The sequence below is a fragment of the Castor canadensis genome, chromosome 3, assembly GCF_047511655.1.
Source record: "Castor canadensis chromosome 3, mCasCan1.hap1v2, whole genome shotgun sequence".
Lineage (NCBI taxonomy): Eukaryota > Metazoa > Chordata > Mammalia > Rodentia > Castoridae > Castor > Castor canadensis.
Genome location: NC_133388.1, coordinates 174,033,306 through 174,105,394, shown reverse-complemented (window position 1 = coordinate 174,105,394; position 72,089 = coordinate 174,033,306). Strand labels below are relative to the sequence as shown.

The 72,089-nt window shown below is 33.5% G+C and overlaps 1 pseudogene; it reads left to right on the top strand.

Annotated features, from left to right (window-relative positions):
- Positions 1-49,394: 49,394 nt before the first annotated feature.
- LOC141421959 (small nucleolar RNA U3) lies at positions 49,395-49,489 on the top strand (annotated as a pseudogene).
- Positions 49,490-72,089: the final 22,600 nt, after the last annotated feature.

The window sequence follows — 72,089 nt, the reverse complement described above, 5'->3', positions numbered from 1 at the left end:
ATAACAACAAACACCATGGAAGTCCAGGAAATCATCAGAGACTACTTTGAGAACCTATATTCAAATAAATTTGAAAATCTTAAAGAAATGGACATATTTCTAGATACATATGACAATCCAAAACTGAACCAAGAGGAAATTAATCACCTGAATAGATCTATAACACAAAATGAAATTGAAGCAGCAATCAAGAGGCTCCCCAAAAAGAAAAATCCAGGACCTGAAGGATTCTTTGCTGAATTCTATCAGACCTTTAAAGAAGAACTGACACCAACCCTCCTTAAACTGTTCCACGAAATAGAAAGGGAAGGAAAACTGCCAAACACATTTTATGAAGCCAGTATTACACTTATCCCAAAACCAGGCAAAGACACCTCCAAAAAGGAGAACTTTAGGCCAATCTCCTTAATGAACATTGATGCAAAAATCCTCAACAAAATAATGGCAAACCGAATTCAACAACACATCAAAAAGATTATTCACCACGACCAAGTAGGCTTCATCCCAGGGATGCAGGGGTGGTTCAACATATGAAAATCAATAAACATAATCAACCACATTACCAGAAGCAAAGACAAAAACCACTTGATCATCTCAATAGATGCAGAAAAAGCCTTTGATAAGATCCAACACCATTTCATGATAAAAGCTCTAAGAAAACTAGGAATAGAAGCCAGCACTATACTTAACGGAGAAAAACTGAAACCATTCCCTCTAAAATCAGGAACCAGACAAGGATGCCCACTATCTCCACTCCTACTCAACATGGTACTGGAATTCCTAGCCAGAGCTATTAGGCAACAAGGAGGAATAAAAGGAATACGACATGATCCTTTACCTTAAAGACCCAAAAAACTCTACTCAGAAGCTTCTAGACATCATCAATAGCTATAGCAAGGTAGCAGGATATAAAATCAACATAGAAAAATCATTAGCATTTCTATACACTAACAATGAGCAAACTGAAAAAGAATGTATGAAAACAATTCCATTTACAATAGCCTCAAAATAAATCAAATACCTAGGTATAAACCTAACAAAAGATGTGAAAGACCTCTGCAAGGAAAACTATACACCTCTGAAGAAAGAGATTGAGGAAGACTATAGAAAGTGGAGAGATCTCCCATGCTCATGGATTGGTAGAATCAATATAGTAAAAATGTAGATACTCCCAAAAGTAATCTACATGTTTAATGCAATTCCCATCAAAATTCCAATGACATTCATTAAAGAGATTGAAAAATCTACCATTAAATTTATATGGAAACACAAGAAGCCACAAATAGCCAAGGCAATACTCAGTCAAAAGAACAATGCAAGAGATATCACGATACCTGACTTCAAACTATATTACAAAGCAACAACAATAAAAACAGCATGGTACTGGCACAAAAAGAGACATGAAGACCAGTGGAACAGAACAGAGGACCCAGATATGAAGCCACAAAACTATAACCAACTTGTCTTTGACAAAGGAGCTAAAAATATACAATGGAGAAATAGCAGCCTCTTCAACAAAAACTGCTGGGAAAACTGGTTAGCAGTCTGCAAAAAACTGAAATTAGATCCATGTATATCACCCTATATCAAGATTAACTCAAAATGGATCAAGGATCTTAATATCAGACCACAAACTCTTAAGTTGATACAGGAAAGAGTAGGAAATACTCTGGAGTTAGTAGGTATAGGTAAGAACTTTCTCAATGAAACCCCAGCAGCACAGCAACTAAGAGACAGCATAGATAAATGGGACCTCATAAAACTAAAAACCTTCTGTTCATCAAAAGAAATGGTCTCTAAACTGAAAAGAACACCCACAGAGTGGGAGAAAATATTTGCCAGCTATACATCAGACAAAGGACTGATAACGAAAATATATAGGAACTTAAAAAACTAAATTCTCCCAAAACTAATGAACCAATAAAGAAATGAGCAAGTGAACTAAACAGAACTTTCTAAAAAGAAGAAATTCAAATGGCCAAAAACACATGAAAAAATGCTCACCATCTCTAGCAATAAAGGAAATGCCAATTAAAACCACACTAAGATTCCACCTCACCCCTGTTAGAATAGCCATCATCAGCAACACCACGAACAACAGGTATTGGCGAGGATGCGGGGGAAAAAGGAACCCTCTTACACTGTTGGTGGGAATGTAAACTAGTATAATCATTCTGAAAAAAATTTGGAGGCTACTTAAAAAGCTAGACATTGATCTACCATTTGATCCAGCAATATCACTCTTGGGGATATACCCAAAAGACTGTGACACAGCTTACTCCAGAGGCACCTGCACACCCATGTTTATTGTGGCACTATTCACAATAGCCAAGTTATGGAAACAGCCAAGATGCCCCACCACTGACGAATGGGTCAAGAAAATGTGGTATCTATACACAATGGAATTTTATGCATCCATGAAGAAGAACGAAATGTTATCATTCTCTGGTAAATGGATGGAATTGGAGAACATCATTCTGAGTGAGGTTAGCCTGGCCCAAAAGACCAAAAATCGTATGTCCTCCCTCATATGTGGACATTAGATCAAGGGCAAACACAACAATGGGATTGGACTTTGAGCACATGATAAAAGCTTTAGCACACAAGGGAGGGGTGAGGATAGGTAAGACACCTAAAAAATTAGCTAGCATTTGTTGCCCTTAATGCAGAGAAACTAACGCAGATACCTTAAAAGCAACTGAGGCCAATAGGAAAAGGGGACCAGGAACTAGAGAAAATGTTAGATCAAAAAGAATTAACCTAGAAGGTAACACACTTGCACAGGAAATTAATGTGAGTCAACTCCCTGTATAGCTATCCTTATCTCAACCAGCAAAAACTCTTGTTCCTTCCTATTATGGCTTATACTCTCCCTATAACAAAATTAGAAATAAGGGCAAAATAGTTTCTGCTGGGTATTGAGGGGGAGGGGGGAGAGGGAGGGGGTGGAGTGGGTGGTAAGGGAGGGGGTGGGGCAGGGGGGTGAAATGACCCAAGCCTTGTATGCACATATGAATAATAATAATAAAAATAATAATAATCAAATCAGAAGAGAGAGCCACATAATACTTTAAGCTTGGAAAGTTTAATATAAAGGATTATGAACTATAAAATGGGATTTGGAATCATAGGGGATTGGGTGGTGAAAAAAATAAAGCAACAACAGATATTTTTTAAAAAGTCACTATCCCTATGGATGAGGCTGAGCATCAGAATGTATAAAAATTCTGAAATTAAGAACCCCTCACCTCACACATGGGTTTCTGGTTGGTTGAGAAGTCCCTAAGGTGGTATACCATGGAATTTTCTGGAATCTTGCTCTCTGGTTTGTTATGGGAAGTTGTCCAAGAGAGATTCCATCCCTCATAACTCATCTAAAAATTTTCCTAGAGGATACCAGGAGAAAGTGTCACATGGCACTACATGGTAGGTACACGGTAAAGATGTTGGAGAGAGTTCCAAGGAATCCATTCACTGCTGGCCATGTGTGCCCAAGAGCCAGGCTCTGCAACCTGGGTGCTGCCAGAGGAACTGGATGGACCAAAGGAAACTGAAGAGAGGAGAGCTAGGAAGGGAACCCTCTTCTCGGGGGCTCTCTACTGTGGAAGTTTAACATTGTGCCAGTTGTCATTGGGAAAACATTCACGGGACCCTTGTATAAATTCTCAGGGCAGGCAATGAAGGGTGAATTTGGAGCTGAAATCATGATACTCTACATTGCTGTTGCCCCTTCCTTGTCTGATTCTCCCACTCTCTTGTCAGTTTTCTCTAAATTATAAATAAAATACTAGCACTTGAAAAAAAAATAGGAAATCTGGAAGCCAGATGATTATAGGGTGGCTCAATGTCATTGGGGCCATAGTTTCACTTTATCTTTCCTATTTTCTTAGTCAACATTTTGGTTAAATAATAATAATAACTAATAATCTGACAAGCTGGTGTCATGACTGCTAATGAAAGTGTTGAGAAGGCAATGTTGTTGGAAGTGTGCAACTTTAAGCTTCTGATGAAGAAACAGTTGAACAATTACAAATGAAGGGACATTTTGCACAACCAGTAGCCCAGCCCAGACTTTCTTTCTTTTCTTTCTTCCTTCCTTCCTTCCTTCCTTCCTTCCTTCCTTCCTTCCTTCCTTCTTTCCTTCCTTTTCTCTCTCTCTCTCTCTCTCTTTCTTTTTTTGGCAGTACTCAGGTTTAAACCACAGGATCTCATGCTTTCAAGGCAGGCAAGCTCTACTACTTGAGCCACTCTGCCATCAAAACACTCTGGATAACTCTAATACTTGACCTGATACCAGGGATTGGCTTTCCTTCTTTTTTTTTTTTTTTAGATTTTCTAAAAATATTAAAATCATAAAGTATGAAAACCAAATGGAGGCTGGAAGACTATTATTGTTTAAGGAGGCATGTCAATGGAATTCAACTTTGTAGTCTTTGACTCTAGTACTAAAAAAGTCAGAAAAACTAGTGGATAATTTTTCTCATTTAAATGTAAAATTTATACAAAATGAAATCATATAACACTAATTTCTTGAGAAGATATTGTGTTCTGGTTATGCATAGGATTTCTTTGTTATTCAGATATAAAAAATAATTCAATGATGAAGTGCCATATTTCTACAACCAAGAAAAATAGTTAGGAAAATAAGCACACAGGTGCCTGTATATAATTCATGCACATTTCTATGTTTGAAGATTGATAGATAGAGATAGATGAAGCAATTGTACAAACATTTACCATTGTTGAAAATTATCAATGTTAATTGCAATATTTTCAGCTTTTTCATGAAATTAAAGTTTTTCAGCACAAAATGCTGCTGTTGCAGGTTCAGTTTTCCTGGAAGCAGATACTGAGACAGTGAAGTTTTTGGGGAGAATTATCAGAAATGATGTCATGCAAGGCATTATAGGAGGCTTCAGGGAAAAGGTTGCCAGCAGCTGGAGAACATCAGCCTGGGATGGAAAAGTCCCTGGGACCACTGCATTACTCAGGCACTTGTCGGATGGAGACTCCACAGAATGGTTTGATTAGACTCAAAACCAGACAGACCATCATGGAATCTTAAGTTGGACCTGTCAAGTGTTTATACCCTTAGAGCTGAGCAGATGTTTTGCTTCCACTTACATAACCATTTTTACTGTAGTTTTAAAAATTAATTATAAATTTTAGTAGCTTCAGTGTTCAGCATTTTCTTATTCATAATTACTTTGTATTTATTCCTTGGTTAATTGATACATATATTTTTACCCAAAGTTTTGCAATAGTTAAAAAAGCTCATGGTTTTATTTATTGTCCTTTGTATCAGAAGACAACTGATTGGAGATTTCTTTGGTCACAGTAAAATTTTTCCCCAAATTTTGTCTTACTCAAACTTTTAAACAATACCCCCTGAGTTATAGCTCTGTACCTAATACTGTATACTGTAACTAGCACTCTAACCATGTTGTTTACATAATAGAAAATAAAAATGTTGATGGAAGAAGATATTGCATGTTCATAGATAGGAAGACTCAATACTGTGAAGAAGCCAACAATTTTCAAATTGATCTATATGTCCAGTACAATCCCAACCCAATCATATCAAGTTACTTTGTAGAAAAAGATAACTGATTCTAAACTTTATATGAAGAGACAAAATGCAGAAAATAGCCAGCACAATATTGAAGGACAAAACAATACCAGAGGAGGAACCATTAGAGAACTGACACTACTTAATTTCAGGATTTCCAATGAAGCTAAGTAATCATGACAGGGTGGCCCTAGCAATAGATTAGATAAATAGATCAGTGAAACAGAACAGAGAGTCTAGAAATAGACACACAAACATAGTCAACTGATCTTTGGCAAAGTAGTAAAGGTCTTACTATAAAGGAAAGAGAGTCTTTTCAAAATGGTTGTAGGACAACTGGATATCTGCATGCAAAGAATTGAACATAAAGCCAGATGCCCTTGGCTCATGCTTATAATCTTAGCTATTCGGGTTGGTAAAATAGGGAGGATCTCAATTCGAGTTCACCCAAGTAAATAGTTTGTGAGACACCCGTTTCTAAAGTAACTAGACAAAAACGGACTAGAAATGTGGGTCAAGTGGTAACGCTCTTGCTTAGCAAGCACGAAGCCCAAATATAAGTACTGACATTACGTCTTTCACTAAAATTAGCTCAAAATGATTACAATGGAAATTATTACCAATGGGAAATGCAAAGTTACAAAATTTATAGAAGAGCAGAAAAGCTAGATAGTCTTAGGTGTAGTGATGATTTCTTAGATAGGACATCTAAGATATAATCTATTAAAAATAAATTAATAAACTAGATTTCATTAAAATTAACATTTTCTGTTCTGGGAAAGACACCATTAAGAGAATGAAAAGAAAAGCCACAGACTAGGGGAAAATATTTTGAAAAGGTGTGCATAATAAACAAATATTTTCCCTAGGCACAGTGGTTTATACCTGTAATCACAGCTTCTTGGGAGGCAGAGCTAGGGAGGATCAGGGTTCAAGCCTACCTAGCAAAGTATTTCACAAGACCTTCATGACAACCAATAAGATAGGTGTGGTGAAGTGCACCTGAGATTCAAACAATGAGAGAGTCATAGTTTGCAGCCAGCTCCAGACAAAAACTTCAGCGAAGCCCTACTTGAAAAATAACTAAGAGCAAAAAGGTTTGGAGGCATGACTCAAGTGACAGAGTGCCTGCCTAGCAAGCAAAAGGCCCTGAGTTCAAACACCAGTACTGTCAACAAAAGGACTATTGATAAAAATATACAAAGAATGCAGAGCTAATCCCAGCCATTAGAGAATTAAGATTATTTAATTAAATTTTTGGTTTAAGACCTTAGCAGATCTCACCAAAGAAGATAAACAGGTGGCAAATAATCTTATGAAGGGGTGTTCCATGTTTCTTTCATCAGAGAAATGAATATTAATATAGCAGTTAGATATAATTGCACATCTAATAGCAGGGCCAAAGCCTAGCACACTGACAGCACTGTGTCTGTAAGGAAGTATAGCAACAGGAGGTCTCATTCATTGCTGGTGGGAACAAAAATGTTACAGCTACTTTGAAAGACTTTGTAAGCTTTTTATTTTTTTTTTAAGATTAAACTTACTTTTACCACCTGTTCCAAAAATTATGTTCTTTAGTATTCAGCCAAATGAGTTGAAAACTATGGTCACACAAAAACTTGCAAGCTCATTTCATAGCAGCTTTATTCATATCTGACAAACTTGAGAGCAACTGAGATGTCCTTCAGTAGTGGAGTGACTATAAGAAGATACTTATATTTCAGACACTGAAATATTATTCAGTGCTATCAAAATTTGTGACTATAAGAAGGTCCTTAATATTTCAGACACTGAAATATTATTCAGTGCTATCAAAATTTGTGCTATTGAGCTTTGAAGAGACAGGGAAGAAACTTAAATATACTGCATGTTACTCTGTTCAAGAAGCAAGTCTGAATAATCCATATCCTGTATGATTCCAAGTACAATGTGTGCTGGAATAGTCCAAACTATGAAGAAAATAAAATGATCTCTGGTTGCTAGAAATTAGTGAGTGGTGGGGAAGAATGAATAGGAGGTGGACCACAGAGAAATTTTAGGTCAGTGATGTTATTTTGTATGAGATTATTTTGATAGATCATATTAGTATGCATTTATAATAACCTATGGAATATACACACCCTTATGTGTACTGTGGATTTGGGTAATAATTTGTCAATGTAGATTCTTTAATTGAGAAATGTACCCCTCTCATGGAGAATGTTTGTTGTGGAGAAGTCATAGGTGTAGGGATAATATAGGATAGCTTTCCATATTTTCTACTGGATTTTGCTGTGAACATTAAAACTGCTCTAAAAGTAAAGTCTATTTAAACTATTTTTCATGACATATTTAGACATGAAAAAAATACAATTATTGAACTTTGATAATTTGATAGGTGTAAAATAGCCTGATTTTACTTTATTTCATTATTATAAAGATTAACAATAGTTATATCATTTCTAAATCTTTCATTGTTAATTGCTTCTTTATTTCTTTGGTCCTTTTTTCCTAAGGAACTGTAGAGGATCTTTATAGAGTGATGATAGATTCTGTTGTTATATGCAAAATTTGTCTTGTTTGTTATATTTTATTCCTAGTATCTTTTGTCACTAAAGTATGTCTTTTTTGTTTCACATCAAAATTATACAAATATATCTCCATATCTTCTTTAAACACTTTTATGGTGTGATCTATTGGATATTTATGTATGTTTCTATCATATGATATTGTTATTTCATTTTATGTTTTCCTCAAAGGATATACAATTGACTGAATATAATTTTCCATTTATTTAAATTGTATATAGCATGACCTTTCCTGAATTGCTAGAGAGAGAGACAGAGAGAGAGAGAGAGAGACAGAGAGAGAAAAATTAATATCTCTCAGAGCTAGTTTCTTTTCAAAGGAGCTTCCATTATATGGTGCTTTGTACTTGTTTTTTGTTTTTTAAAATTGATCCTTGCAAAGTACAAACTAAATTTTATTTATATCTGTGCAATGGATTTTTTTATTTTATCATTTTTATACTCACATGTGTACACACATTGTTTGGCCATCCCCCCACCTCTGCTTTTGGACAGAATGTATTTGTTTTTTTTTTTTTCAGGATGTTCATAAAACCTTTAAAGATTAAATATTTAAGAAGAAATTGATAAGTATTTGTTTACTAAATTGACAAATTGAAATACATATACTTATGGTGTAAACATGTTTCGACATATGTATACATCGTGAAATGCAAATACCAAGCTAATTAACATATGTGTGAGCTTGACATACTTATTTGGCTACTATTTTCTGTAAGTCTGTAATAATTTAAAAAAACACTACCATCATCATAAGGATGAGCACAAACATATATTAAATCCCTTTAGAGTGCTGAAATCCTGGCTAAACCAGGACGTTACACAATATGTTAGACAATCACAGAACAAAACAACCTATTTTGTACATGCGAGAAGAGTGAATCTCTGAGAAATTAAGTAACTTGCACAAAACCACACTTGTAATGAAGTTGAGTCAGGACTCACATAAGTGTCCCCAGTTTATAATTGCACTTTTTTGCCATTATGTACTATCAAGACCTTTTAATCTGCAAATTGTCTTAAAAACATTTAAGCCCATGGTTTTATTTTCATTTTATCTTTGAACATGTCGTTTGGTTTGATTAATTCCCTATTTATCAGTGATCATCACTTAAATATTGTATTGGATTTTTTTTTTCATTTTTTCTTGTCTTTTTGACTTTTACTTCTTATTATTTCCTTTAATACTCTGGGTTTTTTATATTTTTTAATCTATGTGTTTCTTACTGTCCTTAACTGTTTATTCCTGAATGGAGTTTTCATGAATGAAATTTGAACCAATTACACTATATTAATTTATGGCATGTCTGGAGTTTGTACAATCATTAATATTTAAACACTATATTACATCTGATTTTACAATTATAACATATGTCAGATTGTAAAATATAGCAGTAACATAAGAGTAATGCAGTAGGAGATATATAGATAAATTATGTGTATTTAAGTATTGCACAATTTCACTGATATACCTAGACAAGGCAAAAGACATAACTCAACAGTACAGAAATATTTTTAATTTATGTGTTTAAGTGAAAAATACATATCTGTAATCTTGAACAATTGCAGAATCAAAATTAAAAGGGCACTGCATTTGGAGCAGATCTTAATTCACATCCTGATGGTCTATGTTGGTTGTCATAGCCTTTCTGAATTATTCAAAAATTCAAAAATTATAAAAATTTATAATTTATATTTTTAAAATTATAATGTTTTGAAAATATTAGAATACTTAAGAGAAATGTGTGTCTATAAAATAAGTAAAATCCCACAATATAGTATAAGTATTATTATGTAGATATAAATATTGCCAAATTTAATTGTTATAACTTAGAAGTATAACTGCCTGCTTAACTACTTTAATTTGCAGGAGTCAAAGACTGTGCTATGTTCCATTCCTATAGGAAGCTAGAGCCAGGAATTCTCCTTTAAAATGTATATAATCCAGTAATAGATGCCTCTCACAGAGCTTGAGAGAGTTAACAAATGCCATTCCAGTTATGCAAATTTTCAAGTTCATATTTCTGAATAGAGACTGTTTTGCCCAAGATAAGGAGAAATATAAATGTAGTACCTTGGATTTTATCCACCGAGTTCTACCATTTCAGCAGCATGGGGTGTACACTGAGCTGGGGCTTGTCTTGGTGGCCGTTAGCAGAAGCAATGCGTGAATGTAGACAGATTTATGCAGGGTGACCTTCATGACTCAATGTACTTTGGAGCTTTGTGATTTCCACAGGGGTTACTGACAGGACATTCCATTGACAATCACAATGAGTGTTCTACCTCTCTGGCATTTTTAGAGCACATCTTTATGCATCAGAAAACCTCAGCCTTGCACAGGGCTGCTTTCCAAAGAGACACACCACTCCATGAATTTTTCAGAGAATAGAGTTCATTTGCATACTTGTCCATTAGTCATAATTTCAGATTTGTTTTTAGCATTTTTGCTATTTCATTTTCATATTGTACATCCAAACTTGTGTTTTAGTGTTAAAATGTTAAATTCATATTAAGCTCCGATAGAATTTCATGTATGATAACTTGTTTGTAGGAGATTTTAGAATGACATTTGATCACAGGATCAAAGGGCACAGAAATGCTGCAGATACTACAAAGCTTATCCAAATAGCTTCATTTCCTACTGAAAGGTGTTATTCTTCAAGTACATCAGTAAAGTGCAATAGACATACAGCATCCAGACTTCAAAAGACATCTATTATATCCTGGGCTAATTCCATTTTGAAAAAGCTGGAATAATTCCAACGTCTTAAAAGCAAGCTAATAATTAAATTGATTTCAGTTGCAAAGCAGGTATGCAAAGACATGCATCAGGATCCACCCTGCCCTTTTCTTACTTCTGATTTATTGGATGTTATTATAAAAATACTCTTAGCAAATTTACAGGACAAAATATGATCAATTATAATCATGGTGCAAAATTTTCTATATGTTAAAAAAAAGTGAACTAAAAAGTGGTCAATGATCTGTCCAGTAGGAGGCAAAGCACCTAAGATGCTAGAGACAGAAGTGGAAACAATTATGTCCCATGTGAAGGGACTAATTAGGATTGTGCGTATGGATATTCACATACAGCTTTGCAAAGAAAGAACAGCTGGCTTCAGGAAGTATGGACTACTTCTTCCCTGGAGGACATTTATTGGGATTCTCTGTATGTAAAGAATGGGAATGAAAGGCCTTTAGATCTATGTCAATGTTTTTTTTTTTAAATAATACTTTTCTCTTAGAATGGGAAATGGTACCTTGATTTATCCCATTAATATTTCATTGCCTTTAAAATCAAGAACACAATTTACCAGTGATCAACCTCCCACCAACTGAACATAAAGTAGAATAAAATCAGATAATTACCAAAAGAGCAACTGATGTTATTTCCAATGTATATTTCCTGATTTTAGTTGCTGTGATTGTTTTATTTATACGTCTTAGTGTTATATGTTACCATAGAATATCACATCTCAGCATTTATAATACTCCACCATGAAATTTTTGACTCCACCTGCCCATGCAGCAAGTGGCAGAGGGAAGGACATATTTCATCCCTAAGATTTGTACAACTATACCTAGTATTTGACACAGAACTTTTTCAGTTTTTGCTAAATGAGTCAACCTAAATGCAAATACATATTCTTTTGCATTTGAATTTTATTGTTTGTCACCATCCTTCCTCATCCTAGCATTTGTAGAAAGCTGCACTCCTTTTTATTGATTTTTGTAGATGCTATGGTTGCCTGTAGCACTTAAAATACAAAATCCTTTGAAGGTGTGTCTCTAAATCATAAGAGTCCCTGTGATCCTTTCAATTGTTTTTATGACATGGAATATGTTTGCCTCTATTGATCTTTCATATCCACAAATTCTTTTAAACAGTTTTTACAATCTTTAAAAATGTTTTTATTTTCCTTTGATCTGAATTCTTTGCATTTGGCATAATCTGTGCTCTTAACATATGATAGGATTTACTTTTGCAAGCTTTCTATGTGAATCATTTTACTGACCTGACATATTAATCCACATTTGTCTAGAAAGGATTTCCATTTTGATATTCATATGTTTTAATTGTTTGGAGAAAATGAATTCATTTTTTGCCATGTCAAAATAAGAAATGTTTGAAATATTTTAATGCATTCCACAGAAAATTTTGTGTACAATAAAATGGTTGCCTTAAAACCATGACAAATGAATGCCTTGTTTCATTTTTCAATTATTATTTTCATTGTATAGTGTGATAATTGACATATGTATATAATGTGTACGTATCAAATCAGAGTAGCTAACATTTCCATCTCCTTATCATTACGTTGTGTTTGAAGGCTTTGAGCTTCGCTCTTCTAATTATTTATACAATACGTAATAGGTAATTGTGAACCATGGCCCCCCCATCCTGAAGAATATTAGCACTTGTTACTTCTCCCCAGTTTACTATGTAGCCACCTTCTCTTCCCAGACTCTTAAATTCCAATCACCATTTTTAATACCCACATATGAGAGGCAGACTCATTTCACGAAACATAACTTTCCATTTTGATAGAGAAGCATTCTTTATTTTGGTGGAACTGGGGTTTGAACTCAATGCGTCACATTTGCTAGGCAGGGGCTTTTCCACTGGAGTCATGCCTGCCACCTTTTTTGCTTTAGGTAATTTGGAAATAGGATCTCATATTGATGCCTGGTCTGGCCTAGACCATGATCTGCCTATTTATGGATCCCTGTAGCTGAGACGACAGTCCTGTGCCAACATGCCCAGATAGGGTTTTGTTAACTTTTTTCCCCAGGCTGGCTTCAAATTGTGATCCTCCTGATCTCTGCCTGCCAACCAGTAGCTAAGATTATAGGCATGAGCCTCTGCATCCAACTTTTAAGAAGAACATCTGTATTTTTCTTTTTTAGGCAGTGAATCAGGCTGGCCCCAAACTCATTTTTAGCCCAGGATAGTCTCAAACTCACAATTCTTTTGCATCTTCTTCCCAAATGCTGCCATTACAGGCAGAAACCACCATGCCTGGGAAGATTTTATATTTAATCACTTGATCTGTTTTTGAGTTGATTTTTGGTACAGAGTGAGAGATCAGGGTCAAGTTTCAGTCTTCTGCATGTGACTATCATTTTCCCACTACCACTGAAGAAAGCTCTTCTTTTCCCAATGAATGTTTTAGGTGCCTTCATCAAGGATCAGTTGCCTGGAAATGTGTTGTATCATTTCTGGGCACTCTATTATTTTCCACTGATCTGTGTGTTTGATTTTATAGCAACATTATGCTGTTTTGATTACTATAACTTTTCAGTATATTTTCAAGTCATGTAATATAACCTCTCTAACTTTGTTCTTTTCCCTCAAGATTGTTTATTCATATTCAGGGTGTTTTTCTTTTGTATGGATTGCAGGATTATTTTCCTAGTTGTGAAGTATTCCATTGATATTTTGAAGGACTACATCAAATCTTTAAATCACTTTGGGTAGAATGGGAGTTTTTACAATATTAATACAATATCAGTTCTTCTAGTCCTTGAAAATGGAAGGTCTTTCTTTTTCTGTGTCTGCTTCATTATTTTCATCAAAGTTTTATAGTGTTCGTTGTAATGGTTTTTCAATTTCTTGGTTAAATTTATTTCTACATGTCAGTTTTTTGTAGGTACTGTGAATGGGATTGCTTTCATTTTCAGCAATATCATTATTAGTAAATAGAAATGCCTCTGATTTTTTATGTTGATTTTATATCCAGAAACTTCACTGAATTCATTTGTGAGTTCGATTAATCTTTTGATGGAGTCTCAGATTTTTCTATTAATAAAATCATAACATATGCAGATACAACATCTCTTCCTCCTTATGTTGAGTTATGTTTCTTCTATCTCTAGCTTTTTCCAAGTTTTTGTCTTGAAGGTGTGTGGAAATATATAAATGCTTTTTCTGCATCTTTTGAAGTAATCTTTTGATTTTTGATCTTTATTTTGTTGGTATGATTGTGTTTATTGATTTGTATATATTAAACCATCCTTGTATGCCTCAGATAAACCACACTTGACTTTGATGAGTACATTTGATGTGCTATTGGATTTGATTTGCTAACATTTTTGTTAAGAAGTTTTATATCTGTGTTCATTAGAAATATTTATTTCCTTTTCTGGTTTTAGTAGAATGAGTTTGGAAAACTTACATCCTTTTAAATTTTTTGAAATATTTTGAGAAGAATTGCTTCTCAAAAGCTCCTTGACAGTGAGAGAATTCAGGACAGAAACCATGCAGTTACAGGCTTTTCTTTGTTGGAAGGCTTTTTATTATTGATTCAATTTCTCTTTCCTTATTAGTCTGTCTGGGGTTTCTGTTTCTTCATGTTCAATTTGATAATTTTTAAATTTTTTTCCATACAGTTGCTTATAATAGTCCTTAATATCCTTTATATTTCTGTAGAATCAGTTGTAATGTCTCCTTCTTCAACTCCAATTTAATTTATAGGAATCTTTTTTCTTTTCCTTATTTTATTGGATATTGGCTTGTTGATTTTGTTTATGTTTTAAATAAGTCAACTTTACTTTGTTGTTTTAGTCTTTATTTCTTCACTAATATGAAATTTCTACAAATTTCAGCTTAATTGCTTTTCTTGATCATTGAGAAACATCTTTACTGACATCTTTTCTTTGTTTTTTGGGTGCAGATGTTTACTACTCTTTTATCCCTCTTAGTACTGATTTTCATGTACCTTATTTTTTTAATATTGCTTTTCCATTCTTATTCATTATTTATTACCCCTTTTAATTTCTTCAGTGATTTGTTGTTTGTTCAATGGTATGTCATACAGTCTGCACAAATTGGTGTAATTTCTAAAGTTTTTGTTGTTGTTTCTAGTTTCATTCCATTATAGAAAAGATACATAATATGTTTCCAATTTTTGAAATTTATTGAGACTTGTGTTTTGGCTTAATGTATGCTCTGTTCTACAGAATGTTCCTTGTTCTGAAGGAAAAAAAAAACTTGTATTCTGCAGCTGTTGGATGAAATGTTTTGTAAATGTCAATTCCATTTGCTTAAAAGTATAGTTGAATTCGGGTATTCCCTTGTTGACGTTTTGTCCACATTATCTGTCCTTTGAAGAAAGTAGGTGTTTAAGTTTCCCATCATTATTGTGAAGGAGCTCTCTCTTTAGAGCTAATTTTTTTTATAAGTTTGGATGCTGCAGCATTAGGTGCCTAAACATTTGCAATTATCACATCCTCTTGCTGAATTGATCCCTTGATAATTATATAGGAATTTTATTGTGTCTGTATAGTTTTTGTCTTTAAATCTGGTTTATTGCATATAATAATAGCTACTCTTGCTTGCTTTCAGCTTCTGTTTACATGGAATATCTTTTTTCCTTCACTTGACTGTCATTGTTTATGTGTGTTTTTGCTGATTAAGTGAGTTTCATGTAGACACCATATTGGGTATTGTTTTTCTGTTCTTTCATCCAGTCTGCATGTTTTAACCGGGGAATTAATGCATTTACGTTGAAAGTTATTATTGAAAAAACAAGAACTTACTCCTGGCATTTCATTAGTTTATTTAATTTGTTTGCTTTAAATCTCCTTTCTCCTATTCTTTCTCCCTTGTTTGTTTCTGTGGATTGGTGGTTCATTGTATTGATAAAGTTTAATTCATTTGTATTTCACTTTTGTGAATCTGCTCTTCCAAAGGGTTTTATACTCATACATTTTTTTCATGATGGTCATTATCTTTCATTTGCTTTTGTATATAGGATTGCCAAATCATCTTTTGTAAGGCTGGTTAGGAGGTCATAAATTCCTTCATTTTTTCTTATATTGAAAAGTATGAAGTGTGGTTAATTTCTCAAGGATAGCTTCTTTGATATAACAGATTTTTGTCTTACTATTGTTCTTGTTTGCTACTTGCTTCTTTTGAAATATTGGAGTATGAACTTGTTCATTACTGGGGCTTGATAGGAAAGGACTCTATCACTTGGGCCATAATACTAGTCCTTTTTTATTTTAGTTATTTATCAGATAATGTTTTGTACTTTTTTGCCTGGAGCCAGCCTAATACCGTGTCTCATATGCATGCCCCCGAATAGCTATGATTCTTTAATCTTGAACCACCATACCCATTTATTTGTGAGTTAGGGTCTGGCTTACTTTTTGTCTGGCCTTGAAACATGGTCCTCCAGATTTCCACCTCCCAAGTATATAACATTATAAGTATGCACTGCTATACCTGGCTTGGTATAGTGTTCTTGATTAATATTTATTTTCTCTTAGAACTCGGTACATGTCATTCCATTCTTTCTTGGCTTTTAATGTTTCTGGTGGTAAATATGCTATTTAATCAAATTCCCTTTAAATGTGATTTTGGACTTTTTTCTCTCTTTTTTTTCTAAGAATTCTCTCTTTGTCTTGTGCTTTGGCAGTTTGACTATAATATGCCTCTGCAAAGACTTGTTCTGTTTATGTCTACTTGAGGTCCTTTGGGCCTCCTGCACAAGTGTGTCTACACATTTTCCAAGATTAGAGGAATTTTTATCTATCATTTCATTGAATAGGTTTTCTGTTTCTTCACCTTAAGGTACCCCTAAAATTCAAATATTTTTTCATTTTAATGGTGTCCCACTGGTCTCAGAAGAAGTCATCATTCTCTGTTATTTCTCTCTGCCTCTCTCCTTCTCTTTCTTTCTCTCCCCATCAAACTAGGATACTTCAAAAGATATATCTTGAAGGTCAGATACTCTTCAGATATTCTTTCTTCTTTGTCATCTAGACTCTTGATGAAGTATTTTTAATTTATTTATTGAGATCTTTATTTCTAAGACTTCCATTTTGTTCTTCAAAGTAGTATGCCTTAGCTGAAGTATTCATTTTTACCATGAATTTCATTTGACTATCTGTGTATATTCTATTGAATCTCATTGAGTTTTCTAACAATCATTCTTTTGAATCCTTTATCAGCCATTTCATAGATATTGTTTCTGTTGGGGTATGTTGCTAGATAGTTATACTTCTTTAAAGGCATTATATTACCTTATTTATCGTATTTATTATAATCCTACATTGAGATTTGCACAATTGTTGGATCAGTTGACTTTATCACTTTTGTAAGGTGGTTTTCATAATAAGTGGCTTTCTCCTGAAGATTTGTTTTGTGGGGTGAGTGTAGTATGGAATGCTGACTTTGGTTCCAGCTGGGCACCATAGCATTGATTCCCTATAGCTTCCCTGGTCATAATCCATGACATCTGGGTCAAAGAGATGAGACCCATTGTCTCTGGGGACCACATGGATATGGAAATACCCCAGGGGTCCAGATGGGTGCAATGCAACAGTATTGGGGTTGGGGTCTTCATCATGAGACTGCTACAATAATAGAATCTGTGGTATCAGAAGGTGGTAGACATTTCCTCTGTCACTGCTAGTTTGAGCTCTCATTCTGGCAAAGGCCTTTGCTATTGGCCACTTCAGTTCCCATGGAAAGCCTATAGTACTTGTCATCAGTCACAGAGGTGACACAGGCCCCAGAGTGTCCAGTCAAGTGGTAGAGCAACAGGGGCAGATTTTGGCATCCATCCTTAATCATAGAGGAGATAAGGGTCATGAGCAGTTGGTCTTTGGGGAGAGAGTATATAGGGGAAGGATCCCAAGCAAGTTAGGTGGCAACAGGGTAGCTGGCTGTAGCCTAGGTCTCAGAGGAGAATTGCTAGGTCTCTCAGGTCTTAAAGTACTGCTAACCCTGAGCTAAATCAACTGCTCTCTATAGTTCAGAACACTGAACTGTTGTGTGCTTCAGTCACAGTTGCTTTGCTGGGTCAAATTAGGTTCTTGTGTCTGCAACCCCCATGCTAGTGTGCTGTAATGTCTGTGGGACCTAATGATGGTGATATGCAGATGACACTGAGCAACAGTAGTCTGAGCTCTGGGAATTGAGGAAGAGAAAACAATATGAGTCCCTTTTGTGCCACTACTGTTGTTGACTCCACTAACTGTGTTGAAAACTTGTCATGACTGAGAAAGTTGCTTGGTGGTATCTATACTGAGGGGATTTGCTGAGACTCTCCCATTCACTCTTCTTCCCACAAATGGAAAACTTCCATGCTGGGGATTTGGGGTGACAGTTAATAGTGCTCTTTATTTCTCTATCTATTCTGCCATCTCAGCTGTCTAAGTCTTAGAGGGTTCCAATCTCTTCCTTGTTGAGAGTCAGTGCTTTCCTCTTCCAGTGTCACTTCAAAATGCAGCTATTTAGCTACCTGTTGCTTTGAGTCTTATTTGTGGAAAGGGAAGCAAATGTAGGCATCTCTATTTGGCCATAATGGACTCTTCTTTATTTTCTTATATAATGGATTCAAGATATCAATGTAATAACAGAAATCTAAGATGAATCCCAAGACTTACTGCTTCAGGAAGAACATGTTCTATTATAATCCTTAAGATTTTAAGTAAGATGAACATCATTCCCATGATTATATATTGTAGGTCAAAAAGAATTTTACAGATATAATAGGTATCAAATCAATGAATTTTATCATAGAGTGTTTTATACGGTAAGTCTTCCACAACCACATAAATCTAAACAAGCAGAACTGTTTTTTTTTTCCAGGTTGGTAGTAGCAGAAAAAAATCAGTGATGTGCTTCAGGTGGCCTGGAGGAAAGGAAAAAAATCATTCATGTTGTGAATTTCCTGTAGTGGTCGCATGGTGAAGAACTGTGGGCCTCATCTTGGAGCTGGGTGCTGGTACCAGTCTATTAAATACTTTTCTCTAAATTATTTGTAAGAATAAACAGTATTGGAATCAAGGCCCTATGAGTTCAAATCACAACCTTTTCATAGCAATCAGCCAATATATTAATATTAAATCATGATTAAAAATGAAAAAGTGATTCCAGTGGGAATTTGAATACATTATTTTTTAAAATTAACATATTTCTAAATTCTCTTTTTAGATGCCCGTCATTCTCATCCTCCCTCCCTCTTCCTTTCCCTTCCCTTCTCTTTTCTTCCTCTTCCTTCCTTCCTTCCCTTTCTTCCTTCCTCTTTACTTTTTGTTGGTCAGAATCCAATTATGCTTTTCATATTGCATTTCTGTTTTGCTTTTTTATTCCAGAAAAGGATCTTTTGTTGTTGATATTCAATTTCACTGATTCTTTGAAGACTTTGGGTCAGTTTTCTGACCTCATCTTCTGGGTTTGATTATTTGTCCACATTTTTCTTTAAGTTTTTCCTCTATTGCCTGAATTTGTTCTGAATACAAGTTAGCTCTGTAGGTTTTTATTAGATTTGGACAAACATTTGACAATAACACATTATGTGAATATTATGAACTCCAGAGAGTATCACATGAGGAATCATGTACTGTGAGAACATCCCCTTACTGAAGATGTTAAGTTTGAGCTCTTGGTTCAGGTTGTAATCGCCACTGCAATTACAAAGGTGAAATTTTTCATTTGTTACAAGACACTAATCTGTCTTATAACTCTGATTCTGTGTTATACTATTATTAATATCACTTTACTCAAAGCTTCTGTTATCCATACATTAGCCTCTTGGATCATTTGTTTTATATGGATTACATTAGTGTTTTTCTATTGCTGCCACCTAGTTAGTGAATTAAAACAATATCTATCAACTTACTATTTACTTTTTCGGTGGTGATGGGGTTTGAATTCAGAGCTTCAAGCTTGCTAGGCAAGTGCTCTATGATTTGATCTATGCCCCCTGTCCTTTTCACTTACTTTATTTTTCAGATAGGGTCATGTGCTTTTGCCCAGGTTGTACTTGGACTTCAGTCCTCCTACTTTGCCTCCTGAGGATCTGAAATTATAGTCGTGTACTGCCACAAACAACTTATTTTCTTGGCCTAGGGTCTCACTAATTACTTTCCATGGACTGATATCAGAAACTAACCCTCCTATCTCTGCCTCCTGAATAGCTGGGTTTATAGACATGAACCACCACCCACAATCACATATTTATTTCTTTATATTTCTGAATGTTAGAAGTCTAACAAATGTCCAACTGAGCTAAAGTATGTTGGTCAGTATGTTGGTCTGGAGACAGAAAGAAAAAAAAATGTTTTCTTATGATTTTCCATAAGGCTATGCTAATTTCATAGCTTATGGTTTCCTTGTTCCATCTTCAAGGGTAACAACATTGGGTTGAGTCCCTTTCTCATTGTGTCTGTCAGACCTTCTTCCCATGCCAAGTCTCCTTAAAATCACAGCTGGTAAAGGCACTCTGCTTTTAAGGTCTCTTATCTTTTAAGTACAGTAAAATCTCTGCATTTCAGGATGAAATCTTACATGTAAAGTTACATGCTCATGAGTGCCAGACATTAGGTCCTAGAGGGCCTACCCTCTGGAAAGCAACAAGATCAGAAATGTTGGTTTAAAAAATTCTATCATTACTTCTGTATCTTTTGCCTGGTGCTTCCTGGAAGAAAGAGATACAAAAGAAATAAGAGATTCAGAAGTAATGAGAGAATGTCACCATTTTATCTCTGTGAATTCAGAGATTATTATTTTTCTTTCTTATTAGCATATAGCAGTTTTGCAGGGGGATGCACTGTGACATTTGTATAAGTGCTTAAAATATATCTGTCTTTCTCCTTCATCTTGACTCCCCTCCCCTTCTTAGAACAATTTTAAAGGTTTCATTTTTCTATTTTCATATGTTAATACAAAATACATCTACCATATTCACCTTGTGTCACCCTTTCCTTATGCTCTCCCTGCTCCCATGGATACCCACTCTGGCTAGGACCTGTTTTGCCTTCTTGCCCTTCATGTTTGTTTTTTAAAAAATATTTTTATTACTATATGATAGTTACACAGAAGCTTTCCTTGTCTATAAATCAATATAATTTAATAAAATCTTTAATTTTACTTTTTGATACTCAGATTGTCTGAAAATGGGGACCTTTCAGAATCTTAGCTAATGTCATGGAATTATTGTTATTAACTCAGACGTGATAATAGTCTTGTGTTTATGTGGCATTGTATGTTGAATTATTGCAAGTAATTGTATGATAACTGCAACTTCCTAAGAATAAACAACTCATGGTAGAATTTTATGCTATTTATTCTAAGTAGAAGAGATATGGGTCTCATTTATTCTTTCAGATTTTATGTTCACTTGAAATTTTTCAAATAAATGAAGAAATTAATATATCATGATACTTTGTTGTAATGTCAAAGATTCATTATGCTGTAACGCAGTTTAATTCTTTTAAAAAATGTGTTATTTCTAGTTAACCTAGATCTTGAAGAGATTTTAGAAAATAAAATAAAGCTTCTGTATGGCTCCCATATTGTAGAATGGAGCAAATGTGGTTCTTCCTTGAGAGTGCTTCTGCTAGCATCCGACAATGTCAGGATTCTCAAAAGCATTAGGAAACCTTCATGTGATATTGAAAACTTAAGATTCTAAAAGACGAAAAAGGAAATAGGAGAAAATAGAAACTGTACCAAGCATGGAAATGTACAGCATGCTGAAAAGTTAACTTCCATGAAGGACATTGCTGGATGAAAGTAACAAGCGTGACAAGGCTCATTAAGGAAACATTAAATTTATGGTAGAAGGTGTTGCTTCCTGCTTCTATTTTTATTACTTACATTTAGCTTTATTTCATTTGTTTTTAATTTTTACCACTGAATCTTATTTTTTAAATTTTGAGCTGATTCAGGAAAAGTATATATGCGTTACCATGTGATTTTTAATACATGTATGCATTTTGTAATAATTAAATCAGAATAAACATATCTCCTCAAACATTTATCGTTTCTTTATGGGAAAACATCCTGTTTTCATCTCTTCCTCACTTCCACATTCCATTGCCTTTGGTAACCATGTGAGAAAAATGATGTTTTCTATGAAAGTATTTGTTATCCTCTTAGATTACTTAAAAATTCCTCAGGTCACCATCTTAGGTGACTTGCATGTTTAAAGGGTCATTGCTTCTTCTTCCAGATTCCTGTAGGACTCCATTGCCCACCAAGAGTATGCCCTAACCCATCCCCCAAGACTTTTAGACAATCAAGGGAGACTGTGAACCTTTGACCTGGACAAATCCCAGGTGAGGGGCAGGTACGACTGCATCAGGGATATAAGGAGGAGCCACTGTCAGCCATTTTGTGCTGTGTGATGCTTAGTGGGAGTGAGCACATGCTTGCACCCTCTTGATCAAGAGAAAATTGCCTTGTCAAGATTTTCTGCCTCTTGTGTGTCTGTTTTCAGCACCGGAGGGTTATTAATTCCAATGACCACCACTCTACTCTCAACTATGTTCAAATCAACTGTTTTAGATTCCTCATGTGATGACACTATATTCAGTTTTGTTTTAACAACCATGAAATGCATTTTATATTATGTGTTCATTTGTGGAATTAATGAAGATTTTTTTTATACCTTCAAATTTACCTCTAGAATATGTGTGTGTATATGTGTATGGAATATAAGGTGTGTGGGTCTACATGTAACTATAAGAAGTAGACATAATTAAATGCATATATATGTTTTGTTTTATCATATACACATTTTTCCTTACTTGTCCAGGTAAGAATTGTAGTCTAAAAATTCTACTCAGGGACCTTATCTTGCTATTTTTTTCTCCAAGTATTTAAGCACCATATCTTTAAGAAAATGCCATACAGTTTTTTGTGTACAACATGCATTATTATCCTAAAGTTATTTCCTTTGTGGGAATTACTGCAAAATTTGTAGACTTTAACTTCTTTAGAAAACATTGTGACTCTTGCTTCTTTGTGGTAGTGTGATAAATTATTGTATATTTTTTCACATTCACTTTTTCTATAGGCGAGGTTGTCTTGCAGATGGTCCTTTGCTTCCCCCCCATTTGTTTTATTTTTATCTCTAAAATTTTTCTTTCCAGCTTTATCAAATCTTCCTCATTATGAGATAAACTTGGTCTTTTATCATTTGGCAATATCTCCTTTTCTCTCCCTTTTGCTTTTGCTCTTTTATAATATGGTTTGTTGTCTTGGCTGCCTTCTACCTGAAAAAATTTAAATGTTTAATATTTAAGATGAAAACTGAAAACTGCATGTTTAAACCTATGTTTTATTAGTTTATCAAATTCAATGTTATGTAGCCTACTTATGAAAAACACTGAAAATAACATAATTGCACATTGCCAATTAAATGTTTTGACCTTGACTTTTTTTGTTGGCAATTTTTAGAGCAATATTTTATTAGTATTCTATCTTCTAATTATTATTTTTATATATTATACAATGTTTCTTTCAAAAGTATTAATTATGATACATGGTACATTAAAAACATTCTTTTGATACTTAATTACAAATATTATTTTCAGTCTATTTTGGATTTAAATGAATTGAAATCTCACTCACCAGTCATTTTAAGTCACAATTTTCCCATTTGGGAAGTATTTATTTCAATTTTCTGAGTTGTTTTCTAGATGAATATCAAATTTTGTACATCTTTCCTTCTTCTATACTTGAGGAGACAATTCTGTTTTCTTCTAACCTGACAGGCAGTCTGGCTACATGCTTATTTTGTATCAGAATTCTGGTTACGCTTCATCAGCTTCTTACATGTAATCACAGGCAAAAGCCTGTGATTATAGGGAGTTTAATATTTTTAAATGACTTGCTTCTTCTATCTGAATGCACTTGGGAAAACCTCTCTTTAGCCATAGTCTTCATTAACTTTATGAGAATATTTTATTATGGCAAATATTAATTATTACTTTTTTGAAACACAGTGATTTCATTCTATAGATTTAGCTAGGTTTTCTTATATATTAAGAAGTTTACTTCTTTGAAAGTTTTTATTTTTATTAAGTTTTTTCTATAGAGAAGAAATTGTTATCCAGATATTAGAACTCAGTTCTCTAGCAGGGCTCCACTCCCTCTCTTGTCATCTAGTGGAATGCATAAGGATCATTAAGCCAGTGAAATACAGAATACTGCTTTACAATTTAGAAAATCATCCATCAGGATGCAAAATTTCTGATAAACTATTGGTGAATACTGTTCAGTCTACTGAGGCTGGTCTAAGTCTTTCTAGTTCTTTTTTCTGAAATTGGAAAAAGTCAAATGGACACACATAAAAGTCTTATTGTAAACTAGCAGCAGGTCTGCCTCACATATGCATGCTTCCTCTACAAAGAAAGCGGAACAACTGTAACATTGGACATGCTGTGCATAAGCTCAGGAAGGAAAAGAGCATGTAGCAAGAGCCCTGGGCAATCCAACCTGTTAACGAAATATATCACTGTGTCAATGCTCTCACCAATCAGATTAGACATACTTCACTTATGGGGAAACAAAGAGGTACAAGGAGGTACCAGAGCATTTCTGTAAACACTGCAACTGGAAAAGGAGAATAAAATTTGCACTTTATAAATATTGACACAGAGAGGGAAGCAGAAATAACAGGAGCAAATGCCATAGATTCATATAATAGTTATAAAATTCAAAACACAATGAAAATCATAACTTCACTTAACATAGTTACATCTTAACATATAAATTTTCTCTTTGGTTATGCATACTTTCTGAAAATGCTATCCATGCTCCATTTACTTTTCTATTGGGTAATTCATATTTTATGCTTGTTTTAGAGAAGTTGAAGTTTGACACTGATTTTTAACCTATATGACTTTTTAATTAATATTCCTCCAATTTCATGTTATTCTTTCATTTTATATTATCAAGTAGTATTCAGTACTTCCAAATGTAATGAAATTTATCATATCCCTTGCTGCATAACTTCTTCCAATGTTACTCTGAATCTGTGTCTATCATTTGCATTATTTTCTTTTACTTTCTCCCCATTTTTTTTCTATTAGCTGTTAATGTCTGAATTGGTACCATGATAGTTTATACTCTTTACTCATTTAAAGTGGGAAAATTTAAATGGAACTCACTATTTGTTCAAGAACAATGTTAGTAGTGTGAGTTACTTTTAAAAAATATTATTCCTGACATTTCCCCATTTCCTTTCTTCTTCATCCCTCTCCCTCCAAATTACTTTTTAGTCCTTTAGGAATTATACTTGAAATATAGGAATTGTTAGTTTTAGAACTTGTGTAGTCATTCATTTGATGAGACCCATAGAAAAGGATCTGAGGCTGTCATCAAGTAAATTATCTTAGAGTTTATTGAACACTATGGCCTGTGGCTTCCTTTCACTTTTCTTTCTTATTGTGTTTCTCAGGTGAATACCCAGGTGGAAGTTTGAGTCTGTGCAGCTATACAAACATAACTCTTCACTCATGTTAATTTAGTTTGAAGCTTCATTGCACAGATTTCTTTCTGCCTGGGTTTTCCTTGTAGGGAGAGAGTTAGCAGGAAACAATACTATATCCTGTCTAGGAAGTCCATACATGACATATGACTACTCTCCACCTACCACTTCAGGAAGAGAGAATTAATCCCAAGGGGTGCTTTTCTCTTTCCTTTTACTACCTGTTCACTCCACAGTGTCATCTTTCTGGCTAGGATTTCTTAGCAGACATCTTCATAACTTCCTTTACTATTTATTACATAATACAACTGGATATGTGTACTGCTTTGTAGCCTTCCAACTTATTACACATTTTTTTTGCAAGTAACTGTTATTCTTCTGAGTTTACTGTATGATGTACTGCCAATTCTTAGGCACAGGGACAGTTTGTAGACTTGTATTCATTTAGTAGGCATAAAGCAAGAAAGCTTTGGAATTTTTTTATTTAATTTCATTTTATCATGTTTACATTTACTTACATGTGTATACATTGTTTGGGCCACCTACCTCCCTTCCCTGGCCTCCTCTTTGCCTTTATGTTCTCTGATGTTTTGAAGAAAAAGGATAAAAGATAATAAGAAAAACATGGTGCTTTTGCTAGTATGAGAAAAAGATACCTATACAGGGAGAGTCCTTGTGTTGTTTCTAACCATATGTATATTACACACATATTTAGTTAATTTCTACCAGACCTCTTCACTACTTCCTAACCCCTTCCCATAAGGGCCTCTGTCAATTTAAGATTACTATATTTGCTCCAATATAGTGAGCATATCAAACCCTTCAAGTTTTTGGTTTCCTTCCCTTTCCATATCCCTCTCCTGTGTGCTCTCCCCTTAGTGTGTGACTTGTGTTCAATAATATTGCTGCATTGTTTTAAGTCTATAATCAACATATGAGGGAGAACATGTGGCTTTTAGCCCTCTGAGCCTCACTAACTTTGCTTAAGATGATGCTCTCCAGTTCCATTCATTTACCTGCAAAAATTTGTTCTTCTTCATGGCTGATAAATATATTATCTTTAATGTTTAAGATCATGTCATCTGCAAATAGGGGTAATGTGATTATTCATTTACCTAATTGTAATCAGTGTGCTGTTCAGCCTCCAATTGTTTGTGTATTTTCTGCTGCTGCTGTTGTTGTTGAATTCTAGTTTTATTGCATTATGATAAGATAGAATGCAGGGAGTTATTTCAATATTGTTATATTTTTCGAGGCTTGCTTTGTGCCTTAAGATATGGTCTATTTTGGCGAAAGTTCCATGGGCTGCTGAGAAGTAATTATATTGTGCTGTTGCCAGATGAAATATTCTTTAGACATAAATTAGGTTCATTTAATCTATGGTGTCATTTAGTTCCAGGATCTCTTTGGGTTTTTTTTTGTCTGGATGACCTATCTGTTGGAGATAGAGGGGTATTAAAGTCTCCCGTCACCACTGCATTGGAGTCTATATGTGCTTTTAAGTATGTTTGATGAAGTTGGGTGCACTAATGTTGGGTGCATATAGGTTAGTAATTGTTATTTCCTTTTGATATGTTGTTCCATTATTAGTGTGAAGTGTCCTTCTTTGTCTTGTTTGACCAATGTGAGTTTGAAGTCTGCTTTGTCTGATGTAAGCATTGCTACTTCTGCCTGTTTTCTGGGGCCATTAGCTTGGTAAATCTTCTAGCCTTTCACCCTAAACCAGTGTTTGTTTCTGTCAATAAGGTGGGGGTTTCTTGTAAACAACAGATAGTTGGATTTTCCTTTTTAATCCAGTTTGCCAAGTGGTGTCTTTATATGGCAGAGTTGAGTCCATTGACATTCAGTGATAATATTGATAGGTATGTGGTGATTGCTGTCATTTAGTTGTTTTTGTTGTTTAAGCATTTGAGTGTGTGTAACTGAATCAATGCTACTGTCTGATTACTTGTCTTTTCTTCTCTTGTGTTTTAATATTTCCCATCCTCTCATGATTTTGTTTGCTTTCTTCTTCTGTGTGCACAATTCTTTGGAGAATCTTCTGTGGTGGTGGCTTGGTGGTCATATATTGTTTTAGTTTCTACTCATTGTGGAAGACTTTTATTCCTCCATCAATTTTGAATGATAGTTTTACTGGGTATAGTATCCTGAGGTTGAAATTATTCTCATTCAGTGCCTAGAATACCTTGCTCCATGTCCTTCCTGCTTTTAAGGTTTCTGTTGAGAAATTTGCTGTTATTTTGATGGGTTTACCTTTACACATTATTTGTTTTTTTCCCTTACAGACTTTAATATTCTTTCTCTGTTCTCTATACTTATTGTTTTAATTATAATATGCTGTGGAGAGGTCCTATTTTGGTCACGTCTATTTGGTGTCCTGGAGGCTTCCTGTACCTGAACAGGCAAATCTTTCCCAAAATTTAAAAAATTTCCTGTTATTATTTTATTAAATATATTACATATCCCTTTGGCTTGCATCTCTTCTCTTTCAAAGTCCATGATTCTGAGGTTTTGTGTTTTGATGGAGTTGCTGAGTTATTGCATATTCCTTTTACAGCTCTTGAGCTGTTTGACTAAGAGTTCTACTATTTTTTCTTTAATTTCCATTTTATCTTTGAGCTCTGAGATTGTGTCTTCCACTTGTTTTAGTCTGCTGAAGTGGCCTTCCACTGTGTTTTTTGTTTTACTAAAGGGACTTTTCATTTCCAGGATTTCTGTTTGATCCTTTTTCTGAGGTTTTCTATATCTTTGTTCAACAGCTCTTCCATATCTTTTGTTGTTTTCTTTATTTCATTTGTCTTTGTTTTATAGTCTCTCCTTTGTTTCACTTTGGTGTTTGTTGAAGTCCTCTCTGAGTTCATCTATTTGTTTCCATGCCTTCTCAAGTTCTTTATTTGTGGTGTCTTGAAATTTCTTGAGTGCATCTTGTACATTCTGGTTAACCATGTCTATTATTTTCCCCACGAATTACTCAGGGACCTCTTTGAGGGATGCTTTGTTAGTGTTACTGGGCTCATTAATGACATTTATCATTGTTTTGTTAGGGTCAGGAACTGGGTATCTATTTTCTTCATTTCACACTAAATCCTCTATTGAATTGTTTTTTTTTTGAGGAGTGTAGTTTCCTTCCCTTATTCTTCTCCCTATCACTCCCATTAGTGCTGTGTAACTATGTCCTTAATTGTCTAGTTGGTGGTTTTGATTGCCTGTTTTCTTTCCCTTGATTTAATTTTTGTGTTGTGACTGACTTAGTTGTTAGGTAGGTTAATGTGCTATTTCTGTCCCTTATCTGGAGGTGTAAATTATCAATATCAAATTCACAGATTCAAGGTCAGACCAGTTGTTTGCCTATAATTAAAAAAAACTCTTGGTGATAATCTCTATAAACAAAGGGATTTGAGGGACTAATGGTTGTTTGGCTAGAGATAGAAACTTGGGTATTTGCAAAGGTGGCACTAAATGAAGAGTGGGTGGTGAAGAGTTATGAGGGCTTCTAAGTTTTGTTCCACTTGTGTATGGGGGGGTGTATGGTGGAGGGTGCTTGTGTCAGGGATTTCAGGGGTTGGGACTGTGCAGTTGGTACAGTAAGCTAGTCAGTGGTGGTGATTGTGTAGGAGAGAGTGGTAGTGCAGTGACAGGTAGGGAAGAAAAGGAGGGAGAATCAAAGACAGGCATAGAAAGTGGATAAGAAGAGGCAGAAATAGTAGTTGGGAGTGAAAACAATGGATTGTAGCACAAGAACAGGAGGGAAAGTGGATGGTGTAAGAATAGGGACAAGAGAGTAGTGATGGTGAAGTTAATAATATAGAAAAAATACAGGTACAGCCACAACAAAAAGTTCATTCTGCTCAGTAAGAGTTCTGGACTTATTCCTTTGGCATCCAATCCTTGTGTTGGAGCTTGGTATTCTGGGCTTTGTGGGGAAGGATGCTATCCCTCTTGTCAGACAGCTTGGGGTAGAGATAGCTGAAGGATTTTTAAATTTTTCTTCTTTCTTTGGTCTTATGGGCTAGCCATTGCAAACAGGAGCTCTGAAGTGGTCTCACAAGTGATTGGCTTATGAGCATTATTTGGTTCCTTCTTTCCACAGGGCAGTTTGCAACTGGGACCTGAGATAAGTCACTGCAAGTTTGTGCAAAGTGGTCAGATCTGATGTTTTCACCAGGTGGCAGCTGCATTGCCCTACAGCTGCAACTCCATCTGGTCAGTTCCTCCCCCAACAAGTTGGGGCAGTTTAAGTATCACCCTCAGTCCCACAAGACCAGCTCTATTCACCAGGGCCCTGCTTTGGGAAGTTGGTTTGTCTCCCCTTCTCTCCTCTTAGCTTTTGTTACTTTTCCCACTTTGTTCACTGAGAGTTCAGCTCTGTGCCTCACCCTGTTCTCTGAGGCAGGTTCAACATTCCATCCACCCCTGCTATTGGTGTTATGATACAATTTGCTGTTTAAGCTTTTCAGGTTTTTTTTTTTTTTTTGAGATGGGGGTGCTTAATCTGCCCAGGGACTGCACTGGATTATGTTCCCAGAAGTTATGTAGGAGAGTCATGTGTGGTGTGTGTTGCTTACCTGTTGGGCAGCTTTGAAACTGGCCGGAAATTGTGTGCCACTTTTCTCAAGGCAGGTACTTCCTAGGACTGGTTCCAGTGTGGCAGGGCATAGGAGTCCAGGATGTCTCAGAGTTCAATTCTGTTTCATGCTTCATTTTCTGTTTATTGAAAGAGAAAAAATAAAAGGAAAGAAAAATAAAGGGAAAATTAGTCAGGGGGCTTTTTTTTCAGGGCAGACCCACCCTGTTGGCTGTGCTACGCTGAGATCTTCCTAGCTGTTAGGTGTAATTAAAGGTTTTTTTGAGGGTTAGTCCTTGGATTTTATGTGCACCTAATGTGTTGGCAGTTATTATTTTGGCTAGAAGCAGTCAGAATTACCCAAGTGTAGCTCCCAGTGCTCTTGACCTTGACTAGATTCCAGAATGTGGGGCACATTCATATAATTTCCAGCAGAATGGAATTACACTGTGGGGCTACACCTGTAAGTTCCACTCTGCCAACTACTTTGTAAGACAATCAGTTTTATACCCCACCCCTACTTCTGAATTTAGTTGACTTAGAAAAAGCATTTCTTAAATGAACATTCTGTAATTTTAAAATTCTCTCTTTGCAAGTTGAAAAGGAGTGGTTAGCACTTTAAGTGTAAAAGTTCCTTGAATTCACAGGTATAAATCCAGATAGGGTTAACTCAGAGTAGATAGAATATCTTACATGCAGCACATTTTGTAGGATTCTTAGGAAGCAAAGTCAAGTCTTTACTTTGTTGACTTTTAAGATCCAAGATCAATTTTCCTAATGAAAGGCAGACCTTTGCACAATTTCTAAAAAGTCGCCCAAAACTTTTACCACTGAGACACCAGATTACACATCCCAGTCACCCTCGCAGGGATAAAGTTTATGAGTTGGCATAAAAACACCAACAGCAATATTTGCTTTCTTCCTTACTAGCAACAACCTTTAGAAGGGGTGAGGCCATTATGGTTGTCTATCTTTTTCAGAATTTGGAATATTTGAAACACTCAGTGCACATATCACCATACTCATGGAAGTTAAGGAAGTATGGTATGTCAAAGTAAATAATATCAATACTAATAATTGCCATTGTTAGTTTACTATTTTGTGCCAGGAATTGTACTTTATACTGGATTATGCTATTTTAATCGTAAATGCAACCCTAAAATGTAGACACAATTACCATTCCTAATTATTAGAAGCAGCAACATGGAGAAATAAAGTAGCTTGTTTGTGTTTATTTACCTGATAAGCAAGTCACTCAGAATACAAACCCCGAATTTCTGATTTCAGAGCTGTACCATAACTACTATGGCACACCATTCCTTTTAGAGATTTCAATTTTAAAGAATCAAGTACATAATTTACTTTGGACATAATATTCCTGAGTTACATTAATTTTATGAAATGTACATTTTTATCAGTGGAGTCAGTGTGTCATGTACATCTTATTTTCTACAAAAATAAAAATGCAAAACAGGTTCATATATCTTCATAAATGCTACTAGGATAAGAAAAGAATGCTGCAAAAATTGATCACAGTCAAGAAGAATGTCTTATCTGAAAATGTGTATCTATTTACTTTACATACCTAAGTCAGAATTATGATGGGTAAGGGATGTCACCACATAAAACCTAAAAATACTTAGTGCAAAGAAAACTACTATTTAATGAAAGCCTGTCTCTACTGTGAAATTACATATTTAATTGATGAATAAGAAATAAAATGAATGCAGTTTAGATATTTTGGGACATCTTTGGAATAAGGTAGGAAACTTTAGTATTTCATCCAGTAGAGCTATCATAAATGGATTAATCTATATGTACATATGATTTGTATATACTTTTCCAATCAAATAACATTTCAGCTGGGTGCCAGTGGCTCATACCTGTGATTCTAGCTACTTAGGAGGCAGAGATCAAGAGGATTGCAGTCTGAAGTCATCCTCATGCAAATGCTTTGCAAGACCATACCTTGAAAATGTCCAAAACAAAAAAGGGCTTGTGGAATGGCTCAAACAGTAGCATCCCTGCCTAACAAGTGTGAGGCCCTGACTTTGAATCCCAGTACTGTCAGAAAAAAAAGAAAAAGAACATTTCAAAGTTAAAATCATCCCATATTTCAATTCTATTCTACTTTCCTTTTTCTTCATCAAATTTTTTTATTATTATTGTTGTACAACAGGTACCTTGTGACCTTTACAAAAGTTGTCATGATATGTCATAGTTGAATTTACTCCCTTCATCTTTCTCCTTTATACTACCCCCCCATTCCTGGAATAGTTTTAATGGTCTCATTTTTTCATTTATATACCTGTGTACGTAATATTTCTGCCATACTCACCCCTCTATACACCCTTTCCTTATATTCCCTCACTTCCCACTGGTAGCAATCCTCCAAACAGGATCTGTTTGCCCCTCTGTTCTCTGTTTTTGTAAAAAGAAATGATATTTTTGTTTTTTTGAGATAGCTATACAGGGTGTTTCATTGTAACATTTCCGAGTATATATGTATTATAACCTGAATCATTTCACCCTCTCTATTTTTCTCCTTTCTAACTTGGTCTCCTTCTTATGGTGATTTCAACAGGCTTAAAAATTCTATATTCATTCTTGTATAAGGAAGTGAATATGGTTGATATACTTCATCTTCCTTTTTTTTTTCTCATGAAAATACAGCAAAAGATATTGCTAGGCTGTATATAGTTACTTACAGAAAGCATGAGTTCATTCACTGGGTGCTGTCCTCAGACAATAGGATTGGTAATTGGTCAACAGATATTTCCTCTCTCCTCTGAGTTGTCCTCTTAAAGAACAATTCTGAGTTTCACATGGTTCTCAGAGGATTTCTGGTGGGGTTAAGATATAGTGATTCAGAGCCATGATCTCATATTAAGCATGGCCAGCCTGTCTACTCTCAGGGCATTTGTACAATAGTATTGCCTGTGGCTAGAATATTTTTTCCCAATTTGTCCTATATTTGGTGTCTACTTTTCTTGTAGGTTTTAGTCCTCATAAGCTTTTCCCAGATAGTCCTTTTCAAATCATATCCTTTAAAGTAGACTCCTCCTCCCTCAGTCATTTCCTAAGTTATTTATTTATGTATTTATTATCTGTCTCTTCTACTTCAGCATAACCTCCTAAAGAACAGAAGTCTTTTCTGCCTTATTTGCTGCAGTGTGCCTATTGCTTAGAACATATTCCAGGACAATTGCTCAATAATTATTTATTGATTGACTAGTATTTATTGATTGACTAGATACTAATTTATTGATTAGTATCTGCACATAGAAAACCTAACAGAACCAGATAAACCAAGGTCAAAATAACACTGCAAAGGCTCTGAAAATTAAACTGTAATTGAAACCACAGCACACACAAGCTGGCCAAGATTTGTGTACTAACTATAAAGTAGAGAGAATTTGTCAAAATAAAAGGTTTTACTGGGAACTAGAGTCTTCACATCATAGGCAGAATGTTAATGATACAACTAAAACATAACCCATCATAACAAGAACAAGGAATATCACAAACAAGAACAGATGACTGACAGTAACAACAGGTAAAAGAGATACTGGAATTAGATGACGAGAATTTCAAAGCAGTCATTATCAAAATAACACAACAGTGAATTACAGTAAATTAGAAACAAACAAAGAATTTAAAAACTCTACAAGTTATAAAGAATGACCAAGGGAAATAATATGATAGAAAAACATAAACATACAAGTAAGAACAGAAATTGAACTGAATGAGAGTCTATGTAGATCAGTTGAGCTGGAGGACAAAGTGATAAAATTCACCAATCTCAACTACAGAGAGAAATTTGATTGGCAAAAGTGGATAACATTTTATGGCCTGTGTAGGGAACTAAAAGATTCATATTAGAGATGTACTAAAGAGCAGAAAGATAGTGACTCTGAAAGAATATTCAAAGAAATGATGGCTAAAATGATTCCATATGTGGTGAAAGGCACAAACCTACAAATATAAGAAATTAAGTAAACTAAACACAAATAAATCCCTCAAAACTCAATGTCAAGACACAACATATTTAAATTTATAAATGATAAGAACAAAAAATTAAAAACTTGAAAGCATCTAGAGATAAATTTCACATTATTGTAGTAGAAAAATAATATGTAAGAGAGTTAATTTCTTCTCAGAAACCATGAAGACCAAAGAAAATGTCAATTTTTTAAATGCCAAAAGAAAAAAAAAAAACCTCGCAACTGCAAATTCTATATCTGAAAAACTATCCTTCAAAAATACATGAGAAAAGTGTATCTTTTAATATTCAGTGAAGGAAGTGCTTTAAACAGAAAGAAATGACAAAGGAAACTTACAGTATTAGGTGGAAAAACAAGGATCCAGGAAAAGTACAGTAATATAAGAATACGAAAATGTGTTCTATAAATTATATGTGGTTATTTAAACAAAAGTTTATTATACTACTTGATATTAAAGAAATTATATTTAAATCAGGATGTTAAACATTTCAAAAGGAAGTAACATTTGCATATTTGACTCAAAGTGGTAAAATTTGAAATTTGATAGACTATGATAGGTCCCACATGTATTAAATAATACCATAAATGACGACTATGAAAACAAAAGTACACAAAGGTATATACAGAGAGAGACTACAAGCAAATGAAGATCACACCCTTAAAATTTGCTCACATAGCCTCATGTGGTGGTATAAACCTATAATTCCATCTACTCAGGAGGTAGAGCTAGGAGGATCTCAGTTCCAGGTCAAAAAGTTAGCTTGGGGCCACATCTGATAAACAAAAAGCTAAATACTGTGGTTAGTAGAGTGCCTGCATAGCAAGTGGGAGTTTAATCCTCAGTAGTGACAAAAAAATCTGCTCATGTAACTGATATGAAGTCAAAACAAAAACAAGACAGAGAAACTGAGCAAATGGAAAACAAGTACCAAATTAGTACACATGAGGACTAACATATAAATAATTACTTTCCATATACCCTTCATTAATAACCAATTAAAATATAAATATTGAAAACATAAAACATAAGGCCCATTTATATGTTGTTTATAAAATATTCATTTAATATTCAGTGTTTGTCATGTTGGAAATAAAAGGATGGAAAAATACATACCAAACAAGCAAATATTCACCAAAAAATACAAGCAAAATAGGGAGGAATAGGCTACTATCTGTTAAAGTAGACCTCAGATCAGAGAAAATTATAAGAGACAAATCAGAATGTTACACAATGATAAAATAATCAGTTCACCAAGAAGATACAATGATCCTAAATGTTTATAATGTTTATACATTGAATAACAGAGTATCAAAATACATGAAAGGAAACTGGTAGAATAGAAAAAAAGTAAATCCATAATGACAGCTGGAGAATTCAGTATCCTTCTTTCAGCAACTGATAAAAGCTACTCATATGTATATGTGTGTGTGTGTGTGTGTGTGTGTTTATACATACAGTATTTTCTAAATAGCATCAGAATACAGGAAAACCTCTAAGCATGTAAGCATGTGGGAATTAATTAATATATTTAAAAATAATCCATAAGTCAGAAAAGAAGTCTCTAAGGAAATTAAAAATTATATATACTTTTAAATTAAAACTAAGGAATCAGAAATTATATTAGATTTATTTGGAAAAGAATGAGAACACAGTGTATCCAGACTTGTGGGCTGCAAGTGAAGAAACACATAGAAGGAACATTTTTCCTTTGATGCACATATTGCAAAGAAAGATACATCTCAAATCAATGACTTAAGCATGTTTTAAAAACATGTAAAAGAAAGGCAAACTCAAAAGTAAGTAGCAAGAATGATATAGTGGGCAGAAATCAATAAAATAGAGAGAGGATCCAAAATAATGAAGATATATGAAGCAAAAGGCTGCTTATTAAAAAAAAGACAAATAAAATTATTAAATAGCTGATTTAAACAAATGAGGTAAGACAAAATTAACAGTATCACAAAAAGAATAAGAAAACAGTATAGAATTCCAAGAAAATAAAATTTATTTAAATATCATGTCAAATGTGACAAAATGAATAAATTGCTTAAAAGACATAATTGCAAAAAGTAACTATTATAGCTATTACTAGTAATATATTTTCAATAAATTTAATTAATAATTAAAAACTTAAATGGCAGGTATAATTTTATTTGCAAACTCTTAGCACTTAAAGAAGAGACAAAAGTATTATACAAGACCTTTGCAATATTGAGGAGTAAATAAAAGATATAAACTTTTTATGGAATCAATATATCACCTGCCAAAACCAAATAATAGCTTTATTCAGAATACATAGAGTTTTATAATTCAATAATGAGAAGACAAATAATCTAATTAAAAATGTAAAATACTTAAATGGACACTTCATGAAAGAAGATTAACATGGCCAAATGGAGATATAAATACTCAAAACCAGCCCAGTGCCAGTGGCTAATGCCTGTAATTTCAGCAACTTGGAAGATGGAGATTGGAGGGCCATGGATCCAGAACAGCCCACGACAAAACATTCACAAGACCTGATTTTGCAAAAACAATCTGGTTGTAATGGTGATGATTTGTGCCTGTCAACCCAGCTTAAACAAGGAGCATAAAATAGGAGGATCACTGTCCAGGTAAGCCCAGGCAAAAAGTAAGACCCTAAATCTAAAGTAACCAGAGCAAAAAAGGCTAGAGGCTGGCTCAAGTGGTAGAGTGCCTGCCAGCAAGTGCAAAGCCCTAAGTTCAAAACCCAGAACCAAAAAAATGTTCCCCAAACTGTTAGTTTATAGGGAAGTAGCAAATGAAAACTCAGTAAGATCCCTCTCTTGGTGTGAATGGATAAGAATGGATTTATCAAAAGACCATATTTTAATCTAAACACAACAATGTAAAACAATTGAAATGTTGTAAAATGAAAATTGTAAAATGCTACAGCCAGGTTGGAAGAGAGTACAGAAGTTACTTCTAATGTTAAACATTTACTTACCTACAAGTCAGCAACTTTCTTCCTAGTAAATTACTTGGAGAAATAAAACATACGTTCAATCAAAGTATGTTACTTAATTGTTCAAAATATTTTATTCATATATGTCAAAATAAGCCACGTCTTTGAATAGATAATGGACAAATTTTATTATATCCTCTGAAATAGAATCATAGCCAGGAAAACAAAAATGAAAAACCCATGAAATGGGTTGACAAGATTGATAGTCTCAGTTCATCTAATTTACATGTCTACATATTGCAGAAAATAATTAAACTATACGTTATTTTTTTCTTTTTTTCTTTTATTATTCATATGTGCATACAAGGCTTGGGTCATTTCTCCCCCCTGCCCCCACCCCCTCCCTTACCACCCACTCCGCCCCCTCTCTCTCCCCCCCACCCCCTCAATACTCAGCAGATACTATTTTGCCCTTATTTCTAATTTTGTTGTAGAGAGAGTATAAGCAACAATAGGAAGAAACAAGAGTTTTTTGCTGGTTGAGATAAGGATAGCTATACAGGGCATTGACTCACATTGATTTCCTGTGCGTGGGTGTTACCTTCTAGGTTAATTCTTTTTGATCTAACATTTTCTCTAGTTCCTGTTCCCCTTTTCCTATTGGCCTCAGTTGCTTTTAAGGTATCTGCTTTAGTTTCTCTGCGTTAAGGGCAACAAATGCTAGCTAATTTTTTAGGTGTCTTACCTATCCTCACCCCTCCCTTGTGTGCTAAAGCTTTTATCATGTGCTCAAAGTCCAATCCCATTGTTGTGTTTGCCCTTGATCTAATGTCCACATATGAGGGAGAACATTCAATTTTTGGTCTTTTGGGTCAGGCTAACCTCACTCAGAATGATGTTCTCCAATTCCATCCATTTACCAGCGAATGATAACATTTCGTTCTTCTTCATGGCTGCATAAAATTTCATTTTGTATAGATACCACATTTTCTTAATCCATTCATCAGTGGTGGGGCATCTTGGCTGTTTCCATAACTTGGCTATTGTGAATAGTGCCAAGATTTGTGAATTTTGTGATGAGCAGTATGGCAGAAGTGGTACAGAACCTTCCTAGAAAGTGTGAGGCTCTGAGTTCAAACAACAGTATGGAAAAACAAGATTTGTAAATCCTTACATATGTCTTCAGATCTTCAGCATAGGAATAAAAACAATAACATAACTAAAATAACTATACAACAAGCCTCCTCACTTCTTTTATTTTTTCATGAGTTTTGTTCTGATTTTTAAAAAATATCCTTCAGACTAAGTTCCAAGATGAGTGCTCTAATTGTTTTTATAGTTTACTTCATTTTTTTTTATTGTTTGCTTGTTTTTTTTTTAAACCTATACCTGTAAGGCTTTAGTCACTAGCTTTATAAATCTTTTCTGACACCGGTGAAAATGTTATTAAATGCTTCTCTCAGTCTAAAATTCATATATCCTATTTTTGATTTAAAGGTGGACTCAATTTGTGGTGCAACAGTTATGTTTATTATCTCATAGATTTTTCCAATAATGATAAAACTCCTGAGAAGAGATGCTTCCTTAGTTTTTGGGAACCATGCCCAATTCACCCATACACAACCTTTAAAGCTCATATTCTTAAAGCTGATAAATGTGACCTCTAGAGAAAAAAATGCTCTTTTTACTGGTGGGAGAGTAGCTAAAAGCTTTTTGTTTTCCAGATTTCTGTTTTTGAGGAGAAAGAGCAACTGAAGGACTTTGATAGGATTTCTGGGAGATGGGCTGATTGTCTTCTGCTCTGAGCATCAAACAAGAATATTGTCCATGAAAGGAACAGTTTGTGCCAATACAAATGAGTGCTTTGACTTTAAGGCTAGAAAAAAGAAAACAATTCATAAATTATCGAGTACAAATCCTATGCAATATGTTGAAATAAGGAAAGCATTTCATCTTCAAATTATATATTAATGCATTTTCATTATCCCCCATTTCATATTTTGGACATGATGGCTTGTACCACCTAGATGATGACTGGAAAGACTGAAAAATGGTGCTAAAACATGTATTAGTGCATCATTGTGTATGGGAACTATGTGCATTTGTGGTTTTTCATAAGAGAATGACTATTGTTTTAAATTATCTACTCTCCTGAGATGTACTATTTATTATTAAAAAAAAAGCTTGTTTTTCACACCTATGTTTGCTGTGGTAAATAAAGAGTGATATAGTAAAAAAACTAGAATAAGTCATAGTTTAATTACCATTTCCTTAGGGAAATGGTAAAAATTGATACACAAAGATTCAGCATAATTAGACGCCATGAAAATCAGACAGTGTGTGAAAATGACTATCATACATCAAACCATATAAGAGGCAAAAGGAATATGAGTGCTCCATACATATCTCTAGGTGAAATACATGTTTTAAAGAAATTTGAAGAGGTTCACTTTCCTTACATTTTCCTCTCCTTCTTCTACCTCTTTTTCTTCTTTTTTTAATGTTTAGAGGCTGATAAAAAAAATCTTGTTACCACTATTAAGAAAATGGATACAAGTGGGCATTAACCAGAAAATTAAATAGCAACTTGACCATTTTTAATTCAATATGCATTTTGAGCTCTGAAATGTGATTTTAAAAATAGAAAGTAAGAAAAGCATACCCTCTCTCTGTTCTTTCTTAAGCATTTGAGTAAACTCTTCTCTTTGTCTGAGACGTTCTTTCCCTGTTTTTCCAGCTAACCTCCAGAAGAATGATATTTTATAATGTCTTGATTAGTTGCGTCTTTTTCTTTCTTCAGTTATATATTTCAAAGATCTCACTCTTAAAATTTTGTTTTTCATATTTCTTTTTCAAAAATCTCCCAGTTGAATACTCAGGAGAAACTTTGGATGGTAGCAGAATGAGAGAAAATACAGTACTTGTCTTTATCTTTCTCTTTGCTCAAAGAAATGTTTCTACCAAATAATATCTCCTGAGGACTCTCACCAGGTGGTCACATCTCCAACAACTGAAGGCTCCTACAATTTCCCCTGCCCATTAGTCCCTTCAAGTCTAAGAATAATGTCAGCTTCTTGCTTTGTCTCAATTTTGCTAATTTGCAGTCTCCTTTTTGCCCTCTTGGCTCTTATATATTTGTGATCAATTTCTCCCTGTTAAATTTCATCTATTGAATCAGTTAAAGTGGAATTTGTCTTCCTGACAGTGTCTGATTGTTCTATTGTATCTCCGTATCTGTAATAACAATCTTGCTTTCATGTAATTTAAATTCTGTTTTCCTGTTACACTAAATTGCATAAACAAAGAATTGTGTTAGTCTTTTTTCATTTTATATTTTTAGTCCCTTGCACAGGTCTTGTTTCATAGAAATCAGCTGATGCTAGTAGAAAAAAAAGAAAGAAGAAAGAAATAATTTTTTTAAAAGAGGAGAAAGAATAAAAGTAAAAAGAAACTTCTAAGGGTTTTCACATTAATAAAATAAAAGATTTTGAGTCTAGTAATTTAGGAAAAAACACTTGCCTCTTAAAAAAATCAATAACTGAGATTTGGTCTTATGTATGGAAGATATAGAGGAAAAGAGTAATTTTTCTTGTGTTTGCTAAAACTAAGTTTATAATTGAAGACGCAACATAGAAAATAAAACTGCCCATCTGTATTAAGTTATATCAAAAGTAATTTTTAGAATATTTAAAAAAAGTTTGATTTTAAATAAAACTAATTTTTAACTTTATTTTTAAAAATAGTGCGATTACAATGTTTGTGTTTTGGAGAAACTCAAAGTAAGATATATCTTCAGTCACTCAGTATCTCCTACAGTCTTCTTCTCATGTACTTGTCCTGTACTCTAAATGTTAGGGAGTGTTCACCCTCTATCCCAGAATACCTTGATATTGTCTTCCAAAGCCTTCTTCAAAACCTGAATTAGTCTCTAAGTTCAGAGGGAAGAGATCTGGCAGGTGCAAAGGAAGCTGGGGTTAGGGTGGTATAAATTTGGAACCAGCAACTTCCTGTGTGAGAGATTTCTTACCTAACCTGCTCCAGGTTCCAGATTTGCACCCAGGCTACCTTGGCACCTGCTAAAGTCAAATGATTACAGATTGGCACTTGCCTTATTTGGGCAAGGGCTGATCAATAGTATGCCTGTGGTTGGCTGCAAGTAAGGTTTTAGTTTTTCTTTATTGATTTTTTTGACTCGTTCTTGTTCTAAATTAGGTTGCATTTATTAGGCAGGAACTCAAAGTACAAAGTAAGCTTCTAGCTATTAGCCCTACCTTTCTCTTTCAACCCTACCAAAATTTTTTAACCAGTAGATTCTCTGAACTAAACCCATTTTCTGTTATCCAAAGGTGAACAGTATATATAAAATTGCTTTTTGTATTATCTCAATATCATAATAAAATTAGGTTAAAACGAAAATGAAGGAATTTTGGGAACAGAATGTAATCTACATTCAATTTCTGAGGATTTTTTCATTAGTTTTTACTTTTTTTAGTGACATCTGAGAGATACTGGTAGAGTAGTCATTTATTCAACACAGATTTGAGAGGTAGATATACATTGGGTTATATGTTAAGGAAATAACAATAAATAAAAAGTAGAATTGTCCCTGTTCTGTACATACTATTGTTTACAGAAGAATTTATCTTTGTTCACAAATGTTCAATCTTATATTCTTAGAATCTTACAGACTCACCAAATTTCAATTGAAAAGTTATGTGGGAATGTTACAATTTGCTAAGGAAATATTCAATAGGATGATTAAACTACTTGAGGGTCAAAAGTACTACTTTCAGAAAAAGATTATTAAGTTGCTATGTAAGGACAATTTGGGGTTAATTACAGTGTGTGAGGGGTGGGAAAGCCAAGCAGACATAACGTGTAATATAAGCCATTAAGAGCATGGTTTGATTTGACAGGTGAAATTAATTATTGTTGTGAGAGCAGAGGGATGGGACCTGGATGAAGTGGAGGCTGGAGAGCCCAGGAAATGGAACTTCACTTGATAATGAGCCATGGTCGCCTTGCTGTTCATGTTAGTGCTTGTTCTAATAACAATGGAGGACAGAAGACACTAAGAACGCCATTCCGTTCTCTCCGTGGTACATAAGATGAAGGGGAAATGATAGCAATTTTAGGAGTGGTTCACCTGGTAAACAATTAATGGAAAATTACAGTGAGTATTTTCACACTAAGCACACTTGAGAGTACATGTGTACATACTCTTCTTTACTTTTTCATCCTTGTTTCTTTGCCTCTGCCTCAACCACCTTTCCTTTAAGTTTTTCTGTTGTTTTAACATACTTTTGCTGATAAGATCCTCCTTTTATGAGCTGTAACTGTTTATTGTCAATTGTTGAATACTCACTTTTGAATCACACTTTTATTTCCCATCTACATGTCTGCCTCCTCACATTTCTCCTGGTTTCACTTTCTTTCTTTCTTTTTGTTTAGTTTTTATCCTTAATGATATTCCTAATTTAATTCGTTCTTATTACTCTGTTACTCAAAATAAAAAATTTGGATAGTTTTGTGGTCTGCAGATTAACTAAATGAAAAGGTTTTCAAAGATAAGAAAAGATATCTGGAGTTTTTGAAGTGCTTAACTATTCTGGAATGTAAATTATTGTTGGAGATGAGTATAATAATTTAATTTGACTAGTAACTGTGATTTTATATCATAACCTGTGGTGCTCTTTTTGTTAGTTTTATTGTTGTATTAGTATGTATTCTCTGAAAGTTTCTTAACAGATTTTAGATATGTGTTAATCTTGTTAGTCATTGATCAATGCAAAAGAACATTGGTATCATCAAAAGCAGAATTAAATTAAATGAATCATAAGTGGTACTTCATATTATTTTAAAAATAATTTAATTATTTCCACAGAAAGCTCAATCAAAAATAAAAAGTGAGATCTTGGCATATACTTGGTATGTGCTGCTTAATTACTGCTGGAAAGCAAATCAATAAAGTAGCTATGAGGTTATATTTTTTCTGGTCCTGTTTGAACAGCTGCAACATCCAACATTCTGAGGTTTATCAAAAATTTACCATTTCAAACGAGGAGAAAGGTTTCAATCACTATTTTCTTGAAACAATTTAGAATCAATGAGAAATTGAAGGAAAAATGTGGAGTGAAAAATGTTAGTTTTATACAATAGATGTCAGGTTTTACTTTTTAAAACATAAAATCATTAGATTATTGCTCACTGTTAAAAGAAATTATAATAAAAAGAATAGAAATAGAAAGTGTAAAATAATTAGTTATTTCAAAATTATAAACCTCAGAAAACTGGCTTAGTGAGGTAACCTGACAGCAATGTATTGTAAAAAAACAAATCTATCTTTTTGAACAAAAGATTCTAATTTACAACTTCGCCTGAGGCTAAATCTTATTGCCATAGAAATATTTCTGCATTCTTCAGGCTTACAATTCCTTAAGGGTTTCAAACCCATTGTGTGTCTGGTTTAAGAACAAATACAACTAACCTTTTCATGCAATGAACCAGCTTCATTTTTGACTTTTAAGCAAGTTAATGAAAATGTCACCTATAGCTCCCCTGTTGTAGGACTTTTCATAAAGTCTAACAATCAATTTTGGCTTATTTTTAAATGCATATAATTGTCAAGAACAAAGAAAATCAAACATAATGAAATTTAGATTCTAAAATTAGAAATAAACTAAACTGACTAAAATTAGGACAAGTAAAATTTTTGAATTCCTTCTTTTCTATGAAAAAAGGTGAAAAAATAATATTAAGATTAATGATTTATATAAAAGCATAGTAATAATAGTTAAATAAATGTTTTTCTATTAATCTATGTATTCATAGTAATCTTGACATTGGCATTGTTTAAATTATAAACTTGTGATGTATGCATTATGTTAAAATAAAAATAACATGAAAATTTATTGCAAAGCATACACATATTTTACATATAACTTCTTAATAATATTGGTCATTCAGGAAACATGAGGTAATTATTTCTCAGTATTCATATTATGAACAGAAATTGTGTCAGTTTGGTAAACTTATAGAAGGGGAATTACTGAGTTTTCTTTTCTTTTTTAACTTATATTTGTGGAAATAAGTAATTTTGTCTCCCATCCATGTACTAACCAGGCCTGATCCTGCACAGCCTCTAAGATCAGTGAGATCTGGTGTGTTCAGGGTGGAGTGGCCATGGACAGAAATAAGTAATTTCAAAATTATCACTTCATAATAATAATAATTTTTATCAGTTGGGTTTATATTGAACTCCAAAGACCAGGGCTTTTTAGGAATATTTTATTAGAAAACACAAAGTGGTGGATTGTGTTTCCTGGTAGACACATAATCTGGTTCTTTGAGACTTTTTATATTTTTACTGATTTAAAATGACAAATAATTTGAGTGACTTGTGACTTTAGATTTAATGTTGCTCTTCTGCGTTATTTATCTTCTTCAGTGTTTTATTTAGAAACTTTTAATGTTTCGGAAGACTTGGTACAATGAACTACCTTCTTCACCTACACCCATAATTAAAGTTATCCTTTTATTCGTTCTCTCACTGTGTATATCTCAACCATTTGAGAGTTAGTTTCAGAGATCCAAGTTTTTTCAACTTTAAATCGTTTGGCATGTATCTATTCTTCATAATCAGGAAATTTAGCTCTAATAAAATCTTATTATTTAACCCAGTGTCCATATTCAAATTTCCATATTGTTTTAGTAATGTTCTTATATCTGTGTTATTTTCTTATATCTGTCTTCTTTTACTTATTACACTTTGTTGGTCTTTTTGATCTAAAGATTTCTCCTACCCTTTCTTCGAAATTATAAATTGATAAATTACATTTGTATGTATTTAAGGGGTATAAAATGTTATAATTTATTAATAAAATATGGAATAAGTATATCAAACTGGTTAATGTGTCAACCTGAAACACTTAACATTTTTCATTTCAAGAACATTGACTTTCAAGAATTTCAGAATGGAGAATACTCTATCACTGACTATATTTACCTTGCTGTGCAATAAAACTAAATAAAAGGATAAAATCATTTTTCTCATTTCTGATTTTGTCTGTTTGTTCCTGACTTATTTTACTTCCCACAATGTTCTCTATTTTCATCCATATTATGAAAAAAGACAGGACTTTCTTCTTTTCAGAGACTGAATAGTTTTCCATTATGTATACCTACCATATTTCCTTTGTCTATTACTCTGCTGATAGACAAGCATAACTTGGCCAATAGAAATAATGTTGCAACAAACACAAAAGTGCAGACAATCTGTTGACAAACTGATTTCAAACTTTTTTTGGTGACTCCTCAAATGGGAATGCTAGATAACATGATAAGTCTATTCTTAGTTTTTTGAGGAAGCTCCATACTGTTTTCTATAACTTATATTCTCACCAAGAATGTGCTAGAGATGGCATTTCTTGATATAATCACCAACTCTTGTTATTTTTCATGTTTGTGATAAAAACTATTCTGACTAGAATAATATCTCAGTACAGTTTTAGTTTTAGTTTCTCAGTACAGTACATCATTTCTCTGATGATTAGTGATTTTGAGTATTTTTCATATAACTCTTGGCCATTTGTAGATCTTATTTGAGAAATGTCTATTTAGGTTGCCTGGTCAAACCTTGTTTGTTTGTTTATTTGTTTTCTTGCTAGTGAATTATTTGAGCTTCATTTATATTTTGGATAATAAATCCTTATTGGGCATATGGCTTACAAATATTTTTCAAATCCGTAGAGTTTCTTCACACAGACTTTTGCTATGAAAAGCTTTTTAGTTTGGAGTATGCTGTTTGCCAGTTTTCCTTTTGCTGTCTATTTTGGGGATCAGCTCCCAAAAAATCATTACCCAGACTAACACCATGCAGGTTTGATCCCTGTTGTTTTCTTCTAGTAGTTTTGGAGTTTCTGATCTTATGCTTTTGATGTTTTCTTGTATATGCATGAAATAATGCTCCAATTTCATTTTTTTACATATGGAAATCCAGTTTTTCTCAACACAATTTATTAAAGAGACTGTCCATTTCCCTTTGCATATTCTTGTCACTTTTGTCAAAAAGTAGTTGTACATAATTTTGTGTGTTTGTGCCTGGGCTCCCTATTCAGTTCCTTTTGCCAGTATTTCTTTTTTTTGTCAGTGCCATTTTTCTGAATTGATAATTATATTTTGTGGTGTAGTTTGAAATCAGAAATTGTGGTATCTCCAGCTTTCTTCCTTTTGCATAATATTGCCTTAACTCCTTGTATTTTTTATGGTTCTATATGAAATTTAGGATTGTTTTCTTCTATTTGTATGAAGACTGGTATTAAAATTTTGATGGATATTACATTGAGTCTACAGATCACTTTTTATGGACATTTTAACAGTATGAATTCAGATAGCTTTCCATTTATTTCTTTATACTAAAATTTCTTTTATCTCTATTTTATATTTTTATTATACAGATCTTTTACTTCCTTGGTAAATTTATACTTGAACACTCTATTTTCATAGCTTATTAAATGTTACTGTACTATAGATTTCTTTTTCAGATATCTCATTGTCTCTGTATAGAAGCATGAGTTATTGGGCTATGAATGTGACTACTGGTAGATGTATGCTTATTATGCGAAAGCATACAAATTCTTCTGTTAATATAATTAATTAACCAAGTAACAAGTACATACTGAATCTTACAAATGAGCTTTTTATTGATGCTTTCATTTCCAGCCCAATAGATATTTTTATTAGGATCCACTCCATTCATATTATTATATTTGTTAAGGAACTGAATCCTTTGCAATCTAGATAAGTAGGAAAAATTTTTTTGCAAAGTTTTATAGGTCCATTGGTTGTCTTGGAGAAACAGGGTCTAAGTTTAGCTTTCAGGAGCATAGGAGAGCTCCTGCTGCTTCATGATTGGGAAGCTGCCTTAACATCTGCCAGACGGGTGCCATGTTACTTCTGCAACCATCCACATCAGCTAAATGGTTGTCTTGTGCTTTGCCTTTGGCTATCCACAGAGCTACTAAGTGCTAGACCCTTGGATTTTGCTTACATTGCTAAAAAAAATTAAAAGCCCATGCAATTTTGCCAACAGAAACTACCAAAAGAAAAAATAAAAGTAGCATAAACAGCAGACACATTATGCTTACACCATCGGAAATTCTGAAATACAATTTACCCTCTAGCATTCCCTGTTGGATCCTTCTAAAGCGACTTTGGGGAACTCTGCCAACATTGTGCACTTGCTTGGCATCTACTCAGTCCCACTTCCAACTCCCAACAGCTTTCTCTTGGGACCACTCTTAATTAGACGCTTGCCAACTCAGGGCTGTTCCTGAAAAAACTTGCCTAAAAATGACCTTGCCAAAGAGTCTTTCCAAAAGCCTCCACACTACAGCTACCCACTCATCTACCATGATGTGCATACACTCAAACGTTATTATTATTTCATATGCTCAGCTGTCATGATGGATTATTTATATTCTTATCTAAATCTCAGCCCTTAATTTATCTTCTAAATGTTATCCTTTCTTGCCTACTAAAAACACTATTGCAGCATTTACCTTTATCTTTACCATTCTTCCTCCCCTCTCATTATTAAATAATTCCCATCAGGCTATAGGTATGTTACCTTTCCCAAGTAAACAAAGAAAACACTTCAATACTTTAGTTGACCTTACATAGCCTTCTAGCTACTGCTGGAGCTCATTTTCTTCCTTCTTGTTATTGTCAATCTCCTTAAGTGTGTTACTTCCTGACCCCTTAATCCTTCTCCTCTAAACATTGGTGTGCTCAAAGCCCAGATCTTACATCTTTTCTATTTTATCTACACTCTGTAATTAGGTGATTCCATCAGCCACTTAAACTTAATTACAATCTTCCTTGAACCAAAATTTGATCTCATACTCATACAATGTACCTGGACTTCATACACATTCATTCATCCATCCTATGGATCGTCTTTGTACATTATATTTATACCTGCATGTGTTCCAGAAATCTAGTTAACATGTACAACAGTGAGCTCCCACCTTGCTCTACTCATCAACCTTGCTAAACATGCTCCTCCTACACACATACTCTTTCTATATATTTAACCAAAGAACTTGGAAGAACTTTCATATCCTGTCTGTCACTGAATGACTTTGAGTAAAATAACAATGAATTCTGTTGCATTCTCCTTCAAAATATATGTTCAAATTTTGACCACTGATCATCTCCTTCATTATTCCACCTTCAAATCACTATTTGCCTGGATTAATGAGAACGTTTTCCAGTTGATCTTATTACCTCTTTAATACCCTAGGATCTAATTCATAAAAAGTATCCAAATTGAATCTTTTATAATCAATTGAAACCATGTCACATCCTTGCTTGGAACCCACCAATAGGTTTACATCTTACAGAGAATGAAAGCAGAAATTCTGACAGCAAAATGTATGGTTTTATAAGTTCTATCCTCATGGCTTGTTACCTCATCTTTTTGAAGTCTTTTGCTATCATATTATCTTCTTGTTTAAAATTACAAACTCCTTCTTGCTTGATACTCATAGAAGCAGAATAATTAACAGCTTTTTCTAGCCTTGAATTGTTTTTCCTTAACACTAGATGCTCTATGTTTCACCTGCTCTTTTAACATACTCTTCAGGAAGGCAGGGGTTTTGTTTTACTTTTTTATTGTTATATCTACAGTGTCAGAAACCACGCATCACTCATAGTCAAAAATATTTGTTTTGCAAATATGTTATTGATTTTTTGTGTTTGTGATGGGGGTTGGTGATTGAGTCAGAGGTCTTGAAGATGCTAGGCAAACCACATACCATTGAGCTACATCCTCAGTCCCTGAGTTAATTTTTAAATATCTTTCTCCTTTTCTCTCAAATAAAAATTAGTACAAAAGAAGCACTATTTACTGGCCTTTGATCTGTTACACTTCAATTATTTGCCATATTAATTTCTTCTCACATCTATTCATCTTCTGATTTTACATAATTCTCTTTTCAGTGTTACCGCTACATTAACTTAATATAAACCCTCCTATGATCCTAAATCAATGAAATTTGAACAAAGGGGTTATTGTACTGGATGGGCCTGAACAAATCAATGAGTTGTCTAAAAGTGGTATCACGCATTCCATGAAAAAGGAGACGTAAGCCTGACAGACTGTATCATTCCATGATAGATTAAAATGGGTCAAAAGCTATAATAATTGAATATTTTCTGATCTTATATAATTCATATTTTCCTCCTTTTTGGGGATATACAAGTACATTTTGTTACTTTTCAATTACATATAAAAGTGTGATACAAATCCATTAGAAATATACAAGGTCTTCTCCTCAAATGTATTCAGGTAATATAGCCAGCCTCAGTCATTACATGTAACCAGCAATATGATTGAGGATTCCTGATGATTCAGATCTTTGAATATGGGAAATGGAAAGCTATCTGTGTCAAAAGTTTTAAAAATTATTTCTTGATTTGAAGATCAGGTAATCAGTTCTTCTGAGATAAGCATTGAAAGAACTGAACTAAGACTATACTTTTAGGGATCATTTCTATAGTTCGTGACTAGAGAAAGAACTGAACTATGAAAGAAGATGGGACAAAAAATTTGATATGATATCAAAATGTGAAAAAAGGTGAAGAAAAAAGTAAAGCAAAATAAGGAATACTTGAAATTATGTTAATTTGTTTTTCTTCTTACATTTGATTTGTTTTATTTTACTTTCATTGTTTTTTTATTTTGCACTAAAATTATATAAATCAATGAAATTATGACTATTCTCTTTCTTTTTAATTTCCCTTTGCAGAAAGCAATATACATTAATTCAAAATAGTAGTTGAGATTTATCTTTGTAGTAGAATTAGGCAAAGTTAATAGGATAGGTTTTTGTGCCACTTTGACACAAAACTAGGGAGGGTTCAGATGATGTATAACCAAATGTATTTACATATGTAATCATCTATCTGTGGATGGATATAGTACACAATGTCATATATTTAACATTTTATTTCCTCCTAAGCCTACAGACCATATTTACCCAGGCTTGCTCCACCCAGTCAGATTATATAAATAGTCTAGTCAATATAATGTAGTTGGCAGTAGTGTATATCACTTCCAATTCTGTCTCTGAAACCTCTATAAAATTTTCTAGTCTGTTCTTTAGCCTCATGCAGTGGCCAGTCACAAAAGATCTTAAGAATCTGACTAACTCAGGACAGTGATAGGAAAAGATGAAAGAGCACAGATCCCTGAAAGTACATTTAGGTGGAGAACCATTACAGGAAGAGTCAACCAGTTAGCAACATCACAAGATTCTTAGTATTGGTTAAGAGTATATGAGGTCAGTCCTCCATAGGTTTGGTATGCACATATTCAACTAACTATGCTTTGAAATATTTGAAAATAATATGTCTATCCCAAACATCTAGAGACTATTTTTCTTGTTATCATTCCTTAAAAATATAGCATAGCCTCTATTTGCATAACATTTATACTGCATTTGTATTATTAGTAATTGAGAGCTGATTTAAAGCACATAGAAGATGATGTAGATTATGTAATAGAATGTCATTTTGTTAAAGGGACTTGAACATCTATGGGCTTGGGCATCTGGAGGAGTCCTAGAGCCATGCCTATGTAGATATTGAATATTGACTACATGTCTCTCTCTCTGCAGATAGTATTCCCCCCATCTGCAGTCCTATTTTCTTCAGTTACCATTATGCACAGTTTACTGTGTCTGAAAACATTATAGTGAAAAATTCTAAAAATAGATAATTCATAATTTTTAATTTAATTTTTAAATTGCATGTCATTTTGAGCACTGTGATGAAATATTACACTGTCCCACTCTACCACTCACAAGGCATGAGTCATTTGCTTGTCCCACACCATATACTTTACTTTCCTGTTAGTCAATTAGCAGCTATATCCATTTTCCAATTGACTGTGGTAGCAATGCAGTGCTTAGGTCCATGCAACACTTATTTTACTTTATAATGCCCTGAAGTGCAATAATAGTGAAGTGCAGTTCACTATTTGAAGTGCAAATAGGAATTTGGATATGCCAAATTAATCTATAAAGTGAAAAAAAAGAAAGTGCAATAAGATAATTAAAGGGAAAGAGAGAGACCATGTCATGTAACTTTTATTACATTATGTTGATATAATCATCTATTTTGTAAGTTACTTTTGTTAATATCGTACTATGCCTTATGTATAAATTGATCTTTATCATAGCTATGGATATATAGTGAAAATATTGTGTTTGTGGGGTTTGATTGTATCCTTGGTTTCAGACATCCAGTAACATGAGGTCTTGGAATATATCTCTCATGAATGAGTGGGGAGTACAGTGCAAATTTTATATATGTTTGCATGTATGTATCTATATAGTCACAGTTGTGCTTGCATACATACATACATACATATATGTTTACATACATAAATGCATACATACACACACCTTTATTTATTACAAGTCACTAAAATTTCAGCCTTGAAATAATTTTGGTGACAGATACAGAAATTATTACTTTGAAGTAGTGTTCTCCCACAACAGAAAGAAGACTGATATCAAATTCCAGAAAAACTGTAATACATTTAACAGTATAAAAATAGCCAAACAGTAACAAAAGTAGCCAAATTGCTGCCTACAATAATTTAAGAGACAAATTATAGGAACATCTAGTCATTAACTCCAGATTAGAAAATACTCAGAATCTTAATAGTGTATGATCATTATTACTTGCTAAATCTAGCAAATTAATAAAGGCAAGAGCTTAATTTATAAAAGAATAACCAAATTTATAAGCAAATATGAAAGATCTCAGATATTTTGAGTTTGATAGGTTTGGAGAAACCAACATCCTATATATTAAGATCTGCAACTTTAGAAGGGTTTGTGAAGCAAAAGCTACGTAAACTATCTTGACTGAATAAATTAATAAACTGATTTAGGAAAAAGATCAAGTTTAGGGTGTGGTCTTCCCAATTATTGTTCCAGAAAGCCTCCAGGTAGCTGCTATTAACTTCAAAGAGGGAGAATGAAAGTAGGAAGAAAAAAGGATCTGAATTTGGAGTTCTGAAAAAGAACTTTGGGTGTGGTAACTAAAACAAGGCAGAGGTTAAAGCAAACAGACCAGAAGCCAAATAATTCTGAGTGAATCATATTAAAAAAACACATTATGTGTCTGAATTAATAAAGTACCTTTATTTTCTAGTTAAAAACTCTTGTAGGCCAGCAACTTTCCAAAAGTAGTGGCAGGCTTTGAAGATCCTGTGGCACTGAGGTTAGGATGTCCACCAGCATAAATACACATATCAGAAATGACCACAGAGAGAGATAGATGAGTGAGAATCTGTTAGAGGGAGAGGTCCACAGCCATTGAGCCATCACTTCTTCCAATTACCAGACCCAAGCATCTTTAAAGGACATCTCCATCCTCAAGATAAGGGCATTCTTGATATATTCCCAGTGGTGTTTAATCAAGTACTTTGGACTAATATCTCTGTTGTATATTCTATTTGTAATTCTTTAAAATAAAGTTTTATTGTAGTAAACCTGTAGTAAACTTATGCTCTACTATTGGGAATTAGCTCTATGTAACTGTATGCCTGTGGGAAGTGCACAAGGCAAGTAACTTATTCAGATTTTTATATTGCTTGGTAAAGTTGAGCTATTTGTAGACAACAAAGAAGATTGTACAAAACTCAGAAATATTCAACTTTGTGTTGAATGTGGTGACTACTTGGGATTTTGTTTGTTTCTTTTAGAAAGATTGTGAGTGTATTTTATACGTTACCATGTAGAAGACCTGTTTCCAGGTTTATGACATAGGTGGAAAATCCTATACATTCACAATAAAAATTTATTTTCATTCTCAGAAGCCTTTACTCCTAAGTGTATTTATTTTAAAGGAAAGATATTTGGGGCTCAAGGGTTATAGGAATAAATTATTGAGTCCTGGCCTGATAGTCATTCTTCCCTTCTCTCTCTTTCCTACATTGCTGCTTCAAGTCAGTGATCAGTACAGCCTCACAGAAGAAGGAGCCTATATCACTTTAGTTCATTAATAGGGGAGAAATGACCAGAACAGCAACCTCACTCAGAATAACACCATCAGTCATTTGAAAGAGAAACAAATGTATATGCTGTTAATCTGTTCATTGTAGCAACAAGTTTAATATTCTTATTAATTTAGTACATTAAAATAATTGCATTAGATAATGTTTTTCTCAGCCCCTTTACTTCTAATATATCTAATCTTCTCTGATCTGATGAAAACTTTTACAATCAGTCCTAATGTCCCAAGGTTTGGATGTCTATAGTACTTATTTTTCTTTGCCCAAAAGCCTGGTTTTATTATCTGTAACATCAAAACAGTCTTATCACATAAAGAAATTTTCATATCTGAGTTCTTTGACTGCTTTCATTGTATCAGTTTTGAGATATGACTAAATATAATTTGCTTTCTTTACTTCTGTTTCTGGTCTTCTTATCCTTCTATAACTATGTGGATTGCAATCTATAAAAAGTATGGTGCAAATCTCATTTGATTCCCCAGTGCTGGGAATTGCTTAACATTATTTACTTGATCCCTCCTCATCAATGTCTAACAGCCATTCTTACTGACTGTATCACTTTTCCCAAGTTTTACCAGTATTTTTAACTTCCTACTACCCTAATTGTAAGCCAAAACTTTCTGCCTTCTCAGGAAAGACTGAGGATGTTAAGAAAAGACATTCTCAACTTTTCATCATTCTACCTTTAATTTTTTTACTACATTACTTTATCTCTTCTCAGAAAAAGATACCCCTACACCCAGCACTAAACTGTATCTCATCCTCAACTCTCTTACCTTGTCTATGTTTTGTCTTCTCTCCTTTATCTCTTTTCTTTCCAATTTCTTTGTGGTAATATCTAGTGCCATTTTCATCTATTTCTAGCTTTCTACCTCAGATTAAATACATGATTCATTTTGTGGTTGCAGGTGGTTAGGTGACACCCAGTAACTAAGCACATACAAGGAGTTACAAGAAGTGATAAGTACTTCCTGAGGAGCATTTTATTACCAGACCACCAACTTTTCCCTTACCAGAGCAGGTAGAAAAGTTAAAGAAGGTGTTTGTTTTTTTAGTCTTCATGTCTGAGTGGACCAGTATTCTAAATACAAAAACATCCTTGTGATTTTAGGTCTCTGTGAAGCTGGGGTGGCATTATGGTAGCACAGCCTATCCTACGTCAGTGCAATTCAGAAACTAACAACCTGTCCTTGGCCATCAATGTCCTTCAAGACACCAATCTATCTCCTTTGTTTTTCTCTTTAAAGTTGATTTAAAATCAGCAGAGACCTTTTTTTCTCCACTCTCATTCACTTCCCAATTTGGCACTCTAATGTTCCTCATCTCGGTATTGAAGCCACTCATCCAATTCTGTTGCCAAGTAGTAGGGATGTGTTCTGTAAGAAAGAGACTTTGAGGCCTTAATAAACTGCCATCTAGACACTGAAGCAGATTCAAAATTTCCCCTTGAGCAAATTTTTGGGCATTTTTCCCTATAATCTAAGTCTATCTTAGTTTACATATCATATAGCTTTTCCTCCAGCCATCTCAATTTTAAAAATAAAATTTTGAAAAGAATACGAACTTTTTCAAACTCAGAAACTAAGGACACTAAAAACAGGTTTCTGACAAAATACCAACCTTTGCTATCATTGTATTCCTGCATATATGTGGCTGGCAAAAGCTGTATTTAAAGAAGATATCAAATAGAAGGGTATTTCTTTACCAGTTCCATATATGAAAGACTATATATTTATCTCAGTTCATATTAATTAGATGTTAGCCTAGTTCTCTTGTGATTTTAATTACTGGAATCTACAAAAAAAACTGGCCATATTGAATAACTTATTAAATATATGAAATGTAAAATCAAACAGACAAACTGGAAGAAAATAAAACATTGTAGAAGGCATACATCAAAACGTTACATGGAAGAGGAAATAGGTGAACTAGAGCCATATGAAGACTTTATGAAACCTCTGAAAGTATGTGAGATTTTAAATGTTTGGTTATACTGTTAATTTTTTAAATTTAAAAATGGTTTATGAAAGAGTACATTTAAGTACAATCTTTAAGTGGTGATTCTGATTTTTATTATGAATTTATTTTGAGGAATTAGTATGGTATTTTCAAAAGCAAATTAAATGGTACATGTTGTGTCAATTGATTTCTGTTTTAAGCACTTACTGTCATAAGGCAAATGTGAAACAAAATCAGCATAAGTAAAAAATAGGAATAAGAATAGTGACTAAAGGAGCTAGATAGGCAATAGTAACATAGTTGAAGGAAGTGAAACAAAGGATATGACATATAATCAAAGATGAGGAATGATCTCAGAGATCTATACTTACTGCTGATTCAATATCCACTGCATGGTTGTGAACATGGAAAAGAAATTTGAATTGGTTGTCACATTGGTTTTTTGTGTGTTTACTCTTTTAAAAGATTTTTACTCAAATTTGATAAATCTGAGATTGTCTAACAGATTTTTTTTAATCAAGGCATAAAAATCTTAAGTATTTAATGAAATTTATGTACAGTATACAGAATGCAAGAAAATGAACTCTAAAACATGATTTCATACCATTCCTATGTGTATAACTAAATGGCTGTATTGCATTCTATAATATTGAAGAAGAAAGGAAAAAAATAAATTACTCATTTTTTCTCACATAAGTTAGGTGACGCTATTCTGAATATGAAAGTCAGTTGGAAGAGTGAGTTGTGTTCTATTATAAGTGTCAATGTAGCATCTAATGGATATTTTCAAATATAATCTGCCTAGTGTAGTCAGAATGAGTTAGTGATTTTTGATTCCTTCTTTTGCATTTAGAGCAGACTTGTAATTCATGGTCTCAATATTTAAATATGCAAAGACATAATTGTATTTCTTACCCTACATTATTCACTTAGCTGTTGAACCCGTTTCTGCCCTTCAGCAAGATATAATTTAACTTAATAATTTATCTTATTAAAAATAAGATGGTTTCTTCCAAATTAACTCAGTCTCTCTGTGTCGGTATTTTTAAGCTCCGTCCCAAATTCTTCCCTTCTCCTTTCTTCTGGTAGAACTTGTGTTCAGTCAGAGTTTATTTACTACCTATCACCTGGGCAATGCCATCTGGTTGCACATGTTCTTAATTGGTCCTTTTATGCCAGTGTTGTGGGGAAACTCTCTCTTTAGTTTTTCCTGTTTCCTCTACGTCCCTGGTGATTCATTATTATAAATTTCCGAAAGGGCAGTGTGGTGAATGTCCTGGGCAGTTGGCAGTTTCTGCCTGTTTCTCTCATTTGCCTAAGCCAACACTTTAACATTCGTCAGGGATACAAGTCCCTTTGGGTTTGATTTAACTTACAACTTATCTCTAGCTCTGGAAAGCCTACATTCTTCCCTATAATGATGTACACTTGATCCCACCCATTCACCCACCTAGGGACCTTTGGCTTCCTACTCTCAGCTATTTCTGAATCACCTTTTAAAATTATTTTGCCCAAGCAAAACTTCAGGATGAAGGGAGTTGGATGCAACATGAGACATTTTTTGATAACCTTCTCTGCCACAATTTTTACTCCATTCTGGCTATTTGAACCTAGTTAAGGGCCCAGGAAAATTGATGTCTAGTCTCAGTTCCCCATAAGTCCCTAAGCATATCAGGTCAATTTTCATATTACAGAATCTTATCTTAAAAATTAAATATTTAATAAGGATGCCATCAATATTTAATAAGGAAAAATTAGTCTGATTCACTTTTTACTTTTCTTGAATTCTTTCTATCCACTTTCTGAACCATGTATTTTTTTTCTCTTAGTAGCAGAAAAACTGACCCCATGCTTTATCTTTTCTTTCTCTTTGAGGCAAAAAACCTCATCGCACACATATTCAGGTATAAATTTATTGGCTGCCTACAGTCAAGCCAAGCTAAACCCTTTTGAAAATTCATGACAAATCTTTCTTTCTCCCAACTGCCTAGCTATTGCAAGTTGAAATTTCTTTTCTTAGACTATTTTTAGACGATTGTGTCTGATGTTAGTTGAAAATTCATTCAGTAACATAACATATGTTTACTTTAATATCAAAATAGCTTATTCCTAGTACAATAAACTCTTACAGTTAAATGCATTCGGTATGGTGTTTTAAGCAAAAAGAACTATGATTATTGGAACATATACACATAGAAATGTCACAATGAAACACTCTGTATAGCTATCTTAAATAAACAAAAATGGAGAAGAGGAAGGCAGAGCAGGTCCTGTCTTAGGGGATTTGGTACCAGTGGGATGGAAAAGGATATAGGGAAAATGTGTAGGAAGGTGGATATGCTGGAAATGTTATATACACAAGTATATAAATGGAAAATTGAGACCTACTGAAACTATTCCAAGAATTGGGGAGGGGAGTTAAAGAAGAAAGATGGAGAGGGGTGAATTCAACTATGATATAATGTAAGAACAATTGTAAGTGTTACAATGTACCACTAGGATAATAATAAATAAAAAATAATAAAAGAAAAAATTTGATTCAATCACAGGTATATTACTATTTAAAATAAACAAATACAATAGCAATAACAATAAAAAGAAACTGCTTTTACAACAGAATCACTTGCTTGTTCCTAAATATGATTAAATATGAGTTTACTGTACATAGTGGTATCTTTATCTCTTCTTCTGGGCTTGTTATGTACAATGTACACAAAAATAAAGTATTCTTTTCTCAGAGTACACATACAGTAATAAAAATTTACTTTGTCAGAGACTGTTCTTCTTATTCTTCTATCTACACTTAATGCATCTACAAAAGAAAACCAAACAACAACAGAAATAATAACAACAAAAAACATCACATCAACATGTTTATGCCTGCTATGGTTAAGATCTTGAATGTCTTCCACAGGATCATGTCTTGATCCCCAGGGTCACACTACTTGGAGGTGGTGGAACCTTTAAGCGGTGGGACTTAATGGGAGGCCTTTTTTAGATATTGGGAGTATGCTTTTAGAGGGCATCATGAGATCCTGGCACCCTCATCCCTCTTTGCTTCCTTTCATCTCCTATGTGTTTCTGCCATGCTCTCCTGCCTTGCAACAGTCCCAAAAGCAATAAGGACAACTGACCATGAACTGAAGCCTCAAGACTGTGGAAAAAATAAATCTTTTCTGTTTATAGGCTTGTTATCTCAAGTAGTTTGTTGTAATGATAGAATTATGACTAAAAATATATCTTTGGAAGAAGTACTGCAATAGGAAACATCAGACTCTATTTTTTGGTTAGGTAGCTCAATTGGTAAGATTCTCACTCATAGAAAGCTGTATTTATTAGAGGTTGGAGTTTATAACACATAATATATGTTTTCATATCTGTTTCATGAAAACTAAAAAGGAATCAATGCTTTTTTTAGGGTCTTGTCTCCAGCTCAGGTCTACTTTCTAAAGTTAGTCCATAAAAGTGCTGCTAGAGGCAGAAAGGAAAGAAAATAGGTAAATAGAAATTCATATTGACTACTAATATAATAATAATCATGTATTTTAGACACTTAAATGGATATATAATTAGGACTGATGATAAAAATGGTATATTAGAGAAAGTTGTAAAAATGGAGTTCAAATAGTTTAAAGCCCTTGTATATATTAATAAAGGAAGAATGAAAGTTTTTATGTCTTTAATAATCAATGAAGCAATAGAGAAAGCACATAAGTATTATAAAAAGGAAACAACAAAAACTAAACACAGGAAAATAATATAAAGAAATAAATGGCATAAATAAAGAGCAGTGGGGAAGCAGATTTAAACTAAATTATATACAAATTGACAATTATGGATAATTTAATTACTTCTAGTAAGTATAAACATTGTCTAAGTTGTTTAAATTGAATACCTGTATACTCTTAAAAATCATATCTATATTTTAAACTTTTGACAAATAGTAATATAGTTCAAAATTTAAAGTAAAAAGAAAAATGAACATGATAGCCCATGTTAACACTATCCATAGTAATTTTCCATATCTATGTAAATATTAGACAAAAAATACTGACACAAAAGCACACATCATAAGAAATAAGGGATGGATTTACCAAGAAATAAAAATTCATATAACTAAAAAGAGAAACAGAAACATCCATGATTGTAGGGGAGATTTTAATATACCTATCTTCATAATTGATAAGATAACAAAAAATCTGTAAAATATGGAGAATTTTAGCATGACAATTATTTACCTGTTCCTAAAAAAATGTGCAAAATAATGCACTGAATGAATAATTGAGAATGTATATATGTTCATGTATTTATGCAGATATATGTATGTATTTGTTATTGCTAATTTACATTTCCAGGCCAGGGACAGAAATAGAACATCAACTTAGTGAATGACTAAGCCAGTTATAGTGCAGTAATTAAATGAAGTGAAAGAAAGCAGGTGATTCAAATTGCCAACTAGTCAATCAGTAACATAGGAACTCAGCACCAATTAGAAGCATGGGGAGAAAAAGAAGGCTAGAAAATTCTAAACCTCAAAAGGATGATTCAAGAGAGGATTTAGTGAACAATGAAGAAAATTAATATCCAGGTCCTGACTCTAGCAGAATGATAACAAATATCACTAATGAACTCAATGACATCCACAAAAAATCTCTCAAAGAGGAAATCATGGACGAGCTCACTGACATATTCATGGAGAAGATACAAGAGATGGTTAACCAGAATGTAAAACATGAACTCAAGCAATATCCAGATGCCACAAATAAAACCCTTGAGAAGACACAGAAGCAACTAAATGAACTCAGAGAGGACTTCAACAAACTCCAAAGTGAAATCAGGGAGACTATAAAAAAGAGATATATGAAATAAAAAGACAAAATAGGATATGAAAGAGGATTTGAAAAAGATATGGAAAAACCTCAGAAAAAAGAAATCCTGGAAATAAAAAATATATTGGAAGATCACTCCAGGGACTAGAACAAGTGGAAGACAGACTCTCAGAGTTCAAGGATAAAATAGATATTAAAGAAAAAACAGAAAAACTCTTAGACAAAAGTCTCAAGAGATGCAAAAGGAATACAAAACAATGCAGGACTCCATCACAAGACCAAACCTGAAAATCATGGACATCAAAGAAGGAGAAGAAGTGCAAGCTAAAGGGATACATAATATATTCAATAAAATAATAGGAGGAAATTTCCCAAATCTTGAGAAAGAGTTGTCCATTCAGGTACAGGAAGCCACCAGGACACAAAACAGACTTGACTAAACTAGAACTTCTCCACAGCATAATATCATTCAAACAACAAGCACAGAGAACAAAGAAGGAATATTGAAGGCTATAAGAGAGAAAAAAGCAAATAACTTATAAAGGTAAACCTGCCAAAATAACCACAGATTTCTCAATAGAAACCTTAAAAGCAAGAAGGGTATCAAGCAAGGTGTTTTGAGCCCAAAAAGAAAATAATTTCAGCCTTAGAATACCCAGCAAAACTATCATTCAAAAATGATGGAGGAATAAAGGTTTTCCATGATAAACAGAAACTGAAACAATATAAGACCATCAAGCTAGCACTACAGAAGTTTCTGCAAAGAATTCTACACACAAAAAATGAAAACAAATGAAACTATGAAAGGACTGGAGGTATTAAAGCTCAGGAGAAGAACAGACAAATACTCAGAGAGTAGTATCGATTTGACTGCACAAACTCAAATCCTTAAACAACAAAAACTAAATGGCAAGAATCACCACATACCGCTTAATATCAACACTGAATGGTAATAGACTCAAGTCTTCCATCAAAAAGATATCACTTGGAAAACTGGGTTGAAAAGGAAGATCTGTCAATCTGGTGTTCATTAGAAACCCACCTTATTAAAAGAAATGAACACTGGCTGAGAGTAAAAGGCTGGAAAAAGATTTACCAAGTTAATGGTCCCTGAAAACTGGCAGGAGTAGCAGTATTTATATCAGACAAAGTGGACTTCAAACTTACATTAGTCAGCAGAGACAAAGAAGGTCACTTTATACTAATAAAAGGAGCAATACTTCAAGAGGAAATAACAATTATCAACTTATATGTACTCAACGTCAGTGCACCCAACTTCATTAAACATACACTAAATGACTTAAAATCACTTATAAACCATAACACAGTGATAGTGGGAGACTACAACAACTTCCTATCATCAATTGATAGGTTATCCAGACAAAAAATAAACAAAGAAATCTTAGAACTAAATGACACCATAGATCAAATGGACCTGAGAGATGTCCACAGAATGTTTCACCCTGCAACAGCAGAATATACATTCTTTTCAGCAGCCCATGGAACTTTCTCTAAACTAGATCAAACCTTAGGGCACAAAGTAAGACTCAACAAATATAAGAAAATTGAAATAGCTCCCTGCATACTCTCTGATCACAATGCAATAAAACTAGAACTCAACAACAAAAGCAGCAGCAGAAAATATGCAAACAAGTGGAGGCTGAACAACACATTTCTTAATGATCAGTGGGTCATAGAAGAAATAAGGGAAAAATTCAAAAAGCTCCTGGAATTTAAAGAAAAGTAAAACCCAACTTATCAGAAATTGGACACAGCAGAGGCATACTAAGAGGAAAGTTTATAGTCATGAGTATATATAGTAAAAACACAGAAAGACCTCAACTAAATGACCCAATGCTACATCTCAAACTCCTGCAAAAACAATAATAAGCTAAACCAAAAAGAAACAAAAGGAGAGAAATAATAAAAATAAGGGGCAAAATAAATGAAATAGAGAACAAAAAAACCCATGCAATTATTCAATGAAACAAATGGGTGGCTCTTTGAAAAACTTAACAAGATTGACAAACCCCTGGCAAATCTGATTAAAATTAGGAGGGAAAAGCCCCAAATTAGTAAAATCAGAAACAAAAAAGCAGAGAAAATGACAAACAACAAGGAATTCCAGGAAATCATCAGGGTCTACTTTTAGAATCTATTTCCAATAAATTGGGCAACCTTGAAGAAATAGACAAATTTCTAGATACATATGACCATCCAAGACTGAACCAAGAGGATATTAATCACCTAAACAAATCTATAACACACAATGAAATTGAGGCAGCAATAAAGCATCCTCAAAAAAAGAAAATTCCAGGACCTGACAGATTCTCCACTGAATTCTACCAGACCTTTAAAAAAGAATACCAATGCTCCTTAAACTTTTCCATGAAATTGAAAGAGAAGGAACTCTGCCTAAGTCATTTTATGAAGCCAGTATTATACTTATCCCCTAACCAGACAAGGACACATGCAACAAAAGGGAACTATAGGACAATCTTTTCAATGAAAAAATGCAAAAAAGCCTCCATATAATAATGGCAAACTGAATCCAAAAACATGTCAGTAAGACCATACACCATGACCAAGTTGGCTTCATCCCAGGGATGAAGGGATGGTTCAACTTCTGCAAATTATTAAATGTAATGTCAGACATTACCAGAAGCAAAGACAAAAACCACTTGATCATCTCAATAGATGCAGAAAAAAGCCTTCAATAAGATTCAACACCATTTCATGATAAAAGTACTCATGAAACTAAGAATGGAAGGAATATACCTCAACATAATAAAGGCAATAAATGACAAACATATAGCTAATATCATACTTAATGGGGAAAAAGTGAAACCATTTTTCCTGAATTCAGTATTGAGACAAGGGTTCACACTCTCCCCACTCCTATTAAACATGGTCTTGGAATTCTTAGCCAGAGCAATAAGGCAGGAAAAAAAAAAGAGGGATACAAATAGGTAAAGAATTAGTGAAACTATCCCTTTTCACAGATGACATGATCCTATACCAACAAGACCTAAAAAACTCCACCCAAATACTCCTAGATACAATAAATGGCTTCAGTAAAGTAGCAGGATACAAAATCAACTTACAAAAATCAGTAGCCTTTCTATATACCAAATGATGAAAAAATTAAGAAAGAATATAGGAAAACAATTATTTTTACAGTAGTCTCAAAAAAAATCAAATATCTAGGAATGAACTTAAATTATGTAAATTATCTCTACAAGGAAAACTACAAACCACTGAAGAAAGTAATCAAAGAAGACTACAAAAGGTGGAGAGATCTTCCATGCTCATGGATTAGCAGAATCAACATAGTAAGTAAAAATGGCTATACTATCAAAAGTAATCTGCAAGTTCAATGCAATGCCCATAAAAATCCAAATGACATTCAACACAAAATTGAAAAGTCAACCCTAAAGTTCATTTGGAATCACAAAAGACTGAAATGACAAAGCAATACTGAACAAAATCAGCTATGCTGGTGGTATCACAATACCCAACTCTGAAATATACTACAGAGCCATAGCAATAAAAACAGCGGTACTGGCACAAAAACTGATATGAAGTTCAGAATAAAGGATCTGGATATGAATCCACACAGCTACACCCACCTACTTTCTGATAAAGGTGCCAAAAACATATGATGGAGAAAAAACAGCCTCTTTAAAAAATGTTGGTTGGAAAATTGGATATCTGCCTCACAGAAAACTGGAACTAGATCCATGCCTGTCACCCTGTACAAGTATCAACTCAAAGTGGATTAAAGGCCTGAATATAAGACTTGAAACCTTGAAGCTAATACAGGAAAGAGCAAGGAATACCCTGGAAGCAATAGTCATAACCAAAGACTTCCTCAGTAGAACTCAAGTGGCTCAGCAACAAAGAGAAACAATGGACAAATGGGAATACATGAAATTAAAAAAAATATTTGGCACAACAGAAGAAATGGTTTTTAAACTGAAAAGGCCATTTACAGAATGGGAGAAAATCTTTGGTAACTGTACATCAGACAGGGGACTGACAACCAAAATATACAGAGAGCTCAAAAAACTAAACTCCCCAAAAATCAATGACTCAATAAAGAAATGGGCAGTTGAACTAAACAGAACTTTGTTAAAGGAGGAAGTCCAAGTGGCCAAATAAACATGAAAATGCTCATCATCCCTGGCTATAAGGAAATGCAAATCAAACCGCTCTAAGATTCCACCTCACTCCTTTTAGAATAGCTACCATCAAGAACACTAACAACAACAAATGTTGAGATTGCAGGGAAAAAGGAACCTTTATATCCTGCTGGTGGAAATGTAAGCTATTTCAACCTCTATGGAAAACAATGTGGAGGCTCATTTAAAAACTAAAAATAGATCTACCATATGATCCAGCAATATCACTCCTAGGCATATTCCCAAAGGAATGTGCGTCAGGTTACTTCAAAGACACCTGCACACCCATGTTTACTGCAGCACTATTCATAATAGCTAAGCTATGGAAACAGTCAAGATGCCCCACTATTGACAAATGGATTAAGAAAACGTGGTAATTACACAAAATGGAATTTTACTCAGCCACAAATAAGAATGAAATTTTGTCATCTGCAGGTAAATGCATGGAACTGGAGAACATCACCAAAAGCCACATGTTCTCTCTCATATGTGGAATATAGACCTGAAACAAATGCAGCAATACTATGTGCCATGGGTCCACTAAGGGGAGGCCATACTGGGAGGGATAGCACAAGGGAAAGAAATAAAAAATCTTGAATGTGGTTGATATGCTAAAGATACAGGAATTAATATAGAAATCTTAAACTGGCCTGGACTACCATGGGAAGGGGACTAGGGAGGAGTGAAGAGGACTGGTAGAGATGAACCAGTTGGGGTTGTAATACATATATGCAGGGAAACAACACAAGGAAACTCCCTGTGCAGCTATCTTTATGTCAAACAGCAAAAACACCATATTTCTCTTTTATGGCTTTTCATTGACAAAATCGGAAAACAGTAGGGTAGAACAGGTTCTTTTGTGGGAGCTGGTGGTTGGCACCAGTGTCGGGGGGGGTGGGGAAAGGAATAAGAAGATGGATTTGGTGCAAATAACATATTCATATGTATTTAAATGCAAAATTGATACCTGTTTAAACTATTCCAGGAATGGGCAGGGTGTGAAAGAGAGCAGTGTAGGGAGTGAATTCCAGTATGATATATTTGATACATTGTAAAAACTTTTGCAACTGCTACAATGTACAGCCACACAGCTCAACAATAAAAAGTAAATAAATAAAACATGGAATAGGATCTCTGAAGATAGTATAAATTAAACTTGAAATTACTTAAATATATTCTTCAATCTGCAGAATAAAGTGAGAAATCAATGTAAACAGAACAGAATGTTTCCAACTAATTTTTACCCCTTTTGTATTTGTGTTAGTTCATTTTTAAACACATTTTTAATTTTAGATGAAATTTAAATTAAGTAAATTATTCTGAAGACACTACCAGCAGTCCCATAATTTTATACACCATTTCCTCATTAACATTTTGTGAAACGTGGTATATTTGTCACAGTAATGAAGTAATGTTGAGTAAACTTGCTTTATTCAGATATTCCTGGTTTTTATGTAACGTCTTTTTCTGTTTCAGGATTATATTCAGTATAACAGATTGTGTTTAATATTCACATCTCTTTAGGCTCCTTCTTGAGTGACAGTACCATGGACTATATTTTGGATGACCCTGGTAGTTTGGAGGATAATTGTTCAAGTGTTACATAGAATATCTCTCTACTGACATTTGTCAGTTGATTTTCTCATGATTATAAAATTGTGGGAGGTAGAAAAGTGAAATAAGTTGTCATTGCCCTTATATCATATCAATGGCTCTTATCATCAGTATGACTTCATGTCCCTATTAACTTCCATCTCTTCACTTGAGGTATTATTCAGCAGGCTCCTAACAATAAAGTTACTCACCCCCACCGTACCATAACCTGTTATTGGAAAAATATCCCTATCTAAGTCTACACTCAAGGAATTATGAATTCTCTCTCCTCCACCTTCTTAAAGATGAAGTATGATCAACAATGATTTGTTATTCTTGCGAATGAGAGATTTTACTTTATCATTTATTTATTTAATCAATCATTTGTTTATATCAGTGTGAAATCATGAATATTTATTTTGTACTTTGGGTTATGATCTAATACTGCATTATTATTATTATTATTGGTGGAGCTCATTTTGTTCCAGTTTGGTCATTGGGAGGTATATCAGTTTATTCCTCTGTCTCTTTGACATAATTATTTTTGTGTGTTTATTTCAGTTTACTCCTCTATCTCTTTGACATAATTATTTTTGTGTGCTTATTTCTTTTTAACACTTTCTTATTTTCTGTCACTAAAAGATGCTTCAGGATCATCATGCACATTTACTTTCCCAGTCTTTGAGTCTGTCATTTTTCCAAAGAACCCTGAATCCTTTTAGTTTTAACAGCATTAGTGATTATTATGTGGGTACTATCTCTGCTTGCTGCTACTAGGGTGATTTTGCTTCCATGCCCTTCCACTTTCAAGAACATAAAGAAATGTAAATGTACACCGACCTCTGTGCATGCCTATGTCTATAATATTTCCATTTAAAATGGTCTTTATTGATGTTAAACTGATATGGTTTTATACCAACTTATCAAATTCTAAATCATTACAGTAAGGAGCATTCTAGCCTCCTATTTTTTTCAAGTCCTGAATAATGCAGTAGACTCTCTCCCTTAGTTAGATGTCACTTCCCACTGCATCATTGAGAAACCCATCTTTTGTTATTCCTTACTTATTTGTTTAATTGTTCAATTCACATATACATTTATAGGATTTTCAGAATTATTAAATAATGTACCCTGAGAAAAAATTTTGAACCATAATAAAATGTTTATGTATAGCTTCATTTGCTTTAGTCTGTAGACAACTCTCATTTTCAAAACACAGTACTTAGGTCAGAACCTCTTCCCTCACACCACTCAGTGAGGTTGTTTTATGTATAAGTAATATATTTTAATTCTCTTGTCTTAGTCTGAATTACATTTTATGATCCTCTAACTTTCATTACATATATATTTTTCAATTTATACCTTAACATTCTTTCTTTGGGCTGTGTGGTTGTATGGTTCTAGCAATGTGAGGTTTTTTGTATTTACAATGGCAATATCCTATAAAGCGATTTCTCTTAAAATAGGAATAATGAAATAGGTAAACATTAAAATATCTCCTATTGCTCACTTATGTACCTCTTTTTTCTGAGTCCCTCACAACCACTGGTCTTTTTGCTATAGATTTTCTTTTTCAAAAATGTTTATTATTGATGTTATACATTAGGTAGCTTTTTTAGAATGGAATGCTGTTTTCAGCAGTATGAATTTAAAATTTACAATGTTCAATATTTGATAGCTATGTGAACACTTATCTTATGATAATGGTAGCATTGCAAAAACAGTGGTGATAGACCAGTCCTTCCAGTGACTGGTACTGAAGCACAAATTTGACACAGATTATAGATATAAATATGAAAGACAAAAATAAAGCTATTGAAGTTAATATAAAAGGTGCCTCACAACTTTGGATTAGAAACAATATTTTTTTTAAAACCCATAAAATATGAATAAGGGAAAAAGCAGATAAAATGAATTAAATTATAACACTCTTGCTAATCAAAACATATATTGGAACAGTGAAAAGACAAGCCACACAGTAAATGATGAATTTATGATTCATATCTCATTTAGAAGCTGCATACATAACATTTTAAAATGAGAAAGGACTCCTCAGTGTTAGTAAGAAAAAGAAAGTTTTCCAATATAATCATGGATAAAATATTCACAGTATTGGAACAGACACTTCACAAAAGAAGATATCCAAATGGTTAATATACATAGAAAAGGGCTCAACCTCATCACTGGTTTAATGTACTGATTTATACAATGAGAGATCACATTACATTCACCCTTGAGGCTCTGGCTTAAGTAAAAGAATGATGATGCTAACTGTTGGCAAATATTTGGAATATCAGGAACTCTCATACACTGCTAGTGAGAATATAAATTGTTGCAACCACTTTGAAAAAGTTTGTCTTATATTCTAAATTTGAACATGTAATCTATGACCTATTAATTCCAATCCCATTGTAAACCTAATAATAAACTTACAAATGTATACTTTGAGCCTTGTAACAGAATGCAAATAACTGAACCTAGTGAAAATTTGAGGAAAATCAAATGTGTACTAAGAATTGAATAATTTCTAAAATATGTGGCTCTTTGATTAATTGGATCAGTATGTAATTATGAAAATGAATTGAGTATACCAACAGAGAACAACACTTATAAATCTCATAAATGTAACATTGATGGAAGAGGCAAGATATAAAACAAAATATGCCTAAAATGGAGATTGGTAAGATATAAACATGTCTATATAAGACTCTGTGACTGTATCACACAAAGAACATGTGAGAAGGTGGCCATAAGCAAGCCAAGAAGAGAGGCTTCAGAAAAAACATCGTGTGCTGTCACCACAATCTTGGATTTCTGGCCTCCCAGTCTCCAGAAAATAAATTTCTGTTGTTGAACCCATTAGTTGATGGCATTTGGTTATGATAGTCCTGCCAAACTAAAACAGATCACATGTTTAATGTTGATAAAACATGCTAGGTTAGGGGGGCGCTGGTGGCTCACGCCTGTAATCCTAGCTACTCAGGAGGCAGAGATCAGGAGGATCGAGGCTTGAGGCAAATAGTTCCATTATCCTATCTCAAAAATACCATCACAAGAAAGGGCTGATGGAATGGCTCAGGGTATAGGCCCTGAGTGCAAACCCCAATACTGTAATATATATATATATATATATATATATATATATATATATATATATACACACACACACATACATATATGTATGTGTATATATATATGTATATGTATACACATATATATGTATGTATATATGTATATATATATTTATATATTAAAGATCATAAAAAACTAATCAACATATATAGAAGAGAAAATAGTTGTTACCTTTGAAGAAAAGAGAGCGTAGTCATTGAGAAGACACAAGAGAAGTATCCCTGAACAATATGAACATTCAGTTTGGAGTAGCGTCAATTTTGTGTACATGTCTATGTATACTTATGTCTTAATGGAAATTTGCATATTATGTGGTGTGTACCTACTATACTCGGTGTTCTTGTAGATAAAGCAATGTAAAACGTGCTTGAGAGTACTGCTTCTATACCTAGTGCTTATTACTGAATTTAATTTTTATATTGGAAAAATAAACCAGACTAGTAACACTTGTATTTTCCAAGAGAAATATAACAGGTTATGTGAACTTCCAGATAATAATATATATTTAAAAGTTGAATTGCATATTTATTAAAGCACTTAAGCAGATGTCTTGATCAGTGATATGTAATTACCAGACAAAATCCTAGTGCCTAAAATAATTTAATAACTTATATGCAAAGAATTATCAATCAATAGGCTAATAAAATAAATTGCATTGAAAACTTAATTCATTATTAATAATTAATTTATATTCTTACTTCATTATATACATTGAAAAACATGTCAGGTAGATTTTCTTAAATAGTTACATTTCAATGTTAGAGCATTAAAATAATTTTTAGAATATTAAGATGGTATCAACCTAATTAGATGACAATTTGTCATAAGTACAAAAAAATTTTTATATATTGAAAGCATAAACAAAAGTTATAAGGGCTGGAGATACAACTCAACAATAGGGTGCTTATCTACACCACATACAGAAAAAATTAAAAACTGCAACCTGAAGAAAGGCTTTTATAGTCATGTATGAAAAATGATAATGTGTTTAATATTTGAAGAATTTATGCAAAAAGTAATAGAGAATAGATTTTCAGAGCTCTGATTTAAAAGGAGATGAGTTTGAATTGTGGCTTTACCGCACATTTGCCATTAAGCCATGGGCAAGTTATTTCATCTCTTTAAATATTAACGATTCATGTATAATGTAGGGTTAATAATAGTATAAACTGTGGTTTTTTAGAAAAATAAAATGGTATTGGAGTGTCTGACATATTTTAAGCATTCAGCTTTTGTTGATAATATCACTAATAGCTATTATTATTTTGTTATGAATTGACATAAATATCCATCATATTAGCAAAGGCATAACTACAATTTACCATGTTCTGTCAATTTAATATAAATATATAAATACAAAAATAAATAAAGAGAGAGGGAGAAGGAGGAGAGAAGAGGAAGGAAGGAAGGAAGGAAAGAGGAAGGAAGTAAGGGAGGGGAAATGATACTATGTGAGGTGATGCATATGGTAAACTTGCTTGGTTCTGGGGTTTGGATATCATTTTGTATTCATATATAAAAACATCAAGTTACCCACCCAAAAAAAAATACAGTTCCCATTTGTCAATTATACTTCAGCTAAAGCTGAAAAAGTTTAATAAGAAGGAAAATAAATTTTAAAGATGCCCTGTTTTTTATGTGAATTTATATTGCTACGAATTTTTCATATGTACTTTAGTTGATAACATGAAATAGGTTCATGTTTTTCCTTCCAGCGATGTCACTACTCTAACATTTAAAACTTCTGATCTGGTTGCTTCTTAAAGCATCCTCTTATTTGTTGTGACTGCCTTTGTTCCCCTCTTAGTAATCATTTCTTTGATGTTTTCTTTTTTCTCTTTTTATTTCTCCAGACATTTTTAAATCTTAGTCTGATAACTTAATTTCTATGTTTTAAATTTTTCCATTATTTTTAATCCAGGTTATAATTTTTCTCTTTACTTATCTTTTGCATCATAAAATTTATCACTTGTTTTAGAAATTCTCTTATTTTCCTGTTCTCTCTTGCACTTTTCTGTCTCCCTCCTTCCCTTTCTCCCTTTGTAATGCAAATATAATTGCTAATGTTCTGTTTTTTGGTTGTAAATATTTACCAAAAATTTGCTTTTAATTTGAAGTTTTAAGATAATGTTTGTCTCCAAATCATAAATTATCTTTAGAATCAAAATGTTGGCTTTTCCTCTGTTTGTTTTTGAAGTTCTAATAGTTGTGCCTGAAACATTATTGCTAGGTTTCTTCCTCTCTATTCTCTCACCCTCTGCCTGAGTATGGTAGTATCACACTCTCAGATATCAATTTGTATGCTAAATTGAACCATAAACTGCACAAATTTTAAGTGTCAGTCCTTACTAAGATAATTTACCTCCCTTGCTATGGTAATCTAGCTTTGCCTAGCCAGACAACTAATTTTGAAATTGAAACTTAATTTCTCAGAAATATGAAGAATTTTATGACCTTCTCTAACCTATTTCAATATGTTGAAATATTGAGAGAGAGAAAGAGAGAGTTGCATATATATGTGTGAGAGAGAGAAAGAGAGAGTTGCATATATATGTGTGTATGTATATATATATTCAAAAATATAGTTTCTTCCAGGCTTTCTAGTTATTTGGCTTATAGTTGTTTGTAACTGGTCTCTAAGATCTGTTGTATTTGTATGGTATCAGTTGTAATGTTTCTTTTTTCACCTCTACCTTTATTTATTTGGGTTTTCTTTCTTTTCCCTCCCTCCTTCCCTCCCTTCCTTCCTTCCTTCCTTGAGGGTTTGTTGATCATATCTTTTCAAAGATCAACATTTTGTTTCATTATCTTTTGTATTTCTATAATTTCTGCTTTGTTTACTTCTTTCTTACTTCTTTCTGCCTACCAGTTTTGAGTTTGGTTTTCTTTTGCTTGTCAAGGTTCTTGAGATGTATCCTTAGAATGCTCATTAGAAATCTTTCTATTTTTTGGATGCATATACTTTCATCATATAGTTCCTTTATACTTTTGCCATGTACTATAATTTTTAATATTCTGTACATCAATTTCATTTGTTTCTAGATTATTTTTCCTCTTTTGATTTTCAATGACCGTTGTTCATTCAATAGTATATTCTCAAGCCTCCATGAATCTGTAGTTTCTGAAGTTTTTTTACTTAACTTCTAGTTTTTTTCTAGTGTTGTCAGAAAAGTCACATGATGTGATTTCATCTTTAAAAATTTAGACTCTTTTTGTGACTGGATATATGATTTAGTCTAGATAAAGTTCTGTGTGCTAAAGAAATTAATGTATATTCTACAGATGTTGGGGTGGAATGTCCTATAAATATCTGTTAAGTCTACTTGGTATGTAGTGTAGTTAAGTTCTGATGTTTGTTTATTGATTTCTTTTGTCTGCATGAAAGTAGGAGTTAAAGTTTCAACCTATTATTGTATTGGTTCTTATGTCAAAATATCTTAAAA